This window comes from Amblyomma maculatum, chromosome 10 (assembly GCF_055883805.1).
Source record: "Amblyomma maculatum isolate TAMU_Amacu chromosome 10, ASM5588380v1, whole genome shotgun sequence".
NCBI classification, from domain to species: domain Eukaryota; kingdom Metazoa; phylum Arthropoda; class Arachnida; order Ixodida; family Ixodidae; genus Amblyomma; species Amblyomma maculatum.
The window spans coordinates 35,850,733-35,916,612 of record NC_139353.1 but is presented as its reverse complement, the minus strand read 5'-3'; the positions used below and the strand labels follow the sequence as shown (position 1 = coordinate 35,916,612).

Sequence of the window (65,880 nt, the reverse complement as noted above, 5' to 3'; positions counted from 1 at the left end):
CTTTGGTAATTCTGTCTGCTGGCTGCCTCTTGCCCTCCCGCAAACTGAGGCAGAGTACTTCTGCAGGTAGTTTTCCAAAAAATAAGGAAAAACAGTTTTACACGACTTTTCGGGAACGCATTCGGGGTGCTGAAATCAGGTATAATAGGATTTTACTCGAAAATGGGCAACCCTGCATATAAGCAACAGGTGAATTTCTGGGTAAATCATACCAACAACTTGAACTCCCCCCCCCCCCATTGCAGAAATAATTGCATATAAACTGTGCCCTCGAATGCTGCAACTGTATAGTAAAAGCAATAAGCTTTTTTGCTGAAGTTCAGAGTTGAACAGGACAAAGTGAGTTTGTCAATTTGAGTAATCATTGGTTGGTCATAGATGCTAGACTTCTAATATTGAACTGAAGGCCACTGATACAGGTACAATAATTCAGCTTTAAAAATTCTTGTAACTGAAAAATCCATGTACGCATTATGGCTTGCTGCCTATCAGTATGCGTAAGTCGAATAAATTTAATGAGGTACTAATGGATCTGCTGTGCTGCTCTTTACTATCACTTCGACTTGTATAAGCATAGTGTCATGTTAAGCCTAACATAACGATTTAACGGAAGCCCCAGCACTGCAGTTGGCACACACACAGCCCTGTCTCTCACTACCCATACCATGACAAGTTCTTAGAACAATTCAGGATTTGGTTGGATCATTTAACCTCTGCTATCTGTTAATAATAAGAACAGTTAAATAATTTATTTTTGTAAACACTGCTGGAGGTATGACCATACGTGCATTATTTCATAAATATGCTTCCAATTTCTGAGTGCATAAGAATACTGCATATTAATACCAGACACTGGGGCATGCCTTTGTTCTAAATGTCGGCCTGCGTCATTTTATCTTAACAGCATTTATGCGATTAGTCTACAATTTGGATGAAATACTTCTTTAAAAGGCTTATATCTTGGGGGACCTCTTTTTAAAGAATTTTGACTAAGAACAAACATGTTGAATATTTAATCTTATTATCTAGAATGCTAAACATCGTTAGACACGTCTTGACTCATGATCTGATGGCCCTGGAAGGTTAGATTCTCATCTCAAAACAGGTACCCATTCAGCAGCTGCCAAATACAGCCTGCCAGAAGCATGCTCGTGATATTTTGCCAACTCAGACTACAATCCTAATTAATGCCAGTTTTTTCTCTGAATGGCAACCTTAATGCTGTCGTGTTAATATCCGCATCAGCAGCCGCAGGCTGAGCTCGACCCACTCTCTCCTGCTAACACCTACCTTCATGTTTTTTCTCTCCACCACCAATGCTCTCCAGCTTCATCACCCTACTGTTTCATTCATGCATACCTGTGGTGCATTCCTCTGCTTTTGTCGTAACCTTGCTCTCACGATAGTCACCCTTCGGCTTATTCTCAAATCACCACCCTCAAGTAGCATTCTTCAGCCCTCGTCATAATCACTTCCTTCTTGAGGCGACTCCGGATTCGTTCTCTTACTCTCGACACGCACCCCACGCCACTACGCCATCCTTTGCCTCCCATCATATTTTCTAAACGAGGAGAGATATTTCTATCTTTTAACTCTTCCACCTGCCGACCATGGCAGGTGATGCTTTGCTCTGCTACTACCTACCACGGACGGCAGGTGGCCGTTTACATCAGCCATGCGCAATGTAGGTACAAGCACCCAATAGCTGTTCACAAAAAAAAAAAAAAATGCGAGTGCACAAAAAGTATACAAACGAGTCTTTGTGTACGTCCAAGCCATTGGAATATAAATTACATTAATTCTACCATTCTCAACACGCCAGAATTCCGCTATCCTTGAAGGTGAATGGCATACCGCAGGAACAAATCGTTTGGTTTATGGTGTTTAACGTCCCAAAGCGACTCGAGCTATGTAAGACGCCATAGTGGAGGGCTCCGAAATTTCGACCATCTGGGATTCTTTAACGTGCACTGACAACACACGGGTGTCTTGCTTTCTCACCTCCATTGAAAAACGGCTGGGATTACCAAGGGAACAACTTAGAGCGCATTTAAACAGCGATAGCAAACTGGTTATTAGGCAAAGTCAAAGGACATTGCACACACATGCTGTGCAGGAACTAGAAGAATGCTCGCCTTTGAATTACTCTTGCCTAATAACTCCAATTACCGACAACAGTGACGCACATTCAGAGAAACAAGACAGCATGTTTGTACTGACATCGAAAACATGCACTTGAATTTGAGGAAACATTCACTGCACTTATTGCTTGTGGAAGTATTCCAGTTTTCGAGCATGGAAATGAGGCACTCAGGCAAGCACTGTTAGTAAAATCAACATTATCATAATGTTGCAAGTAAAACGTTTTATGCTGCATTATAAACAATATTTCATTGTTACAAATAAACATTCACTCAATATAATCTTCTACATGCTTATATTGAAAATATATTTCGCGCACTATTCCAATGCTCACTGCTTCCTGCGTTGCAACTGTTTTGGATAAATTGAATGACCCAGCGCAGTGACTGGTATTGAGCCTATCAAACATGGAATTTAATCAGGCCAGTTGAATTTGCAAAGTACTGATTTGGCACCAAGACAATTATAAGCACACTCATCATCAGTGAAATAGTAATGATGACTAAAAAATATTACAAACGGGTAAAAAAAAAACCACTACCTCACCAAGACAAAACAGCACATGGATGCACCTCATGTGTATGATATAAAAGACGTCTGCACTCCTAGACACAAAGAGGTCAACAAAAATTCCTGACAACCAAAAGTGATTACGAAAAGCCATAATATTGCCTGAAACATGCTTTTAATGACAATTCATTGGATGCTTATATGCCCACTTTGGCAATGGTTTTCAGAACAAAGAACAGCCTATACCTGGTACGTCGATATTCAAGGTGTGCTGATAACCCTGAGCAGTGCACAAACAAGAGGACTGCAAAAACTCAAGGTTAAGGTTAAAATCATGTGACAAATAATTGCCCTGTACAAATGCTGATAAGGCATGCAGGCCTCTCATTCATCAAAGCGAATCGAGTTGACGCCCGTGTCAATGCTCCCGCCTGAATATGTGCCCCGCTTCTTCTTGGTCTTCTCATGCCTGAAGTCCCTGCCCTTAACATTTTTCAGTACACTGTATGCCTTCTCACCCCAGGACCCCCGTGCACCTGCCTTGGCTTCAAACGAGTTGTCGCGAAGCTTGGGATCAATATTGACCTGCTCTGGCCTCACTCTTCGAAACGGAGAGTTCTTCCTCCCCTTTCCAGCGGAACCAGGATCACCAGTGCCGTTGAGCATCGATGCATTTTGCATGCCCCCCTTCTTTAGCTTGCCCTTCTTGCTAGACTCGTCTTGCTCCTCACTTTCTTCTTCGCTTGAATCCCCTGCATTGTTTGTGGCCACTTTCGGTGTTGAAGTTAGCAATTTTGCAGACTTCCCTCTCTTACTCGGCACCGGCTGTTCTTTGTCGTCACTGTCCTCGGACGAAGATGACGATTCCTGCTTGGCAGCAGGCCTCTTTGGCTGTGCCTTCGATTGCTGCTTTGGCTTTGCAGGAGCCTCATCTTCACTCTCTTCAGAAGATGAGGATTCCTGTTTTTGTTGAGGCTTCTTCTTTGATGTGGGAGTCGCCTTGGGCGCTGGCTTGTTTGCTGGCCATCTATTGTCATCGTCATCCGAGTCTGAAGACGAGTCATCTTGCCGATTTTCCTGTTTTTGTGGGGGCTTCTTCTGTGATGTCGGAGTTGCCTTGGGTGCTGGCTTGTTCGCTGGCCATCTGTTGTCATCATCGTCGGAGTCTGAAGAGGAGTCATCCTGCTGAGGCTTAGCGGCAACTGGAGTTCCTTTTCCAGGAGGCTTTAAAGGTGGGGTCTTGGTCACTTTTTTTTTCGCACTGTCATCTTCATCGCTGCTGTCGGAGCTGCTCGATGACTCTTTCTTGGCCGGCGTTTTAGCAGAGCCTCCAACGGGCTGCTTTGGTGTTCCGGCAGGACTTTTTGTAGGAGCCCGCTTTGGTGCTTCCTCCTCGTCACTGCTATCGGAAGAAGATTCCTGCTGCTTCTTAGCAGGAGTTGGCTTCTTAACCAGGCTTGGCTTCGCCGCTGCAGCTTTTGCAGGTGCCGGCTTGGAGTCTTCAGAGTCACTATCGGAATCTGACGAGCTCTCCTTCTTGGCTTCAGCTGGTTTTTTAGCTGGTGGTGGTTTTGCAGGAGCTTTGGGAGGCACTGGTTTCGCCTCCTCTTCTGAGTCGCTATCAGAGTCTGAGGAGCTCTGCTTTTTGTTTTGTGCTGGCTTCTTGGATTGCGCTGGTTTTGCAGCTACCTTGGAAGGTGGTGGCCTGGCTTCTTCCTCGGAATCGCTCTCAGAATCTGAACTCTCCTTCTTGGCTTGTGCTGGCTTCTGAACTGAGGTCTGCTTTAAGGGCGTCTTGGCCTTTGGAGCAACCACTTTTGTCGATGGCTTGTCATCTTCAGACTCGCTTTCAGAGCTGGAGCTGTCTTTAGCAGCAGGCTGCTTCTTGGCAGGGATCGGTTTTGGTGCAGCCGGCTTGGCTGGTGTTTGCTTTTTGGCAACAGTAGCCTTTGTCGAAGCAGGTTCATCCTCCTCCGAAGAGCTGTCGCTTGACTCCTCTTTCTTAGCCGATGGAGTATTCTTAGCAGGGCCAATGGATACCTTCAGCAGTGCTTTTTTGCCAGTGGCAGCCGGCTTGGCAACTTTCTTGGGAGGCTCGTCCTCACTCTCTTCTGAGCTGCTCTCCTCATCCTTTTGCAGCTTAGCTGGTGTCAGCTTAGGTGTGGGAGGCTTGGTCGCAGGTGTAGCCGCTCCCTTGGCGTTTAATGGCTTCTTCTGCGGTGCAGGCTCCTCTTCTGAACTGTCAGAACTTGAAGACTGCTGATCGGCAACTTTCTTGGATGGTGCTTGGAGTGCTTGCTTTGCGGTAGCCTGCTTTTTAGCGGGCAGTGGTTTGGGCGCCCCTCCTCCGTCGTCAGAATCCGATGAATCGGAGCTTTCTTCCTGTTGCTTCTTCTGCGCTGCCGGCTTAGAAGCGGCAGGCTTGTTCAGCGCAGCCTTGTTCCGGGGATCGTCGTCGTCCGAAGAGCTGCTCGAACTGTCATCTTTGCTGCCCGCTTTTCCGGCTTGCTTCTTGGGCGCTGCTTTGAGCACGGGTGTCGGAACGGCGGGCTTTTTGCTAGGTGGAGCCGCGTCGGAATCCGAGCTGCCTGACGAGTCCGTCTCTGGCTTGGCTCGCTTCGCCGGAGCTTTAGCTTGAGCAGCAGCAGCAGGTTTCGGCGTGGCAGCGGGCGCAGTCTTGCCCTTCGGCGCCTCCGACGAATCCGAATCGGAGTCAGAGTCCTCGGTCCCAGCGGGTTTTGGCTTCTGGACAAGGGTGGGCGTCTTGCCCGGCTGTGCGTTCTGTTTAGAGGCATTTACCTTGGGCGTGGACTTAACTGGCTTGGTTTCTTCTTCACTGGAAGAATCGTCAGAGGCAGATACGTCGTGCTTCGGCTTTGACGTAGCGCCCGCCGCAGCACATGGCGCCTGGAGTAGCTTGCGCTGCTGTGGTTTTCCGTCGAAGTAGGCTTTCACTACTTGGTCCAGTTGAGGGACACCTTTAGGCAGGGGCTTGGTGGTTCTCTTCTTCTGGAACTGGTTCGCGAGAGCTTTGTCGACACCGCTCAAGTATTGAAAAACGAGGGATGCTGTCGCAGCTTCCATGCTGCCGGCCGCCATTGCACGGGTTGAAAAGAGACGCTAAGCGGCTCCACGTGGGGTCTTAGACTTAGAATTTTGTTGTAGCGCTTAAAAATTACAAGTTTAACATATTTATTTTCAAAATTAAGAGCGATTGATTTTTTAACCTTCAGGATCGTTTTTATAAAATATTTGTAATGTGACAGTGTTGCTCTCTCGTGGCTGTTCTGTTCGGCTGTTCGCTGCGGAACCGGCGGAACCGGCTGAAACGCTGAAACGTTAGAAAATCGTCACATGGACTAGGCAACAAATATGGCGGACGTTGCCGCACGTTCGCTACAGTACGAATACAAAGCAAACTCCAACCTTGTCCTTCAGGCCGACACACGGCTCATCGAGCGGCGGCCTCGTGATGAAGCGACCGGCGAAGTGGTTTCTCTCGTTGGTAAGCTCGAGGGTTCCCGCATGGGAGACCGCTACCAGCGTACGAAACCCAGTAAGGACGAGCGCAAGTCCAAGAAGCAGCAGAAGAAAGCGTCCGACGAAGGCAGGTACGACGCCGCCAAGCTGAAAGGCCAGTCGCTGCTTTCGGAAGGAGTCGAGGACGTCGTCGGAATCCTCTACCGACCCAAGACGACCGAGACCAAACAAACATATGAGGTGCTACTCAGCTTCATCCAAGAAGCGTTGGGGGATCAACCGCGCGACATCCTGTGCGGTGCTGCCGATGAAATCCTCGCTGTCCTCAAGAGTGACCGCATCAAGGAGGGCGAGCGACGTAAGGAGACGGAGGCACTGCTCGGGCCAGTTGCTGAAGAGCGTTTCGCGCTACTGGTGAACTTGTGTAAGAAGATCACCGATTATGGCGTCGACGAGAAGCAGCCTGTGGTGGAGGAGAACATTGACGAGACGTACGGCGTCAATGTCCAGTTTGAGGAGTCGGACGAAGAGGACGACGAGATCGTGGGCGAGGTGCGTGAGGACGACTCCAACGATGAGGCCGAGGGCGAAGAGGCCCATCTGGACACTACTCTGCAGGCGACCAACCTGATATCGGGCCGAGAAGGCGGCCGCAAGGGAACTAAAGGAGGAGGCTTACATCCTCGTGAAATCGATGCCTACTGGTTGCAGGTTGGTATTGCCGTGCCAAAGACTTACGCTTTTACGGGCTTTGTGGCCAAATGCGTGTCGTAAATGGACATAGTGTAACAGTGTGGATGTTTGGTTGGAGCTGTTAGTCAGCTGTCATTGTGTACGAAGGCTGTGAAGTGCCGAGTCCGTGACATGGCTTGTGTAGAACAGCTTAAGAACGTCGAGTCGATGTAACGTTGAATCTGAAGGCAAGAAGCTGAAAAGAGGTTAGCTGTTCTCCATCTGTCAAGATATTTTTTCTTTTTTGTTGAAACGAGGGCTTCAGAGTACCGCCAAAATATTTTGAACCAGTTTTCTACCTGTTGTTCAAGCTAACGTCTTCATGTAAAAAACGGATTCGCAGAATTGCTGCTGTTATATTGTGGTTTGAGTATTTAGTCACGTTGAGCTTGCATCGGACTAACAAGGGAACTTTTAGGTGCAAATGCTTGGCAGGAGCCAAATTATGCAACAATCACATTACGAAAACTGTCACAAACCAATCAGCCCTGTTCCTAATGGTCGACCCTGACAGGCGGATATATCAACCAATAGCAGTGGTGCTAATTGATTGATATCCAACAGTTTTTGTGAGGTGGTTGTCGTGTAATTCGTTCCTAGCTCACATTAAACGCTATCTGCTGACATATGTGTTGGGCCATCTGAGCTTGTACAGGAGGTATTTATTCACTGCAGTTGCGCTACCAGACAATGGAAGCATCATTGCCGCTAGCGCGCCATGTTTGGATCGTTTCAGGCCTGCCTGCACAGCACTAAGTTTGCTTTAAAGTACCTGCCGTATATAGTTAGCGGTCTTTATCATTTTTGAATTTTGTTATATTTGTCAGCATCTACTCTTATCAGTAGAATGCTCCGTATAGCTCTGTGCTGTAGTATAATCGTGCTTCCTGTTCAATGTTGCAGTTAGTTAGATAGCCACCCTGGATTGTGCCACAACTCAGCAACAAACGCTGGTTGGCTGCATCGCACGCAAGAATTTACAAGACTTGCAGCTTTTCATATTCGTTGATTACTGTCTTCTACTCATCATAGGAACATTGTGGAGTATTATAGTAGCATGATGAATTGCCCCATTTCTTGAACTCGCGTTGGAGAAACACATTTCTGGTGGCTGCAAACTGCCGAAGCTTTGCAGACGCTGTTTCAGTAGAAAGCTAAGGCAATTGAAAGCATCTTATTTGCCTTATTTTCACGAGAGAATGGTCGAGCAAATGCTCTCGTGTGCTTGCAGTAAGGATGGGACGTCCAGCAAGGCTGTTTTGCAGTCGTTGTTTGTTGCACCGTAGCACTGACCTGGAATTAAGGTTTGCAGCAACTCTATGTGCAGCGATTACACCAGATTTAGAAGTAATGTATCATTCTGAGTAGATAGAAATGGCGGTGTAAGCTAGCTGTGCAAACAAACACTTTGCAGATTGCTTACCTCAGTGTAGTACTGAAACACAGGTCAGGAAGGTTACCGTTTCTAAAAAATTTACCAACAGTATTTCTAACAAAATTGTGCAAAATCTAGCATCTTAGACAGGGAGCTTATGATTGTGCTTAAATAAAATAATGGCTTAGAATTCAGTGTTCTATCCGATTAAGCTTTTGTGCTCCAGAAGTTCACACTGTGTGTCGGAAGTTATTAGCTTCTAGTGGCCGTTTTCAACGACTAACGTGAGAAGGCAGATGTCATTGATCACTGTCAGCTGCTGCATGGATGTTCATTTTTTATGAATTCTAAGGTAATTTCGTTAAGCTTGGCAGATCAATACCAGTGACAGGATTAACATCATTTTTGTGCGGAAAAGAGCAAAGGCCCAGAGCCAGATGAAGAATAATGTAAAGAGCACTGGCTTGGCTTCCCTTGGCTTCAGAATCAGTGTGGCACAAGATTATGCAAGCAAAAAGGCACAAATTTTATTTCCCTTGGAGCAAACATTATTTACTATTGATCGTGAGATACGAGCATACTTAGGCAGATTGTCATCAGGGAGAATCTGACACACAGGCTTCCACAAATAGTTCATCGCTACATCAACAGAGGCGCTAGCGGGTGCATTTCAACAGATGGCATGGCAAAGCCTCGAGTGCACCCCCACCCCCTTGCCTGTATGAAAAGTGGGTACTTTTTGGTTGTTGGTAATTATCACTGGATGAGCGAGGTGGGATCCTTTCATCTGCTTGTATTTTAAAATATTAGGTTGACAGGCATCTTTTTGCATGGGCTGGTCGTTAAGTCGTTTTTCTTTTAATGTTTTGTTCAATGAGATTGATCTCAGACATGCTCGAAATTGCATCCAGAACAGCCACCTTGGGAGCCACAATTATGTGTTGCTGGCTATTGGAGCCCCTTCCCACCATGTTTCATCCGTGATAGTTTATTGGGTTAACAGCTGGGGAGCTGAGGGTGGAGGGTCCTCATTAACCATTTGTCAGATGGTTGTCTCGCCAACCAGCAGCCCCGTGGCAAGTGCCCTTATGGATTTAGCGGGGTGCTCATAGATGGCGGCTTGAATATGGCTCACATATTGAATGCCAATGCTCTCAATATGCATGAACACTGAAAAATTAGTTTTTTGCGTGAAGTGGTGGCCACACAATCTCTGACATTTGCAGTTTTCTCTATACTTGAAGTCAAATGATAAAGTGGCTTTCAGGAGTGCAGCAATTACTGTGCAGCCAAGGAGACAATGACAGTTTTTCCTCTTCATGTGGGTTAGCCTAAAATCTGCTTTGTTTACAACTGTCAAACTCTTGAAGAAAGGGGCAGATGTCCCTCAAAGGATGCCCTTCACCCAGTGGCTTCGCCCGATTTACACAATGCCGCTGTTAATCCGATTAAGCTTTGGTGAACCTCTTGCATTCGCCATAGCAAGCATGGTCATGCTAGCAGGTACAAGGGCATTACTCATGTTTTTGTGAGAATTGATCAATGCCATTGGCTTAAAAGGGTCTTTTGAGGAGCAAAGGTCTTTTTTCTTTTTTTCTTTTAGTATCTTGCTGCAGCGACTGAAAAGGTTTTGTTACTATGAGGTACTTAATAGTGTTTTGCCTAAAATGTGTTTTTGAATACCTGCCACACCTGGTGCGTATATTGGAATTTGCCTGCCATTTGCATCTCCTGTGTGCAGCTTCAGCCGCTAGATGGCCCAGTACGTCTTTTGCTTTCATTATGGAGGTTTATGGTATTGGGAGACTTCTGGGGGCATCCAGGTGGGTGGTTTGATGAAGGCACTTGAGAGTGGAGGTTGGTATGTGATTTGCAGGTGGACACTCGTAGGTGGGAGATGCACCTTCTAAAAGGTGGAGGATTCACTTGCCAACTCTGGATAGTTTTTACATTTATAGGTGTTCTGTTGTTGACATGTTGGCTTTAGCATTAGAATCATCAGGTTTGCCTGGAGAGTACTGTCTTTTTGAGGAGGGTGTTCTCTGTAATTATATCTGTCACTGACTGCTTTTGCAATCGATTTCCTATGCTAAAATTAGTGATTCTTGCTTTCTTCTATTATAGCGCAAGCTCAGCAAGTTCTATGATGACCCCGTTGTGGCACAGACTAAGGCTGGCGAGGTCCTAGACATCCTCAAGACTGCTGTTGATGATCGTGACGTCGAGAACCAGCTGGTGCTGCTTCTCGGGTTCAACCAGTTCGACTTCATCAAGGTTTTGCGTCAGCATCGGCAAATGATTCTCTACTGCACACTACTGGCTTCATCACAGAGTGCCACCGAGCGCTCCAAGTTACGCGACAAGATGCAGGCCGACCCAGAACTGGAACGGATCTTGCGCCAACTGGAGAATACGGACAAGGACGACATGGTGCAAGAGGAGCGTGAGAGGCGAGCGCAGGTTCGCCGGGAGCGAGTCAATGCCGAGTTGGAGCCCATGGATGTAGACGAAGACGGAGCGCTCCAGATGTCGCAGTGCAAGATGCTCGATCTGGAGGACCTGTCATTCCAGCATGGCAGCCATTTCATGGCCAACAAACGCTGCCAACTGCCTGATGGCTCATTCCGCAAGCAGCGCAAAGGCTACGAGGAGATCCACGTGCCTGCCCTCAAGCCGAAGCCGTTCGACTCCAGCGAGTCGCTTATCTCAGTCGACAAACTGCCCAAGTACGCACAGCCTGCTTTCGAGGGATTCCGCAGCCTCAACCGGATACAGAGTCGGTTGCACAAGGCCGCACTCGAGTCCGACGAAAACCTCCTCCTGTGTGCCCCAACCGGTGCCGGCAAGACAAATGTTGCTCTCCTCTGCATGATGCGGGAAATAGGCAAGCACATTAACCCGGACGGTTCTATCAATGGAGACGAATTCAAGATCATCTATGTCGCCCCGATGCGTTCCCTTGTCCAGGAAATGGTGGGAAACTTCAGCAAGCGGCTCAACTCGTACAACATCACTGTCTCTGAGCTGACGGGCGACCACCAGCTGACGAGAGAGCAGATTAATGCCACTCAGGTGATTGTGTGCACCCCGGAGAAGTGGGACATCATCACCAGGAAGGGCGGCGAACGCACCTACACACAGCTAGTGCGCCTCATGATATTCGACGAGATCCACCTGCTCCACGATGAGCGGGGCCCAGTTCTGGAAGCTCTTGTGGCAAGGACCATCCGCAACATTGAAATGACGCAGGAGGATGTCCGACTGATTGGTCTCAGTGCCACCCTTCCCAATTATGAAGATGTGGCCACATTTCTCAGGGTTAACCCTGCCAAGGGCCTCTTCTTCTTCGACAACAGCTTCCGGCCTGTGCCGCTTGAGCAACAGTACATCGGAATCACAGAGAAGAAGGCTATCAAACGCTTCCAGCTCATGAATGAAATCCTTTATGAAAAAGTTATCGACAATGCGGGCAAGAACCAGATTCTCATCTTTGTCCACTCGCGAAAGGAGACTGGAAAGACGGCCAGGGCCGTTCGTGACATGTGTCTTGAAAAGGACACTTTGGGACACTTTCTTCGGGAAGGGTCAGCCTCAACAGAAGTGCTCAGGTCTGAAGCAGAACAGGTGAAGAATCTTGAACTGAAGGACCTGTTGCCGTATGGTTTTGGCATCCATCATGCTGGCATGAGTCGTGTGGACCGTACCCTAGTGGAGGACTTGTTTGCTGATCGCCACATTCAGGTGCTTGTGTCAACAGCTACGCTGGCTTGGGGTGTCAACCTTCCAGCTCACACTGTCGTCATCAAAGGAACCCAGATATACAACCCCGAGAAGGGGCGCTGGGTGGAGCTGGGAGCCCTGGACGTCCTTCAGATGTTGGGCAGAGCAGGAAGACCCCAGTACGACACTAAGGGTGAAGGCATCCTCATCACAAACCATAGTGAGCTGCAGTACTACCTGTCGCTTCTGAACCAGCAGCTGCCTATCGAAAGCCAGATGATCAGCAAACTGCCTGACGTGCTGAACGCAGAAATTGTCCTCGGCAATATTCAAAATGTGAAGGATGCATGTACGTGGCTGGGGTACACATACCTCTACATTCGCATGCTTCGAGTACCCACGCTGTATGGTATCTCTCATGATGAGCTCAAGACAGATCCATTGCTGGAACAGAGACGGGCTGACCTGATTTTTACTGCTGCTGCACAACTCGAGAAGAGTAACCTGCTCCGATTTGACAAGAAGTCCGGAAACTTGCAAGTGACCGAACTTGGGCGAATCGCCAGCTACTATTACTGCACTTACGAGACCATGGCCACTTACAATCAGCTTCTAAAGCCTACTCTGAGTGAGATTGAGCTTTTCAAGGTCTTCTCTCTCTCCAGCGAGTTCCGGAACATCACCATTCGCGAGGAAGAGAAGCTCGAACTCCAAAAGCTGATGGAACGTGTCCCGATCCCCATCAAGGAGAGCATGGAGGAGCCAACAGCCAAGGTGAACGTTCTTCTGCAGGCCTACATCTCTCAGCTGAAGCTGGAGGGCCTTGCCCTCATGGCCGACATGGTTTACGTGACCCAGAGTGCGGCCCGTTTGATGCGTGCCATCTTCGAGATTGTGTTGCATCGAGGATGGGCGCAGCTCACAGACAAGGCTCTGGCCTTGTGCAAGATGATTGACAAGCGCATGTGGCAGTCCATGACACCATTGCGCCAGTTCCGCAAGGTCCCCGATGAAGTGGTCAAGAAGGTAGAGAAGAAAAACTTTCCGTGGGAGCGCCTCTATGACCTCGGCGTCAGCGAGATTGGCGAGCTGCTCCGCATGCCCAAGCTAGGCAAACTCGTACACCGCTACGTACACCAGTTCCCCAAGCTGGAGCTGGCAGCCCACATCCAGCCCATAACACGGTCCATGCTCCGTGTGGAGCTGACCATCACACCTGACTTCCAGTGGGACGAGAAGATTCACGGCACGTCAGAGGCCTTCTGGATCCTCGTCGAGGATGTGGACTCGGAGGTGATCCTGCATCATGAGTACTTCCTGCTCAAGAGCAAGTTCTCTCAAGATGAGCACCTCATCAAGTTCTTTGTGCCTGTCTTCGAGCCCTTGCCACCGCAGTACTTCATAAGAATTGTGTCGGACCGCTGGATCAACGCAGAAACCCAGCTGCCTGTGTCATTCAGGCATTTGATACTTCCAGAGAAGTATCCTCCACCCACAGAGCTGCTGGATTTGCAGCCCCTGCCTGTGTCTGCCCTGCGCAATCCGACATTTGAGGCTCTGTACAAAGACAAGTTTCCTTTCTTCAACCCAATCCAGACTCAGGTCTTCAACGCTATCTACAGCAGTGACGACAACGTCTTTGTTGGTGCTCCCACGGGCAGTGGGAAGACCATCTGCGCAGAGTTTGCCATGTTGCGCCTCTTCTCCCAGGTGCCAGAGGGCAGATGTGTATACGTAACTCCAAAGGAAGCCCTTGCTGAGATTATATATGCCGACTGGACACAGAAGTTTGGCCTGCAGCTAAACAAGAAGGTGAGGGATTATTCCTTGTATGCCACTTGTCCTTGTTACTGTGAAATTATTTAGTTGCTGAGCCAAGGGGAGGAAGCAACTAGATCTCGTTGCACTTGCGTTGAACTGCGACATTGCAGTTGTCTACCTCTCATGAATAGCTGTGGATCTGGATCAAGGCATGGTGCTAGGTGAAGTGCACTTATTAAGTGCTTCTTTTCTAGTCATTTGAGTCGAATCGTTGTGCCACTAAAATAAAATAAAAAATAGGGAGGCACCTAAGTTCCACCTTAAGGATATGCCACGAACCAACTTACTTAAAAGCACTGTTTGGCATGGTTTTGCTGGGCAGTTTAGCATTGAGAAACTGGCACAGTGATGTGAATGCACGTAAATGTCTCTAGGTGGTGGAAATTGTTCTGTACCTCTCCACTATGGTACTTCTTTCACTTCACCACCACCATCTTCCCTTCCCATAAGGCGCAACTCAGGTGTCCACATGAGAAGTGTGGCAAATACTGTGCCTTTCCTTTCCTATACACCAGTTTGAAATTTATGCAGTGTGCGCAAGGTGGCTGTGTTGTACTGTGCATTGTCAGTGCACATTAAGGAACCCTAGGTGGTCGAAATTTCCCTAGCGCTCTACTGTGGTGTCTCTCGTAGCTATGTGCCTCACTCCTCAGTGGACACCTGGGCTTGTATTCCGAGCTTTCATTATTATCGAGTGTCGCTATCTCCCTGACCTTGAGTCATCTAATTGGTGGAAACATTGGAACCGGGTGTCAATTTGATTGCCACCAGACTCAAGGTAAGGGAGATGGCGACACTTTCGATAACGATGCTTAGTCGGAATACAGACCCTAAACGAAGCAGACATACAAACTTTAGATCATTTTGCTGGGCTCTGAACCTCCAGATTAGACGTAGCTCTCTTAGTCCAGATAACTACTGTACTGAATTGGAACTGTTTATTGGGAGTTTGTTTGTATTAATATTTCATTTTATGATTACCCCTTTTTGAAGCTTTATAAGCAATATATTTTGAACCGTTTGTGCTGAAGCTTTGCATGTACTGTAAGAAGTTGCTTTTGCAAATGCTTATTACGTAGCCTGTTTTATATGCAAGTTATGGATAACCCAGGTTCACAATTATTGTAATAGTGAAGCTTTGTGTGAGACACTAGTATACTGCGCAAGAAAAATGCACGATTTCGAGAGACTTTTTATTTCAGATTGATCAAGTAAAAGTTTTATATGATAAAAAAGGAAGAGTCACTGGCTTAGAGAAAAATGACCTTTGTAATGTCGGCGACATAAGGTATGCATACCAAAAAATGCTATATGGTTGCCACCATTTACCCCGTCAGATGACTTGGAGAGAATAGGAAGGAAAATTGAATTGCGGTTTTGAAATTTTATTGAATTAATCTTACAAATGTGCATTTCTTCCCTTCAGTGCTATGCAAACTATGCAGTTCTCTTTTTGGTACATAACAGTAGATTAACATGTCATCTGTATGTGCTTTTTCAGGTTGTGATCCTCACAGGCGAGACTGGCACAGACCTGAAGCTGCTTGCCAAGGGCAACATCATCATTGGCACGCCAGAGAAGTGGGACGTCCTGTCTCGGCGATGGAAGCAGCGCAAGAATGTGCAGAACATCAACCTGTTCATTGTGGATGAGCTGCACCTAGTTGGTGGAGAGGACGGTCCCGTTCTCGAGGTCATCTGCTCACGAATGCGCTACATCTCCTCACAGATCGAACGGCAGATTCGAATCCTGGCACTCAGCTCCTCTTTGGCAAATGCTCGAGACATTGGGCAGTGGCTCGGAGCCAATGTCAACTCGACCTTCAACTTCCACCCCAATGTGAGGCCCGTCCTGCTGGAGCTGCACATCCAGGGCTTCAACATCACTCATAACGCATCACGCCTTCTCTCCATGAGCAAGCCTGTCTACCAGGGCATCATGAGGCATTCTCCACGAAAGCCTGTCATCGTTTTTGTACCTTCACGGAAGCAGACACGCCTGACAGCTATTGACATTCTCACCTACTCTGCATCCGAGGGTCAGGCCTCAAAGTTCCTTCATTGCACAGAAGATGACCTCAAGCCGTTCTTGGACAAGATCACAGACAAGACACTGAAAGAGACGCTAAGCAATGGTGTGGCCTATCTTCACGAAGGTCTGAGCCCAGCTGACCAGCGGTTAGTGGAGCAGCTTTTTGACAGTGGCGCCATCCAGGTCGTGGTTGTTTCTCGAAGCCTCTGCTGGGCCCTGGCCTTGGCAGCTCACTTGGTCATCATCATGGACACTCAGTTCTACAATGGCAAAATCCACGCTTACGAAGACTACCCCGTGACAGATGTCCTGCAGATGGTTGGAAGGGCAAACCGGCCCCTCGTTGACGAGGATGGAAAGTGCCTTTTGCTGTGCCAGTCTTCAAAAAAGGACTTTTTTAAGAAGTTCCTGTATGAGCCGCTTCCAGTGGAAAGCCATCTTGATCACTGCCTGCACGACCACTTCAATGCAGAGATTGTCACCAAGACCATTGAGAACAAGCAGGATGCTGTGGACTACCTGACCTGGACATTCCTTTACAGGAGGATGACGCAGAACCCGAACTACTACAACCTCCAAGGTGTCACTCACCGACACCTATCGGATCACCTGTCAGACCTTGTTGAAAACACACTGAATGACCTCGAACAAAGCAAGTGTATCAGCATTGAAGATGAGATGGATGTTGCGCCACTCAACTTGGGCATGATTGCTGCCTATTACTACATCAACTACACAACCATCGAACTGTTCAGCATGTCGCTGAACTCTAAAACCAAGATTCGTGGTCTTCTGGAGATCATTAGCTCAGCTGCGGAGTACGAGAACATCCCCATCAGACATCATGAAGACAATATTTTAAGGCAGCTGTACAACCGACTGCCCCACAAGCTGACCAACCCTAAGTTCAGCGACCCTCACGTCAAGACCAACTTGCTTCTACAAGCACACTTGTCGCGAATGCAGCTGTCAGCCGAGCTGCAGTCCGACACAGAAGACATCCTTGGCAAGGCGATCCGGCTGATCCAAGCCTGTGTCGACGTGTTGAGCTCTAACGGGTGGCTGACTCCAGCTCTGGCTGCCATGGAGTTGGCACAGATGGTTACGCAGGCCCTGTGGAACAAGGACTCTTACCTCAAGCAGCTCCCGCACTTCACAGCAGAAGTTGTCAAGCGTTGCCAGGAGCATGGTGTTGAGACAGTCTTTGATATTATGGAGCTTGAGGATGAAGACCGCAACAAGCTGCTCCAGTTGACTGACAGCCAGATGGCAGACGTGGCTAAGTTTTGCAACAGGTACCCCAACATTGAGCTCACGTATGAGATTCAGGGTAAGGACCACATTCGGTGTGGCTCAGCAGTCAACGTGGTGGTCCAGCTGGAGAGAGAAGATGAAGTTGTTGGACCAGTCATTGCCCCGCTCTTTCCACAGAAGAGAGAAGAAGGCTGGTGGGTGGTTATTGGTGAGGCCAAAAGCAACTCGCTTATATCCATCAAGAGACTGAGCTTGCAGCAGAAGGCCAAGGTGAAGCTAGACTTTGTTGCCCCTGCACCAGGAGACCACACATACACATTGTACTACATGAGTGACTCCTATATGGGGTGCGACCAGGAGTACAAGTTCACCATCCATGTTGGCCAAATGGAGTCACGCAAGCGAAATGATAGCGACAGTGACTGATTGTTTTTCTTTTGGTGGGGTCTGAGCTGGCCTCGACAAATCCATCGGATTTTTGTTTGCACACTTTGTTTCCATTTCGTTTTTGTTTTTCATGCAATTGTACATAGAAATCGTGTGCATCATTGTGAAATAAAAAAGAAAAATACAATTATTTGTAATTTTTGGATTTTACTACGCAGCTTGCTTGTGAATAGCTAACTTGCCCATTGAACATTGTCACAGGTTCGCTTTCATTAGCTGGAAAAAAAAAATTAGCTGGGGTTCAGCTTTAGTTAAACCCGGTAGGTTGCGTAAGCAAGGCGACGTAGCTTCTCTTCTTCCCAGGCACGTGGAGTCAAAACGTCATCTCCGTCTCGGACTGATTTGTGTGTGCGCGCGCGCGCGCGCAAAGCGCTCTGTTACCGTGAGCCCCGCGTCGTAAGGAACAAGGAACAAAAAATAAGCAGGGTGAAGCAACCAGTCTTCGAAGAACGCGCCGAGAGAGCGCAATAGAAAAGAGGAAGAGAAGGTTGAGGGCGTCTCCTCGTCTGACGAAATAAATCGCGCTAGAACTGAGCGCTTGCTTCATCCGAGCCCTGGGTCTGTTTCCATAGCAATAGGCGCTTAAAAGGAGAAAAACACGGTGGGTAAAAGCACGCACAAATACAACAAACGGTATCCTGGCCACGTGATCCCGGCCTTTGATTTGCTCGTCAGCCGGATGGATAGCGACAAGCGCGCCGGTGCGCCGGTGCTGCCGCCATTTGCCACGAATCGGACCGCGCAGACCGCGGACGGTACGCCGGGGGGGCTGGCGAAACGTCGTCTGCCCAGCCGGTCGGTCGCCGTGTTTCGGCCGGTCCTACGAAAAGTACGCGCTGTCCTGGATTGATCGCCACACCGTAGCACCATGGATGCCATATACACCGCAGGCGCGCACATGACGAGGCACCTGCAAGAGAACTTCGACGGTTACGACCGCTTTTTCTCGTGGGTATCGTTCGCGGCCGACCCGCCACGAAACTTGCTCTGGTTCTATCCGGTCGCCTTCACGTTCGACAACTCGCTCGGCGTCCGCATCCTCATCGCGGCCTCATGCTCAGAGTTCGTCAACATGGCCCTCAAGTGGGTGCTCAATGAGCATCGTCCCTTCTGGTACGTCAAGATCAAGTCCGAGATCGGCGTCCAGCTCGCGCAAACCCCACAGACATGCGAGACTGGGCCCGGTTCGCCGTCGGGACACGTCATGGTCACCACGACCGTCCTGTACGTGGTCATATGCTACGCGCTGCGCTACGTCGAGAAGACACGGCCGCGTCGGCGCCGCCTGCTCAAGACGTTCATGTGGACGGCCTACCTAAGCTACCTGTGCGCAGTCGGCGCGTCGCGCGTCTTCATAGGCGCCCACTTCCCGCACCAGGTGATACTGGGTTTCGTCATAGGCGTCGTCACGGGCTACGTCCTGGAGCGCTTGGACGTCGACAATTGGCGCATGGCCGAGTACTGCACCCTGACCGGCATCATCACCATGACCTGCGCGACCATCTTCGTCGGCTTGACTGCGCTGGGACTCGACCCGCAGGAGACGGTCCGCTTGGCACTCGAGGCGTGCGACGATCCCCACTACGTGAACATCAGCACTACGGCGCTGTACAGCCTGATGCGGTGCATGGCAGCGCCTTTCGGGCTCGGCGTCGCACTGTCGCGGCCCAAGTCGAACCAGGTACTCGAAGGCGCTCGGAGGGCGCCTCTCTGGGCCAAGCTATTCGCCGGACTGGGCGGCATCTTCGTCGGCCGCGTACTTCTTAGCTGCCCGCTGCCCAAGCGAGAGGCATTCATCTACGCCGGCGCCCTAATGCAGTTTTTCTTCTTTTCCTTTGCGGTCGGCTACGGCGTTCCATTCATGCTGTACAAGAACTACAGGCAGGTGAACAAGGTTTTCCAGCCGCGTCGGCGCAAGGAATCTTCAAGCAGTAGCAGCGACGACGAATGAAGCGGACGGCCTGATGAAAAGAACGGTGTCTTGTGTGACGTTGTCCATGCATGTGGCGTCTCTCATATACTTTCTTACTGGCTGGAGTAATCTTAAATTTCTAAAAGAATGAGTCACCTTTGGTCTGTGATCTGCAGACAATAAAGGGAAGAGTTGACAGCACTTTGAGGTCTCTGCGCGGAAGTGTATACGTTTACTCTTAGCAGTTAGGGAGACGTTTTTTCAGAAATTACTGGTTATTGCTTAGAGCTTGTAATACTGTTGTACTTCTTTTTTTTATTCTATAAGTTTGATGTACCTACAGCACCTGGACATCAGTTAAGATGAACAAAAGCTAGATTCTGTGATGAAACAATTGGGTACAGTTAGTTTGCTATAAAAGCCATGCAAATGTCATTAACATAAACCATTCAACCCGTAGGCATTTTTAAGAATGGAAAGAGCTCGGCACATGGGATGAGAAAAAGATTAACTAGAAAAAAACGATCATTTCATCCCTTGCTTTCTCGTCCTGCGTGTACGTTGCATTTTCTAGTCTTAAATATATAACAGTTAAAGTGCAGAGGTGTCTGCCTTAAAACACATTCTTAATGCAAGTGCTGCCTAGACACTAGAGCATAATAAAATGATTCGGTATATATAGTTGTTCTTCCAACCTCGAAAAGTGATGTGAATGGATATACGACATGAAACTGGGCACATATGTATTCCAAGCATTGTGACTGGTTTTTCAAATGTATGAGCCTTGTGAAAACTTTGATATGCTTGACTAAAGATTATGTATCGAATTTGTGAAAATGTTTTACATCTGGAGGGTTAAAGAATATTTCCAGAGTCTCCTCTTTGTTAATGACTGCATACGTTATGGTTCGAGAATTTGTTCAGCCTAAGAAATTCATTAAGTCCCACCATGTTTGTCTTAAAGGCAGTCTAAAACGTGGTTCCACATCTACATCCACTACATGGTGTTCATTTGGTTTCATTTCCGCCTTTGCCTGGCCTGTTAGCTTCCATGACCGGAAGCGCTCTAATTAAGCGACTCTAAACTAGTTTTGTGTGAGTATCTACTTTTTGAAGGACCGCGTCAGAAATTTCCTTCTGCAAAACTACAGTCCACATCTTTTCCCGACAGCTTTAACATTCCAAGTGATGTAGGTGAAATGTTTAGGGGAATATCCTTAGGTGAAGTAGATGTGCAATATAAGAGTGAATTGTCATTGACATTTACCCAAGCATAGGTATATGCTGTTGATGACTAAATCACTCCCTTATTCCAAGTGATATACCGTCTGTCCAAGATAATCGGTTTTCAAGTTGTGTGGTTAACAGTTGAAAGCAAGCTTTCTTCATTTGACCAATGATCCCTTCTACCCAACCCCTCAGAGCTGTTTTTGGCGCACATGCCGCTGTGATAGTGCAACTTCACTGTTAACTGTGAAAAACATTGCTATTTACGGCGGTGTTAAGTGTTGTATGTGTGCAGCTTTTGCTGACATCAGTTTTATATGTCAAACTGTCCTATCGTGCATATTTTTCTAGTCTGTGTTTACAGTAGCTGCGAATGAAAATAACAGAGGCCCAAAAACCAGTGTTACACTCCCTCTGGTATAATGCTGTGAATATACCAGAAGGAGTTGGTTCTCAGTGGTGGCACTTGCAGCCATTTCAAACCAGCACGCTGTAATGATGTCACATCAAAGATAGATTGCATCATCTCATTTTAGGTCATTTGTGTAGCTGACCGTGCGGTAGTTTTTTTGTGCACTTTCAATCTTGTAGAGCTTGTAGAGAAGAGGCAAGGCAAGATAGATCTGCAACTGGCTCTTGCTAATGTATTTGATTTTGGTGCTCGCAAAATCACTGCGTTGTATTGATTTTGCATGTAAGGTGCAAAATAGAATGTGCAAGATCTTTAAAATAGGTTGTCTCCCATCACAAGGAGATAACCTTTTGGCGCATTTTTTCTTTCAGCCTCAAAATAGCATGGACCCCAGCCCTGAAGCGTTGCGACAGGCATTCAGTTTTGGGGAGAGCTAACATTAGCACCTAGTGATTTCTGCCACCTCAGGATCGAGTGCCTTGCACTACATGGAGACAGGATTTTTGGAATGAATCTCTATATGCTGCAGGAGTAATATTTATTTAGCATTTGTTTCCATGCAGTTTTTGCTACTGTGGACCGCAAAGAAATGTCAGAAATTGAAATGGTATATGTGGTTAGACAGGGCAAACTGCAAAGGTATTTGTAGGGAATGTTAAAACATTTGTCATCTGCTGAGTCTTTTGCAGTGCTGATGATGTAAGTGATCCCAGATGTTTCATAGATATTTTATAAGCCAAAGTTGTGAGTTTATTGCTATTTCAAGAAGGGCAGAGCACATATTTCTGCATGGTGGAAGCTTTTATGCTGTCAGTGTGTTCTTGCAGCCATTGTTTTTGCAGTGACTGCAAAAAGCAGCAACATATACTACTGATATGAACAGCATCAATTGCAAGCTTGAGCTAATAAATATGAAAATAAAGTACGATAATTGTGATTGTCGCTGTTAAATACATGCTCGTTACCAGGAAAACCTCTACAAGTGGAAGCGTACGAGTAAGATTTGGTGGTTGTGCCCGTCATTTTAACCCCGCTTATTAACAGAGAGACTTCTAAGGATTCTGTGAAAATTCTTAAATGCTCTAGTCCTTGCTCTGGTATTTGGTAAAAACTCGGTTACCACGACGCTGGTTGTGACATTTCAGTTGCATCTTTTGGAAGCTTCACATACTTTCATACTCTGTGTTAATCATACAATGAGTGTTGCGAAGCAATAGAGCCATGGAGCACTCAGTATTGGCTGGTTGCTGCACAACAATGAATGACGTGCATCTCGTCACTCAGTGGAAAGGGTGATATATGATAGTACAATTCAAACTACCCTTGCTAAATGATCTACTTATTAAAGGCACTAATTAGATAGTAAACTGCTGTGAAGCAATGTTGTTGTGTGCTTTATCATAAGCACACTAGTGAGGACTGTTGAGAATGCCAGATTTTAACTCCAAGAGTTTCGTTCACATAAAATTTGCACAGCCATAATGACACAGGTGCATTTCGTCTGTCGGGTAGCAGCTAAATGTTCTTGCAGTGCCACACATTGAACCTGCTTTGCTAGACCCGTATAGTAAAAATAGTGCACATGAACTGTGAGGCATAAAACACGATGACAAATTTCCTGTAATAAACTGCATGCATCGCCAACTGCTACATTGCATGTGTCACCACTAGTTAAACTACACAGGTTCACATAGAATATGCTACTATACTGTAACTCTGTAAACTACACAGTTTTCTTAAACTTTCAGGGTTTGACTTTTTCTGGTAAAGCCAAATATCAAGAAATGAATTCTTGTGATTTGGCCTTACCAGAGAAAGTCGAACCCTGAAAATTTTTCAGTGGCTTTCCAATGAATTCAGCTTAGCTTTATTCTTTTTTTTTGTTCGCATCAAAAAATTGTACTTCTACTTGCAATTCCATGCATCCACTCTCCGCCTCCAAGCAGAACCCTTCAGACACAAAAGGAGAAGTTTTAATTACCTTTAAAAATTAATTTGAAAGCCAAGTGCAATACCTCTCATCCAAGTTGCTGAATAGCATAGGTTCAAGAAATGAGCAAACAAGTTTGAAACAAGTTTTGCCATTTTTATTTTACAATTTCCCAAAACGGAAGGAACGACACAAAAAGCGTGAAAAATGCAGTTTGCTTTGCCATGTATAAAACACTTCCGAACAAGGTTTACAGCCTGCTGCATGAGCTTTAGCATGAGTGACTGAAAACGAACGTGCTGCTCAAATACAACCGACTTTATTTGTCCTCTCAGCATGCCAGCAACTCTTAAGCATGCCAACATATGGCCCTAGGGAAACGATCTGACATAAAAGCCTCAAACAGTTTCTGCTGCCAACCGTGTACCACACTTGGCAGTAAACAATAACACATGGCAGTTTTTTATCACGGTGAGAAGCCCAAGAATGCACTTGAACTTCGCTTTGCTCGAACTTAAAGCGTGCTTTCGCATCTCAAGGCATGCTGCGATCAAATCCTGCCATAAGGACACTGGATCCATAATGCCCAAACATGACCCTCACTTAGAGCTGCAATAACTGGAGCGCTTCTGGCTATAATGTTCTGCAACACATTACTTGCTGTGTAAAATGTGTGGTAGTTTCTTAATGCAGCTTCATATCTGAACACAGCATTAACACAGCAGATGGCTATGTTTGCGACGTTGGTGCATACTTCAACTTGTCATGTTCCCGATGTCCGCCATTATCGTACAAACTTTCAAGTTTCATATTAATATCATTGAATCTCCGGTTCGAAAAGCAGATCAAGAGAAATACAAACATTCATAAAGGTTGAGCGTGGTTTTTCAAAGTTTGCCATGTTTGTGGCAAGTTGACAAGAAATCTTAACACAGAAGAAAAAAATGCTAGGTCATAATTGAGTATTGCATGAAATAAAGAAGTTGATCAAAAGAAGAGCAATGTATAAAGAAAGTAACAATGCAAGTGTAGGGAGCCCAAAAATTTGTGGGTACAGGAGTGTGACAACCAAGACAGTGAAGTTTTGGATTACAATCAACACCCTCGGCTGCACATCACACGATGAAAAAAATGGTTTATGTGGAATGCATACAGGAATTACCAGGACATTGAAAACATGAAAGCAAGGCAAGCACACGCAAAGCATTACACACTAGCGGCAACAAAGTAACAATTGAGGTTTCAAATCCTTTCTTTCCTTTCGCATTAGGATGCCTGAGCAATGTTCCGCTCAGGAAAGCTGATAGGTATGGCTTGTTTGTACTAGTGGAAGACTGTACACTTTTTTTCTCTGCCTGCCACGTAACCGGCAAGTTTGTACTTTAATTTCACACACTTCAAATGTTTGCTAGCATGTTGTGTTGATTAATTCGATATCCTAACATGTACAATTGCCCAGTTCATTAAAAATAAGTACAATCTATACTCCATTTCATACATCAAGCGCAACACTGCCATAGCTAGAGCTCTTGTTTGCGCTCCCTGCATCCGCGATAAAAAATAGTGCCCGCTCTTGATGAGAGGAAACAATAGTTGCTTTGTCTGCAAGCTTAATAAATCTTACATTTGCCATCAACTTCATAAAAAGCACCTTTTTTTTAGAGAGAAAGGATCGGAAAACCTCCATCATTCAATCACTGTTTTGAGCAAGGTGTAAAAAGTAAAAATGGAAGGTATCACAGAACAGTCCTCACAAAAGACAGAACAACAAAAAAGAAAGCTATAAGGTAGACAGGTAGAGAGTACACTATTTCAAAGCAAAAACAATAAAAGCGGGAAAATGGTGCAACAAACACTCCAACTGCATGAACTGTGGTTACTAAGATCCAATTCATAAACACAGTTCATTGATTAAAAGGTATGCAGAAAAGAGGAAGACAGGTTTATGTAGTCAGTGCTGTAAGTGTTCTCTTGCACCTTTAACTTGCAGCACTAGCCAAACGCATCTTTTTTCGGGTACATAAATGTATAAAAACATTGAACGTTTAAAACAGTAAAAATGCATTTTCCCCATCTTGCCGACTTTTATATAAAGCTCAACCACGGGCCCGTACTGATTCCATAGTAGAATGCTCTGCTGCCATAGTCGAGGCAGAGGATGAACTTGCACGCTCAAGTGACTTTTTACAGAACAGGAAAATTCCTCATAGAGGAGCTGCTATGTCATAGAAGCAAAGCAGAAACAGATTAAAGTATGTTGCATTAAAATGCGACATGTCTGATGCGACTTTCTGCCCAGAGTAAGTGACATCTGAGGCAGGCATGATCCTCAAGCTAGCTATTTACAAGCCACAACAATTACATTTGTTTTCACCTTCAGTGCCCAAGATGCAAAGGAAACAATTCTTTCGTTGCAATTTGTAATTTTGTGGAAAATGTACACGGCGGCCTTCCAATTCTAAACTGAATCAGTCACACACACTTCACATACATCACACAGCTCATTCGCAAAATACGGTCCATTTTTGTGCACCCGGCACCCAAAATGAAAAGAGCTGTCCATAAAAGACCACATTGCATTCGCACGACACACAGTGACAAGTCGTATTACAACGACCTATAATATAGCTGCGCACAAAAATTCTCATACAATAGTGTGAAAACTCAGCCCACAGATTCCTCCTCTCAAGAAATTTTCAAATAAAAACGTCGCATTTCCTGAGAACAGTTCCAGCATTAATGCCCATGAGAGAGGTGCGAAACCTAAATTTGACCAGCCAGCACCTTTTTCTTCATTAAGAAAAGTCTGCCGGCAGGCTCTTTCTTGTGCACTATGAAAGCGTGCTACGAGCCATGCAATTTATTGATCACACTCTGATAATGTATGAACATAGGAAAAATTTAAGTGCCAATTGTAGCCTTGAAAACACCTCCAAACAGCCTACAAACTAGCCCATGAACAGATTTTTGCTAAGAATGGTCCTCTATTCTTTGAGAAAAATATGCGTGCCGGCTATTTTCGCGCGAGCACTGCATGAACGTGAACTCTAAGCACAGTCGCAAAATACACAAGGTGCTCTGGCCTCGGGCTTTCAGAAGAGGCATAATGTGAAAAAACTATGTGATTTGACAACCAGCACAGTAGTTTCACAGAGGCGCATCACTTTCCAAGCCATTAAGCCAAAGTTCATCATGTAGCAACTTCATCGGCTCACAATGTTCCTGCCGATCTTTGATGAAGTTTGCAAACCAGTTCCAGCCTCAAGCTTTTAAACCTGGCGTACTCCTCAACAACGGGCAACATGAAAAACATGCTCCCCCCCCCCCCCCCCCCCCCCTCCTATTTCATCGACATGACGCACCGCAGTTTCGAACAGGCACAATTCATTTACAAGACGCTCTTGTCTATACAGCATGTTCCTCAAAAGGATGAGACTACTTGTTCAAGTCACGACCTGACATGCCACAAAACTGTGTACAGACATTTCTCTCAAGCGAAAACGTGTTCTCTTGGTCGGACTTCTTACTCCTCGGCGATTTCCTTGAACGAGCCGACCGGATAGTGTTCCTGGTAGTGCTGCAAATGCTGCTTGAACGACTGCCACTGTTCTTGCAAAGAAGCAGGCATCTCGCTGTACACATCCGTGAACATGTACTTCACCGGCGGCTTCTTGAGCTTCTCGGCACGTGCAAATGCTTGCATGATCTAAAAGCAGCAGCGCAAAAGGCAATAAGGGCACATTCCAGAACTTCCCACGATAGAATTCGATAAAGCCTGACACCTTTGTAGGTTGTGTGATTTGAAATAAAGGGCAGGAATCGAGGTGTGCAGTTGAACTGTGCTGTGAAGGAAGAGAAGAAGAGAGGAGCAAGAGGAAAGAAAAGGTAGTTCAGATAGTCCAGTACTCAAGGATCCAGAGCGCTTTAGGCCATCTGCTGTTCTTTAAGGTACACTTAACATCATAAAGCATGTGGGTATTTTAATGCAGAAGCATTGGTAGGCGATGTTGGTGCCAAAAGTGTCCACAAAATGTGTCCCCAGAAGTTGGCCTCCTCGTGACGTCATCACCGAGTGACATTCTGTCAATGGCCGGATGAGAGTTGTAAGTTGCGGTACAAAGAAGTGCTGTATCATCAATTAGTCATTAGTCATGCAACACAGAAGTGTTAAGTCATGTGAGTCATGAGACAAAAATGTGCCGAGTCAGATCCCCTGACTGGTAGCATCGCATGTCAAAGAGTGGCGGTTGCATATTAAAAAAGTGAGTAGGTAGATGCAGAAATGTGTCGAGTAGAAGCTACCAATGTCATATTAACACTAATGTTTTCGCATTCTTCCAGTGTAGTTTCTGCAGTTTTTTGCAGATTGACTTTGCTAAACACGCTTTCAGCAGAAGCAATACTCAGAAAACCATGCTGCACTCTGCAAAGGGGCCTCTTTTCTTTTGTCCATCATTTAGCATGGAAGATCTCAACTGCTTAAATCTCAGGGAAATCTCAAAAGGCTTTCAGAAAGTGCAACCCTGTCATGCTTTACATTCCTTCCTGCTTAATGCAAAAACGCATGTTGGTGGGGACACCTAGTAAGTTTGTACTGTCCTTAGGACATTTGGTGCTGTCTAGGTTAAGCGCCACCCTTAAAGACAAAGTGTCTCCACCAAGTTTTAAACCTTCAACCTAAAAGAGCTGAGCTTGCTTAAAGCATTTTTGTTTTGTTCCAGTCTAAAGCAAGCAAGGATTGCTGGTACATACCTGTTTCTTGGTCTCGTTCTTCCACTGTTCTTCCTTGGCATCATCCCAGAACCCGCGGTAGACGAGATAGTTGCGAAAGCGCGTGATAGGGTGGTCGTTCCGGTCCCAGGACCGGACCTCATCTACCGACCGGTACGCCGAGCTGTCGTCCGACGTGCTGTGATGACCAATCCTGGTCACAGCAGAAAAAAAATAAGTAGTTAAGAGAGGATGCGACAAGGGCTAATAAAGCATGCAAAATTCAGAGCAATGCGATTGGTATCACACAGAATTCAAGCGGTTACGTTACGAAGGGTTGAGTTTCCCTCAATATTCGTAAATAGGGCCTCAGTCCACGCTAGTAGGTTAGCATGGCTTGGTTCAAGTGGGGCTATATATATATATATATATACACGTCCGTCCGTCACATAATGCAGTAGCTTGCGAACCTGTAAGTCATGGCCTCTATCAAGACAGGCCTGGATTCCTCGATGACGATTTGACGTGCCACCTTGGTGACATTGTACACCGCCAGCACGTCGTTGCCATCGACTCGTATCGATGCAATGCCATAGCCAGGCCCTCTTGCAACTGCATTCAGGCAGAAGTACAGAATCACTTTAAGGCCTTTCCTAAAAAAAGCCCTTTTAAAGCCATAGTGAACTGAAACTAATTGTAATGGCTGTGGTTAAAAAAACATGAAATCACTGTGTGCAGTGCCGAGTGTAAATTGAATGACATTCACAACGAACTTAAAAAATGCACAATTTGTATTTTTGCATTTGCTCTCTAGAGCTTACAGTGATATATAAGTTATGCGTGGAAAAGAATTAAGACTATTTTTTTTTAGATGGTTTCTTTCAATGCTATGCATTCCACAAACTCTAAGTCTGGCTAGGAAATACAGTATTTTGTGACTTAGTACTTATTACTACAGATCAACTTAAACAAGACAAAGGGAATAAGAAAGCTTAAATTCCACATTCTGGATTCCTGTTTCACTCATGAAAATGGCCACTTAAATAAAAAACTAAAGGTACTTACCAATGCCGTCGCCTTTGTACTGCTCGTAGGCCGGAGTTGAGATTGCGTAGCCGTTATTTCGACTGCGAAGAGCAAGAAAATGAAACATGACTCGGTTGATGCTTGTAACATTCACAATAAAAGGACAATAATGTTGACTTCATACATTTTTTGCTCTTTTTAAAAACTGATTGTATGTTGCCGTTCTTTTTTTTGTCTATGCCAACGATTACACGGCAACAAAATATGAATCTACTGCCAAAAAAAAAAAATCAAATTTAAAAATGCAGAAATTTGTTTCTCCCATTAACTGATTCAGACCCGTAGCAATCAGTTGAAAAGGACTACGTGATTGCAGAGTGGAAATGAAAGGCGGTCTAGCGTAGGCGCAGAGATTCGTACAACAGAAAAATGAGCCTTGGCATTACTGCAGTTTGCTTGTGAAAGATGGCTACTTGTGGCGAAATTTTCGTGTCAATTTTTGACCTTCTCTAGCCTTGAAAATGCTGTTTTTCAGCCAAGGTCAAGACCCCGTTTCAGAAGCAGAAATGCAGCAAGCTACTGATGCAGGCCAATCTACAGTGTCCCTTTACAAAAACTCTCAAAGTCTTTCTCTCCTGCCGAACAGTGACACTTCTACCAGTGAAGCTTCAACAGACAGCTGTAATCAGAGTGTCTGGATCATACCAGTTGGGAAACTCCGCTTAAAAAGTGACCGGTTTTAGTGTACGCACTTTGTGGGTGCCTATGAATTGTGGCTACATCGTGCTATTGCCTTCATTGTCTTCTCGAAATCACCTGTTTTTCTTTCTTTTTTTTTCACCTCAATTACCTCTAGATCTTTTATTTCCAAGAATTTTTGCTCCTGCGACTCTCGAACACATCTTATTTTCATGGTGGTTGTGCATTTCTCAAAAATTTGAAAGTTTTCAATTTAGACAAAGTTTCCTTTAATGGCCGTGGGGGTCGGCACTATTCGTAGACACCCAGATTTCGACCAATCAAAACTGTTGTTTATTTATACATAGGCCCTACGGGAAGTTCTGCAACTGGTAATATTAAAGAGCTCTCGCTGTAATAACCTGACCGTGGCTATCACTGTCATTGCACAGTCTTGGTTGTGTTGTCCTTCGACTACCACTATTACTGTTAGGTGACTGCAGTGGTAACTCAGGTAAAGGCGGTAGTGAGCCAGTGACAAAAATAACTATACTTACTATCACTGTAAGTGAGTGCGGCCAGATATTGCCCCAGTACATGTGTACACCATGAGGCCTACATTTTTGACCTGATCAAGACAAATATTGAGCACTAAATAATGTGCCAAGAAATCCAAGATTGAAAAGAAAAAAAATGCCTGTCTAATTAAAAAAATAAAATAAAAAACAGCTGCAAGCAGAAGGGATGAAACGGACAAGAACAGTACAAGAAAACTGATTAGCATTTGAATAAAGCTAATTAAGCCCCTGCTTATATGTTTGGCACCAAGATTCTCTCCCATGTAACTCAAACATCTGAAATGCAATTTCATAGTTCCATCTTTCATTGGAGTCCTATAATCAGGTCTCCTTTACAGGTGTGCTGAGATCATAAGTTATCACAGCGCAGCAATCTGCTGTTGATGCCTGGCCAAAAATACCCCATGTGTTTTTTTGTTTTTGTGTTACATTAAAAGGGAGCCTGAAACACCTGCCCTGCCTGTGAGACTACCATTTCCCCTCACATTCCTCTCATGACCCTAGTTCCTCTCTCTCTCTCTCTCTCTCTCTCTCAATGCTACAGGCATGTTTGATCATGCCAGAGAGACATGCACGGAGCAGTGCAAACAGTGCGTGCCATACATACTGCAACAGTCATCGACGCCTTACTTCCTCATGCTTTTCTCAACATTGTATTCATGAATGCACGTTTACCTTGTACAAGAATGCTCAACAGTGACAGCATTTTGCTGCCAATACTAAAAAAAAGAAAGCACCTTGACCTGATGGAAGCCATAAAAAATGCAGTGAGAGGAAAAGAAAAGCGACACTGGAGTTAAAACAAAAAGTTTTTTGAGCCTTTAAGAAGAGTAGGAACCATTGACCAACTGGGATTCAACTGGGAACCAACTAGCATCAACATGGGAATTCTTCCTTAAACTGGTTAGGCCAGTTACAATTTTTGCCTGGGTATGATGAATGCATCAAGGTGCAATAAAAAAAAAACTCGTCTAGAAGGCGGTGTTAGTGCCATGCATAGCATTGCCATGCCTTCGTTGTTATGAAACCTGGGACCTGGGGCCGGATTACGCACCACTCTCAAACGGATCGCTTTCAAAAGCCTATGTCCTATTGGTCTGTTCTGACCAACGGCCATATTGGTTTTCTGCGTCACCAGTGGACATCATCAGACGTCATGAACACGAAAGGAAGGATGACGTTGAGCACCTAAATATGGTCGCCAATTGAGGGAATTTTTTCTAGAGCAACAGAAGCAGTCTATGGTGCGTAAGGTCATAAACAATACTATGTTGCGATGTAATAGGTATAAGATCAACTACAAAAGTGATCATCATTTAGAGTTCCAAGGCAGCACATCAGTTTAGTCTTTATCTACTTTATTCAAGAATGCATGTGCTTGGTTTCGTTTACAAGTACAGTTGGGCATTCAGAAGCAGACGTGTATGTTTTCATGGTTTGAAACTGTCGGCTGGAAGAAGACTGCCCTGTCCATCTTGTTTACCTGTCATCCCTGCTGTATCTTCACCAAGTAGCAGACATGACAAGATGGCACTGCATACGCCGGTGTTTATTCAGACACTGACTAGCATACAAACTTAACAAGCGAGGCAAAGTGCAGCTGCTTTAATTTTCGTTAGTCTGACACCTGATGTCATACGAGTACGCTGTGATAGCAATGACACAACAGTCCCCATTTTCTACCATTTATACCTATAAAACAAAAAGCTTATGAAATGACCCAGCTCTTCTAGCATGTTTAACCGGAACATTGTGCACACTAGTGTGCTCACCAGAAGAAGATGACCGGGCAGTCGAGGGTGGCAGCAAAATTGAGGGCAGCGTGGGCATCACCTTCGCTGGCAGCGCCTTCTCCAAAGTAGCAAACTACGCAGTTCTTCTTCTGGGCAAGTTTGTATGCATATGCAGAGCCCACGGCTAAATCCAGTGTGCACAGAGTCGGAAACAAAGAGAAAAGAACACCATACTGTATTAGCATATCCATATGACTTCCATTTTTTCCCTCTCATACCAAGTACAGTTAAAATTCAATTTACCGAGGCTGAGGGGAGCCACAAATTACTTCAAATTGAGTGACGTGTTTGTTGGTAACCAAATTTAACAAATTCGATTATATGACATAGCGTCCTTCAAAAAGTCACAGCGGCATCATTCTGGCAAAGTGTAATCAGGCCAAGAATGAAATTGCAGGCTACAGCAACAAGCAACACCACTAGCAGGTATGAAAAGAAACAACAGAAATTTTTACCTCAACAAGGGCAGTCCAAGCGGACTACAAATTTATCTCTCCAGAATGAACTAAGCAATCTTTGGTCGCGTGTACTTTGTAATTGCCACACAGAAGCTGCCAGGAAACAAACTGCACGGCAGCCTAAGAGATAGCACTCAGACCACTTTCCACGAAAACTACAGTACTGCTATTGTGAAGAAAAGGCACAGTGGAAGGTGAATGCACGGCAACTGAGTAACGAACAAACCTGAAATAAAAGACGAGGCTGGAGTGAAAAGTGTCATCCGCTGAATGCCTACAGCTTACTTGATGTTGCTTTGCCAAGCAACAGACGTGCTTTAGATTTTTTCCTGTCACTCATCTCTGCGTGAAGCATTCATCAGTGCTCGCATGTTTGTCCCTGTTAACTTTGCGCGAAGACATGCAGCATAGCACCGTTTTGGCTGCTTTTTAAGCGCTTCCTACGACGGCAGCATGGAGCAATGCCATACAGACTGGTTCTATCATGTGCTGTTAGGCGTTTTATGCATGAACACACAACGCGTGCAAAAGATGGATTAAGTATTCAACACAGCCCCATCCCTTTCCATCCCACTTTGCAATTAGTTCGCTCCTCCAAGAAAGTACATTCTGAAGCGTGCCAAATAGTAAATACGCTTACAAGCACCACTTATGATTTAGGCCCAGTTAAATGATGTTTTCGCTGGCAAGCAAGAAAAAGTTCGTTTTGGTGACAACACACTGTGCCAACGCCAGTTACCTCTAAGGAAGTCCTGCACACCGCTCCAAAACGCGGGAGTGCAATGACTCACCCTGGGGCATCTGTGTGGCAAGCGGTGAGCTAATGGTGACAAAGTGGTGTTTGTCACTCCCATAGTGAACAGGCATGCCCCGGCCCTTGCAGTCATCCAGCTCGTTGCCATAGCACTGGCCCATGAACTGGGACAGCGGGTAGTCACGCCACACCAGGACGCCTGCACGTCACAGTCAGTGGAGATGAACATCAGGCTATGAGAGAAAACACTGGCTTTTAGCTATGAAAGATAGGTGTAATAAGAGCTCGACAATCTTACTGCTCTCTTGCTGCAGCCATTGTGGAACTGCGAAACGAGTTTGATTATATCAGTGATGGGTTGGGTCGGAGATTGCGGTGTCCAGTTAGTAATGCTGCTTGGTTTGGTTTATGGGGTTTAACGTTCTAAAGCGACTCAGCTTATGAGAGAAGCCGTAGTGGAGGGCTCCGAAAATTTCAACCACCTGGGGTTCTTTAACATGCATGGACATCGCACAGCACAAGAGCACCTTGCTTTTTGCCTTCATCAAAAAGCAGCCGCCACAGCCGGGATTCAATCCCGCATCCTTGGACACAGTAGTCGAGTGCCCTAACCACTGCACCACCACGGCGGGGCAATTATGCTTGGTGGATGATGTGCAAGGACAACTGAACGAATGCTTCTCCATCATCCCCAGACTCAGCTTAAGCAAGTTCACCAGTCCGCCTAGCCAGGACTGCATAGTTCTTGCACCTGTGCACTCATCCCATAATATTGTGGTGCACCGAAATGCCAAAATATTCGCATTTGAATACACCTAGTTGGTTATCTTGGTATATTTCCGAGAGACACAAAACAATAAGGAAGTGCCTACAGGACACAGTGGCTGCAGTGGCTCTTTCTTGTAGCTTGCAGCTTTTGCCAAGAACTACTATTCCTTGTTTCATGTGCTTTTTGCCCATTTTCGAAGACAGCAAAACAGCGCCTACAAGCCCAACTCACTACTCAACTAAATACTTGTATGAGTAGGCAGAATATTAGCCCCGTGTTTCACATACATTTTATGAAAACAGACAAGAAAGTTTTGATCTAGGCTTGTCGACCGTTCCCGAGCCTAGTATATAGCTCAAACAAGAGACCATACATGCTTGCAGAACCACAAAAAAACAAAACAACACAGTACATCTCTACAAGATAATGTGTTTTCTTTACCAAATAAATTAAGCACTGCAGGTGATAGCTTGGAAATACCTAGTAGAATAGTTGAGACCAACCGCTGGGGCAAGCACTGAAGCTTTGATGGAGAGCAGACAGGCAGAGGTACAACACACCTGCTTCCCGGTACTGTCCGTAGACCAAGTCCTTGTTGTCGAGGGCGGCAGCGCTACCAAAGTGTGTGCCCTCCTCGCCAAAGTTGGTCATGTAAAAGGATATGCGACCCTGCCTCTGAGACTCGTACAGGATGCGATCCATGCTGTTGAGGAGGGTCATGCCCCGGTACATCTTCAGCAGCGTCTGCTCGGGCAGCTGTTGCAGGCAGACAGAACAAGGATTGCCAACTGTGCCATTGACACTCCACTATGACCTTGGTGGTCAAACAGAGCAAAGAAAAACTGTTATATGGATGAGGAGGACAGCTTCATTCGGATTTAACTCCTGAATTAAATTCAATGCTTTGCCCTTCTGTTGGTTCAGAGGTGCTTGCTTGGCAGCGAAAGACAATACTTATTGCCAAGAAATTCTGAGTCTGAATGATTTCTTTTCTTACCATCTCATTCCAACTCATGACACTTGTCATAAAGTCAAGAGCATTAAGGACCCCATAACCACCAATTGGAAACTGTTGGCATTGCGGTCTGACGCCAGAGGCTGAACACATTCACCTTTCTCTGTGTTTAAAGAGGAAAAAAAAAAATATTTTTCATTCACTGGTGACTGCAGGCAGGCTGATCAGGGCCTATTCTTTAGGGCGAGTGGTATAGATTATTCAGTCCCTGTTCAACAGCAGCGCCAACAATGTTGCGCAAATTAAGCAGGGCGCATTCGAGTTCGCTAACATAAAACCCAGTCTCTGCAGCAGAAAAGGAAAAGAAAAACCGGCATGCTCACTTTCATTTGTATAACCTGCATTAGCACGAGCACTTGCCTGAGGGTCCTCGGAGGGTACGATGGGCTTGCCTTCACGGTCAAGGACGCGGTAGACAGGAAAGCCATCAGTGACAACCTGTGTGCGAAAATCGATTGTCTCCGTCCAGTCACACTTGGTTCCCAAGAACTGTGGCCGACTTGTGTCGTCAAGCGGAGGCACTGATGACGTGGAGCTTCCACCTTGCTGCTGCTATGTTGGCAGATATAATTAAAAAATAAATAAATAAAAAGAATTAGTTAGCGACCAATGCTTTGATTGTTAGAACAAGTGGTGAAACAGAGCCCTCAGTAACGGGCTTAAATACAAAAATGACAAGGCATCATTCATGCCCTCATGAAGCACGTGCCACGACAGTCGCACAGTGACTGAAGTCATAAAAGCTTTTACAGCCACTAAAGTAAAATTATACCAGCTGACAACGCAGTAGCTACCTCGAGCACCAGATGCTGCAGAAAACAATGCCAAGATGATCCCAACCGAAAAGAAAGATAGAATATAAACCAAAAAATATATTCAAAATGCCAAAACTGCTATCACAGGATGTCAAATTACGCACGCGTAGATCCATCAGTGTTTTTTTTCTTTCTTTTCTTCCCATTCTAAACAACAGCACACAGGAGGGCTCGTATATGAATCATGGATGCACTTTTCTTTAACAAGTATTTGTAGCAGCTTTGGGTTGCATTTAGGGCTGGAATTAATATCGTCAGAAATTGATTTTTTTTTTTTTTTTTTTTTTTTTCACATTTTCAAACTAACGGAAGGAATGCACTCTTCTGAATGCAGGAATCCATTCAGAAACATAATGTTCAATAAAGAGGCTCACATGCACCAATAAACCTGCCATGACGATGTGCTGCATTGTCACTGTCTTAAACTTGAAAAGGTGGCATGAACATATGTCATGCTTTTTTGGCGCTTAAGAGCCATGTTTACAAGTATGACACTGCACATATTGCTTTGATTTCGGTTCTTGTTTAAAAATATATATATATTTAACAGTGCTTTATACACAGCAGCTCAGTGGAGACAGAATTACAAGCACAGCAATATTAAAGAGAGGGATTGCAGCAATGTGACCAAAATTTTTAGAAAAACTAAAGCACCTCAAGAGCACCTTGAAAGTATATTTTCAAGGCATGCAAGAACTGAAGAGCAAATTGCCACAAAACATTTACACAATGCAAAATCATCCAAATAAATGGCGTTTTATTTGTGTCAATTTTTTTACTTAGCCCAGACTCACTGGTACGATATAAGATATCCATACATAAAGATGTACACTGACTATCAAAAGTTTACTGCAGACGACCCGGTCAAAAAAAAATTGCAGACGATTATGTTACTTCCTAATGCGAAATTTGAGTGCAGCTCATCAGCTGTTTCATCTTTTCGATAGATTTAGGCAAAGGTTTCGAGCAAGACACGTATGTAGAATTACAGACAAGATTCCAAGCAAAACACATATTCCTTCAAGAAACTCCGCTAACAGTTCTTAGCTGTTAAGGAAAAAGCTTTGTGGTCGGAGAAATGAAGAGAGCAATTAAATTATCGGGAGGTTGCGGGAGGCAGTGCATGGGCCCATAGGAACGTTGTGCGACGAACAGATAGCAGCGACTGACTGATGCCGCTAGCAAGTGAAGAGAACGTGACTGCGTTTCGGCTTGAGATGCACGCACTGTGATCCGCTGATAGCGAGCCAGCATTTCGGCAACCAGAGAGCACCCTCGCCGCCAGGCAGAGGGGGGGGAGGGGGGTTAGCGCGCGTTGCCCAGTTGCGGAGCTGCAGGTTACAGGGACGACATCAACGCCGACGCTAACGGCGACGATAACGCGAAACGCAGGAATGGGCGCCAAAGAGCTGCGCTCTAAAATTAGTAATTTCTTCACATCCAAGACAAGTAACATGAGGATTAATGGTGAAATGTTCAGTTCACCTACTGACAACTAGGCTTTATGTATCTATCTATTGCAGGACACATGAAAAGATAGGGATGAAACTAACATTTTATTTTGTAAGCAAACTTTGCAGATGACAAAAAAATAATTAGGCCTGTCAGATTTTTAATTTCCGTTTCCTTTTCTCCCAATCTTTCGAAAGAACTCCGACAAGCACAAATGTAGACATCAAAAAAAAAAAAATTAAATAATACCAACAGAAGGTAGATATTATTAAAGGTGCAGGAATGTAACACAATAACTAAACTAATTAATGAAGGCAAGAAAACTATACAGAAGGAAAAAGTGCAGTGTGCCAGTAGCATGGATGAGGGAAGGGGGCAGAAGAAATTGAAATTTGTAGCAGCAATATTAGCCTTATTATGCTGTTTTGTTTGCAATAGAAGTTCCAGCTTTTGTAGCAGGAAAGATTGCATTCCATAGCAAAATTTTGGCACTTGTATCACATAAAAATGGGAGTCAATGTGGAATTTCGCCCCATGGAGCCAGAAATTTAGTATGTTCATTTGAACAAAAGCAATGAAGCCCTAATCCCAAATGATGCTATTACAGTGCTCTTTAATTTTAAAAAACACCTTAAACTGAAAGAATGAAAAAAAAAAAAAAAGTTTTTCTGAACACAGAATATTTTTTGCAAAGAATATGACAAATAACGAGAAATATGATATAAAGCCTACAAACATTCCAAGATAACATCCTTGAAGCTAATTAAGCCTCCATGTGCTGCTGCTTGACATGCTGCAATGATTCTAGGGTTGCAAATATTACCTTCGGCAGAGTGAGCTGCACTATAGTCAATTACAACACAAATCTAAAGTATACCCATGGCCGGGCTAAAGGGGAGAGAGGCGCGCCTGTCTCCCCCTTAGCCCGGCCATGGTATACCTTACCCCCCCCCCCCCCCCCACACACACACACACACACACACACACACACACACACACACACACACACACACACACACACACACACACACACACACACACACACACACACACACACACACACACACACACACACACACACACACACACACACACACACACACACACACACACACACACACACACACACACACACACACACACGATTCCTCTTAAACAGGAAGCAGTGCATTATCAAAATAAAAAGCTAAGCATATAAGATCAGATTAGTTGCTTAAGTTTGATGCCTTGATCCAACTCGCTTGGTGTGGCCAAATTTCAAAAAACAATTTTGTTTACAGCTGTGTTTTGCGGGGAAACGAGGCGTCCGTGTGGTGTGCCATGTCAATGCACAATAAAGATCCCCAGGTGGTCGAAATTACCCTTTCTCTCTTTCTACTTTCACTCTTTTCTCCCTTACCTTATGGCGCAGTTCAAGTTTCCACAGTACAAGTGTGACAGATATACTGCGCCTTTCCTTTCCTGTGTACCAATTATTATTATTACATTATTATTATTATTATTATTACTATTGAGAGAAGAAATACACATGCAACATATGCTGTTGCCCATAGTTAGCAATTGACTGCCGTTTCTCTAAGTTATAGGAATGATACGACGAGAGGCGTACATAGGTCTCTTAATTAAAAAAACATAGAGCGCAGTATATGCACGGATTTAAACTTCAATTTATAGGCACGTCGCAGCGGCCATTTGCTCTGTGGTGCGCGCGTATCGGATATATCTCGCTCGAGGTGGTAGTAGGAGGGAGGGGTCCGTAGGGAACGGAATCAATGCGGTCCGTAAAACTGAGCACGCCATGCGTGCTCGTTTTACCGGTAGAGCACTCGCGCCTGTTCACGTTCCTCGTTTGCGCGTTCACGGCAGCCGCGAAGCCGTCGATGGCCGTTGAGGAACTGGCTTTTAATGTGCCCCTTTGGTGGCCGCACCAAGGAATGAGCCAGGTTGTGCAGGTAAGCGCTGTTTTCGGATATCCCCTTAATATGGAAAACATGCGCTAAAGACTCAAATTAGATTCTACTCACGAACTATTCGCAAATTTGAACATTTTCGTACCTCAATCCCTCAATCATCTGCATAGCCAAAGCCATTGGCTTCAGTTTCGGTTTCGTTCTTGCCAAAGTTTTTCGTTGATGCTTTGGCGCAAAGGTATAGCAAAAGTAAAAATTAAAAAAAAAGCCTTTTTTTTTTTTTGTAAGCATCATATTCAGCACGATTTGCTATCTGGTGCAGTTTAGCACACAGCATTTTCACGGCTGTGGCGAGCAAAGGAAGAAACCAGAAACACAAACGCATCCACACACAAAATGCAGCAATTAAGCGCACCACATATTTTACAGCCGCGCGGTCTCACAATTTCTTTTTAAATCTTTTCTGAAATTATATTTTGTAGAAAAGCAAGAAGACAATAAAAACACATGCAGCGGATGTCGTGACTCCGTTGATGCCTGTGCGGTAAGCCGAGTGGCCTTGGTATGAACAGAAAAAAAAGTTTCATTACCCCGGCCACCGTGGTGGGGCATTCACTTTGCTTTAAGAGTAGCAAATAAAAAGAAAAGCCCTTCACTCTACAATCATGCTTTGCACGTGCATTTTCTTAAATGGTTTTATACAGAGACAAATCTGCAGGCCTGTAATGAGCACCAGGACGACAAACAGGAAAATGAGAGTCGTCGTCCTTGCATTAGCCGTTCAAACTTTCGACGCCCTATTCGTTCCAGCAAATGGCCTCGCTTATCAGTGTCAGTCACTACAAGGAAAGAAGACACCTGTCTGCACCCGACAGAGCTCGGGGCAGTTCATTTTGCTTAAGCCCTTGGACTCCACCAGCAGTTTGCCATATATATCCTTTCTCTCATTTGCATTCGTTGAGGCATTCTGCCAACTTCTTGAGCGCCTGCAGCGTTGCATCGTCTGCTTGTCTCGTTTTTGTTTTTCTCTTATTTTCATGTATGCTTTCTATAATCCTTTCCCTGACGGCTTTAGTGCCACAACTACATTTTGACGAGGATGAGACAAGTTCAGCCCTTGATCCCTCAAATACTGAGAGGTATGAAATGTTTTACATTTGAAGTGGTAGCATTACAGCAAGCCATGCAAGTGTCATCTCTGTGACTGTGGGCATCTGCAACTGAGGCGTGCAGATCATTACACATCACCAACTGGACGAGACTTGCTTTTGCATATGCTGTTGGTGAAGTGCCTATGACTCATGGCAACAGCTGCACCCCATTCTCGGTGCACTCGAACCTTAGCTGCCTTGATTGCACTTCGATGAACATTCAGTTTTGTGTTGTGGTGGGTTTTATGGAGCACGGTTTTGAGGCCCTCTGCTTTTTAAATGATGCAATGCTGTATTTCTTGTGTGTCCAACTTAATACTCGGCAACTTCACTTAAAAGCAGTAAAGCTATGTACACAAGTTCCAGGTCATTCTATGTGTGGTTTGTTTTCAAAATGGAGCACAGTTGTCATTTATGACCAGCTACGCTTATCACAAAAGAGTATTTCGCCTATGTGTAATGAAGGTCACCTGAACTGTGATAAAAAGTTTCTGCAGCGCACGAGCTTTAACACTTAACGCTACTTGTAGACTGTTTTAAGGACACACAATGCACTCTGCAGAGATTTTTCATAGAGTCTGGCAGAATTCTCTGATAGAAAATGCTGCAAGGTAGCAGCAAAAAGGATAACATCCTTTAACGATTCCTGCACTACGAGGTTGTGGTACACGTTAAAAAAAAATATGCAGCTGCGACCGCTAACAGATTCTCTGCAGCCCGTGTGTACCTCTGGCATGTTAAAAATATATTAATTCCTTCGAAGCATGGGAAGCAGGTAACAAACCTACACAAATGCCAATTGTCAATGCATTCTATCCAGCTTTCTTTTTTTTGGTAACAATCCTCACAGTTATTCCACATCTCCTTCTAAGACATTCAATCCAAGCAATTCACATTGAAAACACGATATCACGCAGCACACACGTTGGCAGAACATTGCATCGACTGCACTGTAAAAAAGCAGCAACTTCACACAAAATGACATTCTTAGAGCTCCACTATTAAGTTTGAAAAAAAAAAAAAAAAAAAGAGAGAGAGAGAGAAGAGAATGGCAAGACCACCTGTATGTTATACTCATAGATAGTGCAGTACAGCTGCTCTCTCAGGATGCATAGCAAATCACACTACAGTATTTTTCACTGCCCCATGTACCCATTCCACAGAGGTTCAGAACCGACAGTATGTGGAAATTACTGCAGATGGACACATTAAAGCAGATGTCTCGTTCAGTTGGGTTTTATTGTTCTACACACAGCATGTAAAAAAATGGCACCTGAATAATGTTACAGACAAGCAGTAGACAAACACTGGCACATTAAAACGTTCTTTTGTCCTGCTCAATTTTTGCCGTGAACTCGTTCATGTGCTGCTCGATCTTGCTGCGCAGCTCAGCGGCATTCTGGCGCATTTTGTCGTCCTGAAAGGTCCCGAGGTACTGCTCAACCAGGTCTGGCGGTTCCCAGTTCATTCGGAAGCCGCCGGCAGGTGCTGTAGCAGGTGCTGACTTCGCCTCCGTTGTAGCCGCTGTGGCGGTTGAATTTTCAACTTGACGAAGGCGCTTAGTCAGCTCGGCAATTTTATCGGTCAGTCTGTCGATGACCCCGTCCTTGTCGGCCACTAACCTCTCCAGTTCCTCCCGCTGCTTGCTAGCTGAGCTCCGCACTTCTCTGTCGGTCGCCATTTCACGGCGTCGCAGCCTGGCCACTTCTTTCTCGAGTTCTGCGACTCTATTCTTCCAAAAGTCGACGGTCGGGGCGGCTTCGTCTGCTGACGACGACGTCGCGCGGCCGTCGGGTCCGCCAACGGCAGCGGCCTTGAGGTCGCCGTAACGCTTCTTGATTCGACTCACGTCTTCCTTCAGTTCTACGATGCGCCGGTCATACTTGGCGACTAGGTCGGCTTGGAGGGCCTCCAGGTAGGCGACATGGTCGCGCAGCTGCGCCACCTCCTCGCGACACGACGCGAGCTCGAGTTTCGTCTGCTTTAGCTCGGCGTCACGTTTCGCCAGAGCGTCGTCTGCTTCACCCAGCTTTGCCTTCCAGCGCTGATGCTTCTCCAAGACGGCCAGGTCGACGTCGCGCAGCAGCCTCAGCAGTTCGAGTTCGCAAGACGATGTTTTGCCGCCGCTCGGAAGATGTAGGTGATCGCCGAACAGGATCTCTCGCTCCATATCGAAATGCGCTTGTGGCGGGAAGGGTCGTGTTCCCAGCAACCGCGAAATGAAAGCCCTGAAGCTCAGATAACGACTTATCACTAGTGTGATACGAACACTGGTTTGTTCAGAGTTTACACTGGGCTCATCGCAGCTACAGCTACTACTGCGTTTGCACGTCGCTGCTTTAAAAATGGCGGAAATCAAACACTGTAGTAGTCAAGCCGTACTTTCGAAAAAACAAAGAAACATCCGGCTCAAGCAATTTGATCATCTCATATTTCCACTTGATACGAAAGGCGGTGGCTCCGTGCAGAAAGAAAAAAAAAAATATGCACATGAGCCCAACCAACAAACTACTCAGCTAAAATCAGCTTATGCTAAATTGCGAGCAAAGAATGCTGCCGTTTTTCAGCATTTGACATTAGCAGACAGTCGTGCGAAACTCGCGCGTATTCAAATCTGCGCATTAACGACATAAAAATTAGTGAAAATCACTTCGATCACTTTCAGCGAAGCAACGGCGTTTTTTGAGCGCCGTGCCACATGTCAGACTTTTACTGCTTTTACGACATGGCCATGACAAACGCAAGCTGAGGCAATCATAATTGCGCAGATCGCGCGCACACTTTCCCACCTGCGCGCATCATGCGCGCACTACAAACACAGCAGAGAAACACCGCAACTTACTCTGCAGATCGTTGTCGTGTGATAGAAGCAAGGCGGTGGACGTTTCCTCGACGTATGTATAAGTGCGCGGAGCGTATGGGCTGTTGTCTTTGCTGCCATCATAACCGCAGGAATGCTGACGTCCAATTGAAAACAAAAGCAGCAGCAGTAGCAGCAAAGCAGCTGAGTGACTGGCCAGCTACTGACTGCGTTTTGGATCGACTCGGTCCGATATGTTCATTGTTTCAAGCTCGTCTTGGCTTGGCAGCGCTGCAGGCGTTCCACAATAGCTCTAACGGTAACGTGAAAAGAGCAGACAGCTTCCTTGATGGTGGCGTGCTAGCTGTTCTCTGCGGAAGGCGAAACGAGCGCTCGCTACACGTAACAAAACGAAATTATAAATTCTGAAAGCCTTTCAAGATGTACGGACGTTTACTTGCAACCTTCAGGCGAGGAATTTTACGGCCAAGGGTTCCGTACCGCTGGCTCTCGTCTTCCCAAGTGAGTGGCCTACATCTCGGAAGATCGTTCGATCTCGGTCGGTCAGCGTTGGTCGGCCTTGGAATAGATTAGCATCGGTCGAATTTTCGCATGTGAAAGTGCAGTGAGTTACGAAATACTGCAATCGTTTCAAGTGAAATGGTTTGCGTACTTTCAGTGTTCTGCTTTTCAAACAGCTCACACATATGCTTGCCGCAAGGCACGCACGCCTTGACCGTAACATATAGTCCGCGTGTTTTTATAAGTTCGCTCAATCAGATTTTCCTACGTTTCCTTACAGACAGAGGTTTTGCACTACTAGGTTATATACTATTACGGCTAACTTGATTCGATCGCAGCCCATTCTGTACATATCCTTCTGTGTTGCATAATTGACTTAATTGACTCGACTGTCAGCTGAGGCGCTGGTCAGCTAGTCGTTGCTTTAAGAAACTACCAGGCTTAATCGTCTAGCGACAGAGCGTTCACTCAACACGACGGCGCAGCGTCTTTTTTTTTTTTTTTTTTTGTGTGTGTGTGTGGGTGTGTGTGCGTTATTTTTTCTGGTAAGCCAACCAGAGCACACCGCGGGTTCGACGGACCTGCCGGCGCAAAGCTTATCTGACGAAAAAAAAGAAAGAAAGAAAGTGATGCTGTACTGAATGCCATCTTTGTAGGTAGTACTCACAAAATGTTGCTTGATACTGAAGATTGGGCAATAAAGGTGGCCGAGATGCATTTTATAATTAAAATATATATGGTATAGTTAAACATTTTAAAAATGAGATTCTGGTGTAATGGTTTCATCTGGTCCCAAAAGTGAGCCTTCTGGTTTACTGAATGCTGGCCCTGTGGCGCATATTCCTCTAAGTCAGAGCGAGTGTAAATTGGGTATTTAGAATTCGTTGATATCAGCCGGGCTCTACCCACCGCAGCTAGGGTGAAGGCTTCTCCCATATTCCCTCAATTAACCCGCTCCTGTGCTAGCTGCATCCACTTGACCTCTGTCAACTTCTTAACCTCATCCGCCCACTTAACTTTCTGCAGCCGCCTGCTATGATTTCCTTCCCTTGGAATCCAATTTGTTACCCTTAGCAACCATCAGTTATCCTCCCTTCACACTACATGCCCTGCCCATGCCCATTTTTTCTTCTGAATTTCAACAAGAATGTCATTAACTTGAGTTATTTCTCTGACTCACTCTGCGTGCTTCCTATCTCATAACATTAAACCTGCCATTTTGCTTTCCATAACTCTCTGCATTGTCCTCAACTTAAGTACAAACCTTTTCATTTGCCTCCACGTTTGACCCCCATACGTGAGTACAGGTAAAATTTAGCTGTCATTACAGTCAAAGGTTTTGCATTATGAGGGTATATATTATTACAGTATATATATATATATATATAGCTTATCTACCTGGAATACCTGGCAGGTATTTGAAAGCACGCATTATACCTTGCATATATAGGGTTGTTCATTTTCGGGTAAAACTCGATTTTACCCTATATTTGTGCCGTAAACACGTTCTTGAAAAATTGGGCCTATCATTCCCCAATTTCTAGAAAAACTGTGTCGGTGAAACTCTGCCCCACTTTGTACTACTACTGACTTCTCTTGATTTCTGTGACTGATGACGTAGTATTCATTGCTTTGCAAGGAGTACTTACATTTAAAGCAAGCTCCTCTAAAATATAATGCAGGTGTTGCATGATGCAACTGTGTTCGACTCTGGGCTAGCAATATCACATTGAATTGTTGTGTGTAGCTAATGAAAACTGTGATGTTCAGGGAATGTTTTCTCAGTGTACTTCCAAAGGCTGGACAGGTCTCGTGTGAAAGTCGAAATGCTGCACATGCAGATTATTAGGTATATGCTAACAAGGATGTGTAAAAAGTTGATGACCAGTTTGTGTAGATATATTGCTTCACGTCCCAAAATCGAGCCCTAATTTTTACCCTCCGATAAAAAAAATACAAAAATTGAATACATTGTAATAGATAGTAGGTTTAGTCCAGAAATACTCAAAATTCTGAATACTTCTATGAAAGCCCTGATTTCTCTCCTATTATCAAGATGAAGATAGTAAGTAGTTTTAACCCTCAAATTCGGAAAAATATAAAACCCAAAAACAAACAATCCCATGTATATATCATAGTCACAGATCCGTATTTTCTGCTGCTTGTGAACATGGTAGACCCTAGGCTAACCCATGAGATGCTGTTCATCTTGTTGGCTACAGACCACTCTGATTTAGAGATCTCAGGTTTCCTGAAAGACACCTGGTCACTTGACATGTTAAGATATGGAGAGAATTCGGGGTTGCCAGATCTGATGTGGCCATCACTTCCTACGGGAAAAAATAATTTTGGTTGCCTGACATAGTCAGGATGTCGGAACCTATTCAGCCTGCCGACCATAATCTTCATGAGAAGTGCTGGGAGCACTTAATTTTCAAGGAACTCCATACTGACAAGGTCACAAGCCGACAAGTAGTTAATGAGGACTCTCAGCCTATAAGTCCCCAGCTGTTTGCCCAGCAGAGTACTAGTATGTATGGGGTGTGAGATTGAAAGGGACTCCAGAAGCCAACCATTCAATGCCATTGTGGCTTTCAAGGTAACTGTTGTGGATGCAGTTACAAACGTTGTTGAGGTGGCTGCAGTTGGCTTTGACAATTGCAGCTGACAGTGCTTTTTTATTAATCATGTCATTGAATCTTTATGTGGTAACTTATGCATATTACCAAAATGCAATAAATGATCTCTCCCTGGTCACTTTCCTGCGGACCTGATTTTGCTCTCAAAGACTAAAGACCTGCCACACCTAATTTGTGTATGTGTGCGTGCATGCGTGCACGCGCACACACATGCACATACACACACGCGAAAGTATATGCACTTGGATAGCAGAAACCTTATTTTGTTTCCGCAGTTTCGCATATGAAGCCAAACACTTCGAAACACTTACATATAGTTATGTTACTATGCCAACTCAACAACCTCTATATGGTCACTTTCATTGGATTTGTGTATCAAATATAACAGCAAGGAAAGCTTCTCTCTGCCCTATTTGGCTTGCTCATATAGCTTGATTGCTCAGCGTGCAGTATTCAGTCACTGCTTAAATGAAAAAGAAAAGAGGTCTCGAGCTTTGTGCCATACATTTGTAGGTTGGCCTAAGGAGGTTCAGGGCTTAAAACTCTCTCCAGTGCATGTACCAAAGCTATACATTTTATTTCACGTTGGGGTAAGGCTCTGGATTTGATTAATGAATGCCCTAAGTCATTAAGCAAAATTATATACAATAGCATACAATAGTTTGAGTCCAGAGGGCATTGTTGTAAAGTCATAGTTGCTGTCAGCTTGTATGTCAGTAGAAAGTTTTAAGCGGCTAAGCCAGCACCTCTTAGCAGTGTCACAATAAACTGGTAGTATGGTGTGCAGCCTTACAGGCTTACAAATCAGGAGTCGATGCAGATTGGTTTTGTTTGGCGTGAAAGAAAAAATTAACAGAGCTTGGTGTGCTATGTTTGAGCCTGTAGCTCGTTACCTTCTTATTTTACCGTGTTTCTTTTCATAGAGTTCAGTTTTTTTTTTATTTGCCTCATAGATGCAAAGAAGTACTCAGATCACTACTGATGAAAGGATCATATTGGGATTTCCTTAAATTAGTATGCAGTTTTCGTTGAATTATTCAAAGCAGTTAATTTGCTAAGTGTTTAAACAGCGCAGTAACGTTCAGAATAGCCTCACAAGCTCTTACAGCCGCAAGTATGCTAGCCTTGCTGAATGCTAGGAAAAAGTCAACAGCATCTCACTATTGGTCAACTGATTTAACAGCGCATATGCACGAATGGAGGATTTCAAGGGAAGGAAAGCGTAGTAGAGGGCGACAGAAAGGTGGGCGGATGAGGTTAAAAAGTTTACAGGGGTCAAGTGGATGCAGCTAGCACAGGACCGGGTTAATTGGAGCAATATGAGAGAGGTCTTCCCCCTGCAGTGGGGATAGTGAGGTTGATGATGATGATGACGATGATTATGATGATGTACAAATGCAGCGCAGAGCATTGGTGACTGAGGCAGAGGCCAGCTTCCAGGCACCCACTATGATGCATCGTCGCATGCCAACCACCACCAGGATGGAGTTTGTGCCAGCAAATGCCCACGACGGCATTCCCATGTACAGCATCCTCAACAAGGATGGTACCGTTGCTGACGGCGCCGAGGACCCAAAGGTGCTTGCATTGTGTGCTCTCTTGAGTTTGCTCTTAAGTGCGCTCTCATGAGATCAAATCAGTGTTTTTGCAAAAATTAAGAAAAAATAGTTTAATCATTAACTTGAATAATATGTTGGAAAACTATTTTATTGACTGAAAAGTCAGTGCACATTCACTATGACACGATATATATAATGAGGCATTAAACAGAGATGGCAAATATACATATGTGTGGTTAATGCAAATATATTGTAAATGTATGTGGTAAATATACATACAGGGGCTGCTGTATTTGGCACTGCGCAGAGATGTCACAATAGGTGCATTATCTTCCCGTGCACAATGTCCTCATGGCCTGCTTCAGCGTGAAGCTCAGTGTGAGCCATATGGAAGGTAATGCGGTAAAATAGTACACAAAAATCCACGTAGCTGTACATATTTTCAAACAAAATAAGAATATGGCAGCATTTGCGAAGGGAGCAAAAGGGGAGACAGACACATTCGCCGCCCTCTGCTCTGTTCTGTTTGAAAACGGCATCTTACTCTTATTATATTGACGTGAACTGTCAAAGGGCAAAAATCTAATAGTATATATGGTGTAATTTCAATGCCCATTTTATGAGTTTGTTGTAGTATGTCCCAAAAGAACATAGATCACAGCACAGAATGACCAGCCTGCATCAGCTCTCTTCTCCGTATCTGCTGTTTGTTTCTGTGGCGAGAAGTGCAAGTGTGGAGCGTTTTTTTTTTTGTTTTTTTTTGTAATAATGGAGCAGTATTGAAATTTCAACATTAGGGACACTAAAGACAACTACACACAATCTCTGACACAAAACTACACAAAACTTGATTGTCTGAATTATTGTGGCTACGCTGGAGATTGTTCTTCACCAAACGACACATTCATTGATGAGAAAAAAAAAAGTCAGATTTGAAAAACACATATTTTCTATTGCTCATTTCATCACTAGCTTATAACAGCTTCATTTTGTGAAAGAGGCCCCTTTATCATTTGAATGAAGTAATCTATTAATGCAGCCCACTTAATGGAATCTTTGAAGCAGCAGAGCATCTCCTGTGGGGTCAGCGTGAGTGAACTAGTATGAATTCTTTGACGCTGGGTTAACGTCCCCCCCCCCCCCCCACCGCTTCCTGCGGCGCTGTCTCTTTCTCCTTGCCATTCCACAGTTGGACAAGGACCTCCTGCTCCGCATGTATACCAAGATGATGCAGATGAACATCATCGACCACATTATGTACGAGTCACAGAGGCAGGGCCGCATCTCCTTCTACATGACCCACTATGGCGAGGAGGGTGTCCTCATCGGCAGCGCTGCTGCGCTGGACGATAAGGACCTCGTCTATGTTCAGTACCGTGAGTACGGTGAGTAGCAAGGTCTTTGCGTTATCACCCTTTAATTGCTTGTGAGAACATCATGTCGTTCGTGTGGAGTGGTATCATTGTCAAGTGGCCAGTGGTGGAATTATATTAAAGGGTGGTACGATCATTGGCCGTCAGGAGATTGTGAAGTTTTCAATCGAATATTATACATTAATGTGAGCACCACCTGTGCCAGGGGAAAACCCCAGCACTGGCATCACTGAAAACGTGCTGTGGTGTGACGCAGTCATTAACGCGTGGCTGCGTGAGCCAGATCTGCTGTGCCTGCCCTACCCTGCACCTTCCAGCATGCAACACAGCAGGGCGTTGTAAAGGAGCAGTGCTTCAGAAATAAAGGACGCTTTCATAACTCCTACACTGTGATACAAAACCGTGCTGCAAAGCCGCTGCATGATGGTGTTACCTTTGCCCGTTGCCAGGTGTCCTGCTATGGCGAGGTTTCACACTGAACCAGACTATGCAGCAGTGTTACTCAACAATGTACGACTATGGCAAGGGTCGTCAGATGCCCATCCACTATGGTTCAACGCAGCATCACTTCGTCACCGTCTCATCTACGCTGGCCACGCAGATGCCGCAGGGTGAGTTACCACACAACCGTTAAGGGAGGAGGAGGGGGAGTGTTAAAGCTCTGCACAGGAATGTGTGAGCACTTCGCATTCATTGCATTGGGGGAGGGCTGCCCAAGGTCATGCCATCTTGAATTTCTTTATCTGCTCTGTTAGTTGGTGTGGTATAAGTTAGAGGAGAAATGAAAAACTGCCCCTTCATCAAATAGCCCCTTCATCAAGATGAAGGGGCTATTATATCATCCAATCAATGAATAGTATGCAAGTAGTATCGCAGTGAGAACAGCAAAGAAAGACCTTATTTAAATATAGCAACTGTGGAGTGCCAGTTGCTAAACTGTGGGTGATGCAAGAAAAAAAAAAAGCCGAATGAAGAAGATTGTGTGCATGCAGCATTCAAGAAAAAAAAAATACAATGATGAATGAGTTGAAAAAAATGCCTGAAATGGAGGAGTGTCTAGACGCAGCTTTAAAACTGATTTTTTTTTTCTAATTGTGAACATTTAGTGCCGTAAATGCTAATAATGTGTGAAAAATTCAGTTCACCCCATTTGAAACTGACTGCTTAGTTGCTTCTTTATTTATTGCGAGTCCATAAACTGACGGGGAGTTCTGCCCTCTTTCTTTCTCTGACTTGCATGAACAACGACGGCAGCTGTAGGCACGGCGTATGCTTACAAAATGTCGCAGAAGAAGCAGTGTGTGGCCTGCTATTTTGGCGACGGTGCCGCCAGCGAGGGTGACGCCCATGCCGCCTTCAACTTTGCGGGTACCCTGAGCGTACCTATCATCTTTGTCTGGTAAGTGCCTTCCTCAACCCCAGCATGTGGCGCCATCTGTCGGCGTCAAGGTGATCTGGGCATGCGCAGTGGAGCACGCGGTGGCGGATCGTGATAACAGGTCACTGATCGCAGTAAACTAAATCTTTTTAATAGCTCATTCTTCAGTTTTGCACTGTGTGCGCAGCACACCTACCATGATTTGAAGGTGGCAAAATGGAACTAGGGAAACCCCTTCTCGTCCTTAGAAAGAGAGTGTAAGATGGAAAAGGGGTTAGGGGAGGCAACAGGTGGTCTAGTAGGTTGGGCCTCCGCCTTGGCTGTGGAAGATGGTTGTTTCAAAACTCACTGCCAGACACCCCCTAGTAAAAATGCGTACAAGCTTTCCCTGATTCTGCTTTCTTAGTGCGGTGTGCTCATAAATGCCTCTGCCGTGAACTCCACTGCACCCTTTCGGAGGTCCCATTACAGTCACCGACTCTGGGACCTCCTGCTGTATGTACAGTAGAACCCCTTTGTAAGTCACTGGGACCGGCAAAAATGTTTACTATATCAGGCCCTTTACTGTATCATTTGATCACATGGTCTTGAAGGTGCTGTCTGGTAATTAAATGGCTGCTTACTGAACGCGTCTTGTTGCTTCATAAAAAAAATAATCTAAAATACCTTCCGTCTCTGTCTTATCGTCTCTTCATACCATTATAAGATTCTTTGTTGCCATCTTGTGAAAGTATGTACCTCTTAAGCATGGGGGCAATGTAGCTATGAATACAACTAAGTTTGATTTCATGTATAAGCCAGAGCCTTGCATGAGCCATGAGCCACGAACACGGCGTCATCATCCGCTGTTTCTATCTTTTAAAAGGCAGCAGATGAGAAATGCGCGCGGCAGTGAAGCAATGCAAAACCGCGCACGCTGCGCCTCCAGTTCTAGCCACCGTTGGCCTCGTGCTTCGTTTAGTGCTGCACGGTGCTGCAAATGTTCGGCAGTTTCTTTCCACCCTCTATTTATTGCTGCACTTTTACTCTTTTACTTTCTGATCACGCCTCCTCCATTTTCATTATTTCCATGTTTGTAGACGTTTTACTTTTTTTTTTTTCGTATTTTCCTACGCGCTGCATGCTTTCCCTCATGTCTCTAAGGCCTACGTAAAGTTGGCTTCTCCTGCATGCTGCAAGTCGGGTGGTAAAGCCAATAAAAAAAATACATTTTGTGTTTTTTTGTTGTTTTTTTAATTGCCCCGCGATCACAGGTAGCGCGCTTGCGGCGATGTCATTTCGTAGGAAGTCGTCGCCGTGGCCAGACGCACTTTACCATAACTGATTTTTGCCAAAAATGTATTTACTATAAAGGGGGAAAAGATACAGTCAGCTATATGGAAGATGAACTGAGACTTCAGTTTCACTTTATTATACCTGAGTTTACTATAGCTGTATTCTGCTGTAGCGAACGCTAACCCTGATATAGTAAAATTGAATTGAATTGAAACCCAGTGTCAAACATATCTCAGCCTGCAAAGTTGGCATGGGTTACGATGTTCCCACGTGGATTTTAGTTGAAGTTCATACACACTAACCAGCATGTAAACCGGACATGCTGATTAACTGCCACTGCTGTGAGTGGTCTTTCCAAAGATGTTCACTTCAAACTATTGCCACGGAACAGGGCATGTCCAGATTCACTTCTGGCTGTGTGACATTGCGAGGAAAAGAAAATTTTATTTTAAAAATTCTTTCCTATTACCCTACAGCTAACGCTCAAACAACCACATTTCGTATTTGTAGCAGTAATGCTAAAATGTAGTCTCGTGAATGGACAAGTCAAACAGGCCATCAATACTTGACTGTGAGACTTGTTCATTCCTGTGAGCAACAAAACTGGAACTGTAAAACGCTGCTAACTTAATTACCGTAATGTAATTCATACAGACAAGTATTCAATAATTTCAGCTCCCAGTGCATTTACAAAAATCATGTAACAAACTTCTGTACATTAATTTAAAATCTTTTATACGTATATGTATTTTGTTGCCACCTGTATTATGCTGTGGTCCTACCCTTGTGACGCCTTACTTGTACAACTAAGAACTAACTATAACAGTATCTTAAATTTAGTGAGAGCATTAAGAGAAAGGCATTCAATGGGAAAGCCAGTGCCGACAAGCTCGGGATTGTTGATAGGGTCATGACGTAATGCAGAATTGGACGTGAATACAACGAGTAAATTTCGAGTATAAGTTCTGAACATAACTCAAACGGCGTTTTGAAAATTGGTGTAATTAGATGGGGGCTGAACCTGTGACCCTTGGGTCGAGAGTCAAACGCACCACCCCTGGGCCACTGAAAGGCCGGTTCATTCGACTTGGTTTAACCGAGGCCTTGTGGATTCTATGGCTAATGAAAAATAAAAATGTTCAAAGTAAAAGTAAAAGCAATGTCCATGTTTTTGAAGTGACATGCATATACTAGGACCCCAGTACACATAAAGGGACTTATTAATGCTGTCATGTCATGTCATTAAGGTGGAGCTTAAGTGTCCTTCAAATTTTTAATTGATTTATACTGGTTAAGTGTCATAAGGATTGTTCTTTGATGGAAAGGCTAGTTGATGCTCCTGTTTCCTTGAGGGTGTCCCCTAAAGCGGGCCAGGTTTTATTTATAGGACATTTAGTGGTTGCCATCCATGTGAGCTTTGCTGAATAGCCTCACAGGTGGCTAACAGTAGTTCTTGGGGAGGTGATTAATTGATAATTTGGTTAGTTGGGCTCACTTTTCTAACACTACGAATTGCAGAGATATTCTGTGAAAAATGTCTCACATTTATACTCGGGCAATGAGCTCTCGCATATACAACTGTTAAATTTTTATTTACGTTATACGTGCAATATAACAGTGCCCTTCTCCTGTGTTACATTTGATTGTCAAAGCAGGAATGCGTTCTTTGGGAGTGGGGTGCACACCCCCAAAACATTTGTAGATTAGCTTGCAAAAAAAAAAGTCGCATTAATTACCTAAGTAATTTTGACATACTTCTAGTGAATGTTATCTCTGTGCACAACATAAATTTGATCAGACATAAAATACATGCAGATGAAATTTTTACAGTTTTTGGGATAAGTACTACTCCATCCTAGTACTAACTTTGTTTGTGTCTGTTATGTCAGACGTTTTTGTTTTTCTAAATTAGTCGAGCATTTAGCACATAACAAGTCTTGGAAAACCACTTCACATTCTAAGTTTGAATTGCTCTGCATTCTTTTTTTTTTGCCATTCACAGCCGAAACAACGGCTATGCCATCTCAACGCCAACTCATGAACAGTACAGCTGCGACGGCATTGGTATGTCTGAGAGTATTATTTTTCTTCTTCCCTGTTGCCTCGATAACCAGTCAACTGACATTTGTTCCAGCAGATGAAGCCTAAGTCTGCAGGTCTCCTGATGCTTTTAAGCTTTTCTTTTTTTGTCATGACTGTTTAGTCTGTTAATTGAGCCACTTTGTTCAGTGGCTCAGAAACTTGTTGGAACGCGGTTGCCAGAAGTCGTCAGTCTCATGTCAACGGGCAATTAAGAGAAGCTATGGTGGAGTGCCAGTTTGTCATTTTTCACTCATTTAGCACTGTTACATCTTATTGCTTAATTATTTGTTGTTGCTTAGCATCGGTTAGTGCACTGTCAAAAGGCACTTTTGTCACTTTGATATGTTGTCTTCAGAAATTGCAAGACATTCCTCTAAAGAAACATAAAGTGGTCAACAAACCAAGTTGCAGTATCTGCATAGCACACACACAGAATTAGAGGCTCAACTGTGCAAGACGGATAGAGGAGTGGGAAAAAAAGGAATAGAGAAACTAGCACAGCCTCTGCCCCATAGTGAACCTCGTTTTTCCATCAGCTCTGTGTCCTGACATGTATATGAATAATCTTCACTGATTTACATATGGCATTCTGGCTTATATGAGTACATCCACAAAAGTTTGAAACTTCGCACACTGAAGATACTGCCCTATGACTTCATGCAATTTTCAGCTGTTTGTAAAAACTGGGCAGAACTCATCTTAACTAGTTATGCATGAAGCAGTAAAAACTGTAACAGACTGGCAGGAAAGCGCTGTTTTTGACTCCCGCCTGATCTGTTGCTGCTTCTGATAGCGAACAGCTGTATGCCGTCATGTACCACATTGCCCATTTGAAATGCTTGACACTAACTAAATTGCCATGCTTGTGTGAAAGAAATGCAAAGCAGTGCCACTTTTCACTTTCCATTTTGACTGTACAGTTTGGTATTGTTAGCTGTAAAAGAAATGCCTTGGGCTGCCTTGTTTCTCCGAGTGTCTTTTTATTGTCTGCTATTAGGCATTAACACATTTAAGGGAACAGTGATGAAAAAAACCTTAGAAGGGAGTGGCTAGAACGGTGCTTAAAATGTGACGGGAAAGAAGGGACAAGCACACAAGCCCAGGTGGCACAAACCACCGGCCAAATATTGGTACTATGTCGGCAATACTCCAATCTTGTGTTGGGCCAGCCATTGTCAACATAGTCAACATTGGGACAATGAATTGTGCTACTGGGGTACGCTGTCAGCACTTTGTTGGTGGTTCCCTTCCAGTATGAACCAAGCAGCCCAACTCAGCCCTCTTCCTGAAAAACTTCACTTTTCTAAATGCCCATTCCATACTTTCTCCCTTGATCTAAACAATTGCAGCTGCACGTGGTCCGTCATACGGGCTGACAACAATCCGTGTGGATGGCCAGGACATCTTGGCCATGTACCAGGCAATGCAGGAGTCGCGGCGCTTTGTGCTCGAAGAGCAGAAGCCCATTCTCATTGAGGCAATGACGTACAGGTGCGTACTACTAGCCTCCAGCGGTGGCATATCCTTTCTTACTTCTTCACATATTGAGTGTATAACACAAGGGTGAAAGCTCACATTTGTGTCTGCCCACAGAACAATGGCATTTGTTGGGCTACTTACAGTCCAGCATGTGCGCTAAAGGCAGAATTAATTAGGTGGAACCAAAATGGGAAAAATACTATTAGTCTTGTCATGGTCTGGCTGCCATTTGTTCACTACATATTTACATCAGTCCTGCTTAACCATCAAGACCAGCCATGCACATTAAGAAATAAATAGAAAGGACGCGAGGGAAAGTAGCTGTTGTGGTCGTCTGAGTACTTTTCCGCAATTTTTTTTTATTTGAAGATTTGGTGGATTTTTTTTTGTGTTTACATTAAAACACGGCTTTCGACGGACGTTGTTTCGTAATCGTAATCACTGTTGTTTTTTTTTTATATGATACGGTATTTTTGCCTGTATGGTCAAAACTCCCTTGGAGTTTTATCTTGGCTTTTTATACCTGGGCATTTTATTTGTCACTGTTTAGCATACTAATAGTCATTAACTACTAGTAAAGTACTTATAGCACTGGTCAGTTGTACAAGGAAATGCTGTTGCTGACAGTTACTGTAGTAAAGTTACGTGATAGAAGCACTGAACAAGAACGAGAGTGGCAGTTAATTTCTACAAGGTGGGCTGCCTTTGTTGAGCAAGAGTATGGCAAATTATGTTCTGCATGTTGATAAGAGCAAAGGGGTTGCTGCTGAACTGTCATGGTTTCAAAAGCGTGACACCTTCAGTCACATTTATGCATTAATGCTGTGGTGAAATTTGCTTGACCAACTAACCACTCTAAGCAGGTGATGGCAGTAACCAGCGCTATGCTAGCAGATGACGTTTGGCAATGAGACAGAACCTTCCAGTCTTCAGAGGGACGTCAAGTAGTAGTGGAGTGACTGATGCACCAAGGACCACATGGGGCAAATGTTAGGTGTGCCGAATGCCAGATACACCGCAGGCTACATTCTGTATGCAGGATTGGACACCACAGCACTTCGGATGACAGCACGGCCTACCGCTCGGTGGATGAGGTACGAACCTGGGATGAACAGGGGCACCCAATCACGCGGCTCCGACACTACCTCATGGATCGCGGCTACTGGACCGAACAGCAGGACAAAGAGCTGCAGACAGCTTTCAAGAAGGAGGTACTGCCCGCATAGAGTGAAAGATAGCAAGAGTTGTTATCGGGCTAGTTGGCTTGAATCTTGTAATGCCATGACAGGTTATGCGTAAAAAAGACGACATGAAAAAAGTAATCCTGTCACGTCTACTTTCTTTGTGTCGTCTTTTTTACACATAACCCTTCATGGCACTGCAAGAGCGAAAGATGTCGGATTTCAGCCTGCCATAACCAAGGGGCCCCTGTTATGAGCCACGGCCATAATGGAGGGCTCTGCAGTAATTCTGACCACTCGGAGCTTCTTAACGGGCTTCTTGATGCGCAAGTTTTGGCACATTCGGTTTTGTTTTGAAATGCATTTGTTGTGGCCAGGACAATACCTGTGACCTCTTGCTATACTACTCTCACCTCTTGCTGCAATTTGGCCCTCTGACGATCTAGCTAAGCAGCAGTTATAGAGGCTTAGTTTGAATGTTTAGTAAACAAAGTATCTAATTTACCTTATGTTGAAAGGTTTGTGATTTGTTTCATAGTCATTAATGATTAAACGAACCAAGGATTTGTCAAAAGAATGACAAGAATGACGGCTGAACTAAAGCTGTTTGGTTCTGTGCTCACAGGGGTGCAAGCTTTGCATAGCTATTAAAATTCAATCACAAGGAAATAATGGCTACTTATTGCTGATTTTTTACTGATATAATCAAGCAGCTTTGACTAGCAGCTGTGTCAAGATAGTTGCATACTTCGTAAAAGTTGATTTTAGTTTACTGCTACCAGATGCTCCATTCTTTGAAAAGCAGTAACGCCACATATGGCCGTAATTACTGGTGCCATAAATTATCTGCCCAAGTTAGAAAAAGAAAGATTCAATAAATTTGGACATGCTAGTATGGCTTTGTTGCTCTCTGCAGGGAATTCAAGTTGTAAATTAGTTAAAGGAAAAATTTTGAAGTTGAGTCTTTTTTATTCAGTTGTGTAGTGGAGGGGGGTGGGGGGGGGGGATGTTTCTTTGTCTATTTGCTGTGCTGTTATGTGCATCGAGAGCAAACCAATGCACGCACTGTCGGTTGCAAGATCTTGCAGCATGGTACTATGATGCTGCAGACTGCCTGCAGTCATTACTTTTCATTTCTCTTTTTTTTTTTTTAAGTTTACCTGATTAAGTTGCCACCTCGATGGCTTCAATAAACTCTGTCCCTGCCTTAAAGGTGGCATGCATACTGTGGTTGTTTCATGAAACACATAATTTCATGAAACACATAAACACATTCACATAATTTTTTTTTCCATTGTCATGGTTGCCCTGAGATTTAAAAGTTTGTCTTCCTGTTCAATTTCAAGGACGTCGGATACACCACACTTGCCATGGTGCATCTATATTTTGTGAATTCAACTAACTAATGTGAACATTTCAATCCGATACCGAACTCAAAAAATGTTTGTGGTGGAGGGGGGTTCTTTGTTTGTTGATTGACGTGCAGTGACAGGGCTGTTGTATGAGGCTGACAGGATGAATGCACAGAGCACTACTACATATAGCCACGTAGCCAGAAAAATGTTGGTACAACCGCCCCCCGCCTTGCCCACCCCTTCCCATTCTTTTACCCTAACCTTGTGGGAATTCAACATTCCCCTCGCCCGCACGACTCGGCAAGCACCCTCTCTCTCTCCTTCATCGGGGACTCCTCATTTTTCCCCTCTTGGCCTCCTTCCCTTGGAGCTGTGGCGGAGAGGGCGGGGGTGAGAAAACTGGCAGTATCTTGACGAGTAGCTCAGGATCTCTTGAGAATGACTCGTTCAACGCACCATACCTGCGGTTTCACTCGAGGCGTATCAGAATGGCGGTGGGAAGCCTCTGCTATCGGGGTAGGCTTCGCATACTGCCAGGATCGCCCAGCCGACTTCGGACGACTTACTGCGTGGAATTCCACCATTCTTCTTGAGCTAGCCTCCCCAACTGGACTGCCAGTGGGGCCCCACGTTAGGTGCCATTTTGTGGGGGTTCTCATGGGGCTCCGGCTCCGCTCTGAGAACCGAAGCCACACCGCTAGCTCTGACCACAGCTGTGGCCGTGAAGAATGACACACCGAGGCACAGCCAGCGGGCCAAGCTAGCGGTGTGGCTTCAGTTCTCAGAGCGGAGCCGGAGCCCCGTGAGAACCCCCACAACCTTTACACAGAAATGATACTAGTGGCCAGACTTTCTAAGTAATGTGAAATGGTGCTTGGACCAGATATTTAAGTAATGAGCCTTGTTGTAACTATATTTCTTTTATCGAGAGCGAAAAATGATCTGTTACTAAGAACAGCATGATAAAGTGGCAGTTAAATTTTGCCGCATAGTTACCAATTAAGTTTCACCCCTTGAGATGCCCAACGTTTTTCCAGAACCCTTTTTTTTTCATCCACATAAATTTCATGCACCTAATGGTGGAGGCAGCACAATGATTAGTGAACAACTTTAATTGGTATTGGAAGAAGTTTCTGCTTGGATATTTTGGTTAAGTTATAACTCTGCCAAATTCAAGTTAAACTATTCTAACCAGTACAGTCTGGTTATGTTTTGGCTGTACCAACATTGAAGAACAACTACATACACTGTGAAAACTGATGTAGGAGAAAAAAATATTAAAAAAGCAACATCTAAGCTTTTATAATTCATTTACAGGCATCAAACATATGTTGTTTGCACTTGCTTTAGCTGATTTTTGTGTTTAGTATATGCAGACTTCTTAAGTTAACAGTGTGGCCTTATAGTGGTAAGGTTAGATCTACAGTGCCACCAGGTAATGGTACCGTGGAACCAACCTGACCTGGCTTTCTGAGAGGAGTGAGCCTTCCTCTCGCCTAATGCTTCTGTGTGGGGTAAATGGAGAGATTTAGTATAACATGATCCACATTCCACCACTGTGACCCTCTACCGTCTGTGGTCGGGTCACATGAGTTGATTGGTCCTGACACAGCAGATCTATGTGCAAACACCTAGAGTCATTCAATAATTTTCAGAGTACCATGATTCTTTTCCCCGCGTCACTGCACCACCGATTGGTCAGCATGGGTCACGTGGTGCGCCGCGGCCCGCTTTCACCGTCAAGCTTCCAAACGGTCACAGCGTGGACGCCTTTCACCGCAGTGTGTGCGCGGAGATTGCTGTATTTTGTGTGTGGGTGTTGTTGCTCCCTTTTTTTTGCTTTCAAGAAGTACTTAGCGCCAGAATGCCAAACTACAGCGCCTTCGGCTGCAGCAACCTGCATAAGTCTGGAAAGATTTTAAGGCGAAAGCTTTTCTAGGCTAACTCGTTTAGTGGAAATGTGCACGCGTGATCAGTGCGCTGTGTTGCCAGCAAATAACGGACATGTGAGGAGGGAGATTAAGAATGATAATGATGGTGAAAGGTAATGAATAAAAGTTATAAATAGACATCAATATAGTTAGTGACTAATGCTAATTACTAAAAATATAACAATGACTTGTAATTACCAGTATGCCAAACTACAACTTGTAATGACAGCAACTGATTGGAAATGAGTAAAAATGTTTAGTAATGAGTGGTAATGACTGCAATGATAGGCATGGCTCTGAGATCTTTGTTGAAAAGTGCAGGTATTCCGCCATTCTTAGGTTTTTGCTTAAACCCGTCAGCTGAGAGCTGTTAAATGTTACTTTTTATAATCGCTAAACATCACAGAGGAATCAGTTTGGGAGCTTGAAGCAGATGATGTCAAAGCTGTAGAGGGCAGAGGCATGACTGCTAATGACTACAAAAAGACCAACATGTCAAACTACGACTTGTAATGATTGCAACTGATTGTAAATGAGTAAAAATGCTTAGTGATGATTGGTAATGACTAGGCATGCCTCATAATGACTGCTAATAACTACAAAATGACCGCAACCGATTGAAAATAAGTAAAAATGCTTAATTGTGATTGGTAATAACTACAGTGACTAGGAATGACTCGTGACTATGAAACGACCAATATGTAAAACGACAACTTGAAATGACCACAACTGATTGGAAATAAGCAAAAATGCTTCGCTATGAGTGGTAATGACTGCAATCACTAGGCATGACTCATCATGACTATGAAATGACCAATACGTCAAATGACGACTTGAATGATTACAATTGACTGGAAACGAGTAAAACTTAGTGATGAGTGATAATGATTACAATGACTAAGCATGACTCATCATGACTACGGAACGACCAATACTTCAAATGATGACTTTAATGACCACAGCTAACTGGAAACGAGTAACAATGCATAGCGATGAGTAATAACGATTAATATTAATGATTTTGATTATGTCAATAAAGCTGTTTAACCAGCAAACACGAGTGAGCTTGCGTCAAAGTGTGCGCGCACATGTGCGACAACGTACAGTTAGTTGGCATCTGCATCGTCATAGAGAATCATTCAACGTGATCATTTACGGTGGTAATCGAGGAAGGCAGGAAAGTGTGAGTGGTTACAGCACCATGAAAGTCACAACAGAATAGCAAGGTGTTGAATTAATCGATTGAGCTCTTTGGCAGGACTGGAATGATCCTCATGCAGACCGCCGCTCAGCCTTCTATACAAGATTTCCGTTCATAGTTCGCAAATTCTGCTGTTTTTAAAGTAGCTGCAGTGCTCTTCAAAGCAATGCAAAAGCAAAGGCCCATGCTGCTTTCAAAATGTCCTCTACATTTGACTTGAATATAACCGCACCAGAGACGTGCCTTGGGCAGTTGGAAGCTTCATGGCCGTGCCGGTCATGGTTACCAGCATGCGATGAGACCTTTGCGGTACTGTGAAAATTATCGAGTGACTCTACCAACATCAAGTATATGGCGCCATCTATTGGCGTCAAGAGGATCTGGGCATGCACAGTGGAACAGGCAGTGGCAGATCACGGTAAACTAAAACTCTCTAATGCTTAGAAAAAATCTGTGCTGGACAGCACTTCGTGCAGATAAAAAAACACGTTAGGCATTTCACACTTTGGTGAAACTGTCTAAACATTAGTAAAAAAAATCTGACCTAAATTGTAATGTTTTGGGCCTTTGCTTTTCTTCTCGTGCAGGTGTTGCAGACCATCAAGGAAGTGGAAAAGGTACCCAAGCCGCCAATCAGAGACCTCTTCACAGATGTCTACAAGGACATGCCACCACACCTCGAGGAGCAGATGAAGTACATGATCGGTCATGTCAAGCAGTATAGGGACCAGTACCCCGTTGACCTTTTTGCCAAGGAGCAGAGTTAAGACGGGCTGCCGGCAGGAAGTCCCAGCCCTGTTTTCTACACAGGAGTTTCACTGTCGCCGGAGTCTAGTGCGGGGGTTTTCGGTCTCGGTTCCACGAAACGCTAGGGTTCCTCCTTGGGGTGCCTACGAGGTTCCCCAGGCTCTAAAATTTATGAACCCCACGTTTCAACCATACCTTCTCTATTTTGAGATTAATTATGTATTTTCAAATTAAATCAATCTTTATTTAGCATTCTTCCGCAATGTACAAAAGAAATTGCGTGTTGAAAATTTTTTACATAACTAGCAGTCATTATTTAATTCAGCTGTTTTTTGAAGAGGGCTCTTGCTTGTGTCTTACGCAGGAGGGTAGAAGAGTCCACCCAGGTGGGGTTTTTGTTAAAATTGTTAAATTGGTTTTGTTAAATTTGTTAAGACTCCCTCAGGCTACAGAGATTGAGGGCCCCTGTCCTAGAGCTTGCATTTGTTAGTCTGGCCTGCTTAAGCCTTGGACTAATGTGCATAGACTTCCCACACATTGTTCTCTTGTCAGGTATATGGAGAATTTGTCTTTTCTGTTTTGAGGGCAGTTTTGATGGCAGTTTTGCTGGCAGTTTTGATGGCATAATATGACTTGACTATTTTATCTTGTTGATGAAGGAAATGAACAATTCAAAAGGCACACTGTTTCATTCATAAATGCGGAGAAGGAATATTCATGAAGTGCGTTTGCGTTTGGATAAAGGGCAGGCTTTAGAAAATGTGGGAAAGGTCACATTAGCTGCTTTATGTTCTGTAGCCAAAAGCTTAGAGCTTGAGTTGTGTTGTGCCAAAAATAGTCTTAATTTAGTCACTCTGATAACCATTAGGTTATTGCTGAAGTGGTTATTTACTTTGAAAACTATTAATGAAATTTAGTAAACATGTCTAGCACACTTATACCTACATGTGGTCACTGTGTTCTAGTTAGCAACACGGAGCTGTGTGGCTTTTACTGTATTGTGATAGACGTATGCATTTCGAATACTTTGTATGAGTGTTGTATCTAAATGGAACTAAACCAGCCTTAGTTGGAGTGGCATGACTCCTTAATACTGAAGTTTTAAAAGATAACTTTCATCCCTTGCCAAGTTTGACGTGAAAATAACCGATTAACATCTCGGAAAAACTTGTGGTGGCATGGATTTACTCGCATCCTAACTATGCGCACTTTCATTACAATAACGCTAAAGCCTACTGGACAGTTGAAGTCATGGAATCAGAAAAAGTATTGCTACTGAATCCCAGAGCAGGGGTTTTCTCTCTTGGTTCCTCGAAACCTTGGGGTTCCATGGAACGCATTCTGAATTTCCTTCCTGAGCTTTTTGAAATCTGTGACAGGCCGTGTTTGAGTGTGTGTGGTTTTTGAAATGGTGAGATATTTTAGGACGCCGTGGGCCTGGTGTTGGCACAGACTCAAATAGGCATGGTGATATATACGTTGTGTTCAAGGGGTTAGTATGTAGAGAAGTCCACTTTTGTTATGAACGTGGGAGCATTTCATGTGTGTTACATAACACGTCGGCACCGCATAGTGTTTTTGTACCACAAAGTTTTGGTGGAGTTCTGGCATAGATGATGTCGTGAGCCTTTAATTTTTCTTTGGCTGAAGCTCAAGATTGCGAGCATTTCTCAAAGACGCTTTTTTGTGCTTTTGTTCTGTTCGGATAAGGCCCACTTGATAGTGTTTGTCAAAGCTGCTGTCTTGTAAGCCATGGATAGAGAGAGATTGAAGAAATGCTGCATCATTTACAGTGCTTTTTGTCGCTGCAACTGAAATGCATTTGTTCCTTGCCAGTTCCTTCCCAATCAGAAACTTATTTTCTTCAATTCATAGTTACACATATATATATAGCATAACATATACACAGAGTATAGTGCATAGCTTCGTTATAACCATCATTTTATTGTAGCTCTGTTGAATCACATTCATTAGGCACTCAAATAGAACTACAGCAACTTCTCGTGTCTACATTAGAATCTTGGTGATATGAACCCAGTTGCTACGAATTTCTGAATGATATGAATTCATGAAATTCACTGACCAGAGTGAATTGTGTACAGCGTGCAGAATTTCGGGTGTTTCGAACATTCTCCCTCGCTACTACATATGAACGAACGCACAAATTGCATGATACGAATTTTTTGCAAACATGTGTATTTTGTTGCAGTGGGTGTTTATCAAAATGCTGCGAAGTTAGGTAGGTAAATGTCATAGCATGGCATTGAGGGACTAACTAGGCTTACATAGACTAGTAAACATGAATTCATTGATCACTGCGTTTGATCTCTTGTTTAATTGGCGTTGTTTGACCTTCATGCCACTGGTTGTGAAAAATGAAGATGGGATATTGAGTAAAGCAAATTGTTTTTGTTTGTCTCTGAAGTCACGGTATATAATCCCATTCAGAAGGTACAAATATATGATACGCTTAGGTCAGAAGCTGAGCTAGCTATACCGAACTTTCATGGCTACTAGCACAGATGCATCATGTCTCTGAAAACTGCATGACAAGATACCTTAATTTTAAACACAATATCATTCCAAAAAGTGATTTGGTATTTTTTTTACCATGCTAGATATGACAGTTTAACTACTAATGCTTCTTACATAAGGTTTGTTTATGTGACAAATTTTTATGTGCTAGTGTTATTTTTGGCCTCCTTAGGAATGACCTCAAGCGAGCTCACATTAGAAATTTCACCAGCAAGGCATCATCATGCTAAATGGCCACGTAGTGCAATGCTGCATTTAAAAAGCAGGGTTTCACAATACATGACAACAGAAGGTCAACTTCTTGGGTTTTTTAAGGCTGACATATCCTTAAAAAAGGTTTTGCTGTGGTATCCTAATCATTTGTGCCGTTACGCAGCTTCACGCATTCTTTTCATGATACAAATACATTTCACGGTTGCTCATTTCGTGATAAAATTTATGATGGTTTGGTGCAATAGACTATTTTATAAAACCGCGAACACACCGTGCATATTAATGCCTGAGGAGCAGTTGCCAAATCACAAGCGTTAAGCCTTAATTCAATCAGTTTAGACATTTCATGATCAGGATTTTCATTTGCTGTTGCTAGATTATAGCCTCAATGAATATTCGAGAATTCTTCTGAGTCTACAAGCCATTACTTGTGGAGTCGTTGCCCAGGTTAGTATTAGCTTTTGTTTTGTTTTGTTTTAAAGCCATATTTTGTGGCATTTTAGAAATTATTTGTTTTAACAAAGAGACGGAATGTAGGTAATATTACAGTCTGCTCGAAATCTTCAAAAACCCCTCGAAGTTGTTCTTCAAGTCAAGTACAAATCACCAAAAAGTCATGTTCACATATGTAGTCAATGTGTAGCACAGGTAGTGCTTTTGTTAAATAAACTGCTGCAAGTCTAAACACTCACATGTTTTGTCATTTCTTGTCACATTGTCTATGCATCTATATTACCTTTGTAAGATGCACTTTGTGTTTATAGGGACACTAAAGGGAAACATAGAAGGGATTGGTAGTTCTGAAGTTGCAGGCTGTTGTTTAGGAATTTTACTACAAGGTCTTTAATTCAGACTTCACCGAAAAAGCATTAGGCTTGTCCAAAAGTTCAGTATATCAAATGGCCCTAAAAATAAAACTTAGGAACTTTTCTCATTGTGGGAACTCTATTTGTTGAAGGCTTGCATCGACATCTGCTTTGGATGTAACTGCTGCTGCAGCAACCTTTTGCATTTGCATCATATGCAGTTGAGATGCTGAAAAATTTACAAACTATCAATAAGATTTATGCCGCATATATGTGACAACATCCTGTTTGTCACCTGCCAGAGGCATACTCATGATTTTTCGGGGCTCCTAGGCTTGAAACGGCTGATTCCGATGACGCGAACAATTTTTGCCGACTTGGGGTTGCTATCTCAAAATAACGGCTTGAGGGGCTAGTTGGTGCTGCATCGTATTCAGAAATGTGGCGCAACAAACACAAGCACAAGACGGTTTGTGTTTGCTGCAACACACATTGGGGTTGCTAATGGGGTATGTCACTTTCTCAATTAAAAACTGCTTTAAGATGGTAATTTAATCCACGATCTTAACCCACAAAATGGGACTCATAAAAATGGATCCTCCTCACAAGTGGTGGGCACGAATGGATAGAGCATCCCCTTTGTAACAGGGTTATGACAGCTGTCATCATGCTCGTTTTTTTTGGGTCATATTTCTTTAGCC

The 65,880-nt window shown here is 44.4% G+C and overlaps 6 protein-coding genes across 7 annotated transcripts; 3 read left to right on the top strand and 3 right to left on the bottom strand.

Moving 5' to 3' along the window:
* Positions 1–2,824: 2,824 nt before the first annotated feature.
* Positions 2,825–5,780, bottom strand: LOC146176157 (uncharacterized). Its single transcript, XM_084582489.1, has one exon. It carries the CDS (start codon positions 5,749–5,751, stop codon positions 3,037–3,039), a length of 2,715 nt encoding a protein of 904 aa, XP_084438615.1. The 5' UTR covers positions 5,752–5,780; the 3' UTR covers positions 2,825–3,036.
* Positions 5,781–5,947: 167 nt separating this feature from the next.
* Brr2 (U5 small nuclear ribonucleoprotein l(3)72Ab) lies at positions 5,948–17,640 on the top strand. Its single transcript, XM_084582488.1, has 3 exons — positions 5,948–6,843; positions 10,364–13,771; positions 15,282–17,640. Exons 1-3 carry the CDS (start codon positions 6,025–6,027, stop codon positions 17,490–17,492), a joined length of 6,438 nt encoding a protein of 2,145 aa, XP_084438614.1. The 5' UTR covers positions 5,948–6,024; the 3' UTR covers positions 17,493–17,640.
* Positions 17,641–18,183: 543 nt separating this feature from the next.
* LOC146176155 (glucose-6-phosphatase 3-like) lies at positions 18,184–21,995 on the top strand. The gene has a single exon (XM_084582492.1). The coding sequence runs from the start codon at positions 18,382–18,384 to the stop codon at positions 19,462–19,464; it is 1,083 nt and encodes a 360-aa protein (XP_084438618.1). The 5' UTR covers positions 18,184–18,381; the 3' UTR covers positions 19,465–21,995.
* A 4,337-nt stretch (positions 21,996–26,332) lies between these two features.
* Positions 26,333–43,129, bottom strand: BckdhA (Branched chain keto acid dehydrogenase E1 subunit alpha). 2 transcript variants are annotated; one of them, XM_084582484.1, is made up of 9 exons: positions 42,946–43,129; positions 35,136–35,327; positions 34,321–34,516; positions 33,029–33,190; positions 31,759–31,903; positions 28,770–28,831; positions 28,175–28,316; positions 27,747–27,918; positions 26,333–26,700 (listed from the first exon to the last, which is right to left on the bottom strand). In XM_084582484.1, the coding sequence occupies exons 1-9, from the start codon at positions 43,045–43,047 to the stop codon at positions 26,518–26,520; spliced, it is 1,356 nt and encodes a 451-aa protein (XP_084438610.1). In that variant the 5' UTR covers positions 43,048–43,129; the 3' UTR covers positions 26,333–26,517. The 2 variants fall into 2 exon arrangements, with proteins under 2 accessions (XP_084438610.1, XP_084438611.1); XM_084582485.1 differs by having other exon boundaries at positions 35,136–35,324.
* On the bottom strand, positions 41,324–42,676 carry LOC146176154 (uncharacterized). Its single transcript, XM_084582487.1, has one exon. It carries the CDS (start codon positions 42,271–42,273, stop codon positions 41,419–41,421), a length of 855 nt encoding a protein of 284 aa, XP_084438613.1. The 5' UTR covers positions 42,274–42,676; the 3' UTR covers positions 41,324–41,418.
* Positions 43,130–43,206: 77 nt separating the features above from the next.
* LOC146176152 (2-oxoisovalerate dehydrogenase subunit alpha, mitochondrial-like) lies at positions 43,207–65,064 on the top strand. The gene is made up of 9 exons (XM_084582486.1): positions 43,207–43,425; positions 47,466–47,642; positions 48,813–49,008; positions 49,446–49,607; positions 50,251–50,395; positions 53,652–53,713; positions 55,081–55,222; positions 56,250–56,421; positions 61,466–65,064. The coding sequence occupies exons 1-9, from the start codon at positions 43,345–43,347 to the stop codon at positions 61,643–61,645; spliced, it is 1,317 nt and encodes a 438-aa protein (XP_084438612.1). The 5' UTR covers positions 43,207–43,344; the 3' UTR covers positions 61,646–65,064.
* The last annotated feature ends 816 nt before the right edge of the window (positions 65,065–65,880 follow it).

Excerpts from the sequence above, each read along its gene's own strand:
- LOC146176154 (XM_084582487.1), bottom strand. The coding sequence starts at position 42,273 with ATGGAGCGAGAGATCCTGTTCGGCGATCACCTACATCTTCCGAGCGGC.
- LOC146176152 (XM_084582486.1), top strand. The coding sequence starts at position 43,345 with ATGTACGGACGTTTACTTGCAACCTTCAGGCGAGGAATTTTACGGCCA. Across the intron at positions 43,426-47,465 it reads GCTGGCTCTCGTCTTCCCAA|CGCAGAGCATTGGTGACTGA; the intron begins GTGAGTGGCCTA and ends GTACAAATGCAG. Across the intron at positions 47,643-48,812 it reads ACGGCGCCGAGGACCCAAAG|TTGGACAAGGACCTCCTGCT; the intron begins GTGCTTGCATTG and ends GCCATTCCACAG.
- LOC146176155 (XM_084582492.1), top strand. The coding sequence starts at position 18,382 with ATGGATGCCATATACACCGCAGGCGCGCACATGACGAGGCACCTGCAA.
- BckdhA (XM_084582484.1), bottom strand. The coding sequence starts at position 43,047 with ATGATGGCAGCAAAGACAACAGCCCATACGCTCCGCGCACTTATACAT. Across the intron at positions 34,517-35,135 it reads TACCCTCCGAGGACCCTCAG|CTGCCCGAGCAGACGCTGCT; the intron begins GCAAGTGCTCGT and ends TGCCTGCAACAG. Across the intron at positions 28,832-31,758 it reads TGCCCGGTCATCTTCTTCTG|TCGAAATAACGGCTACGCAA; the intron begins GTGAGCACACTA and ends TGCTCTTCGCAG.
- LOC146176157 (XM_084582489.1), bottom strand. The coding sequence starts at position 5,751 with ATGGCGGCCGGCAGCATGGAAGCTGCGACAGCATCCCTCGTTTTTCAA.
- Brr2 (XM_084582488.1), top strand. The coding sequence starts at position 6,025 with ATGGCGGACGTTGCCGCACGTTCGCTACAGTACGAATACAAAGCAAAC. Across the intron at positions 6,844-10,363 it reads TCGATGCCTACTGGTTGCAG|CGCAAGCTCAGCAAGTTCTA; the intron begins GTTGGTATTGCC and ends CTTCTATTATAG. Across the intron at positions 13,772-15,281 it reads GCCTGCAGCTAAACAAGAAG|GTTGTGATCCTCACAGGCGA; the intron begins GTGAGGGATTAT and ends GTGCTTTTTCAG.